Source organism: Leucopleurus acutus (assembly GCF_964270905.1).
Source record: "Leucopleurus acutus genome assembly, chromosome: 16".
NCBI lineage: Eukaryota > Metazoa > Chordata > Mammalia > Artiodactyla > Delphinidae > Leucopleurus > Leucopleurus acutus.
Genome location: NC_139158.1, coordinates 71390169 through 71461845, shown reverse-complemented (window position 1 = coordinate 71461845; position 71677 = coordinate 71390169). Strand labels below are relative to the sequence as shown.

The 71677-nt window shown below is 50.1% G+C and overlaps 2 protein-coding genes across 3 annotated transcripts; one reads left to right on the top strand and one right to left on the bottom strand.

Annotated features, from left to right (window-relative positions):
- Window positions 1-34807: 34807 nt before the first annotated feature.
- Window positions 34808-35273, top strand: GTSF1L (gametocyte specific factor 1 like; the record flags this gene model as incomplete). Its single annotated transcript, XM_082857829.1, is given in 2 exon segments — window positions 34808-35239; window positions 35241-35273. Coding segments are annotated over 2 exon segments (465 nt in total).
- Window positions 35274-43389: 8116 nt separating this feature from the next.
- On the bottom strand, window positions 43390-71006 carry MYBL2 (MYB proto-oncogene like 2; the record flags this gene model as incomplete). Of its 2 annotated transcripts, XM_082857151.1 has the most annotated exons (14): window positions 43390-43518; window positions 44099-44245; window positions 45544-45648; window positions 46950-47063; window positions 48887-48986; window positions 50456-50595; window positions 52652-53071; window positions 55786-56073; window positions 59288-59450; window positions 61457-61677; window positions 61864-61956; window positions 62847-62918; window positions 67207-67300; window positions 70987-71006. In XM_082857151.1, 14 exons carry the CDS (start codon window positions 71004-71006, stop codon window positions 43390-43392), a joined length of 2106 nt encoding a protein of 701 aa, XP_082713277.1. The 2 variants fall into 2 exon arrangements, with proteins under 2 accessions (XP_082713277.1, XP_082713278.1); XM_082857152.1 differs by lacking the exon at window positions 62847-62918.
- Window positions 71007-71677: the final 671 nt, after the last annotated feature.

The following is a 71677-nucleotide window of genomic DNA, read 5'->3' as shown; positions in this document are numbered from 1 at the left end:
AGCTGTGTGCCTGGCCAAGAGGCACATTTCATGATGTAGTACCTTTCTCTAAGGAGCGCTCCTCACACTTGCAATGTTCACACAAATCACCTGGGGATCTTCTCAAAATGCAGATTCTGAATCAGGAGGCCTGAACTGGGACCTGGGAATCTGCATTTCTGACAAGTTGCAGGTGATGCTGATGCTGCCGGACCAGGGACCACACGTTGAAGAGCAAGTATTTAAACCATCTCTCATGTCAGTCTGCCTTTTATTAATGAGTCTTCCAGATCTCTTCCCCCACCTCCGCCTTTTGAAGATGGTACCTGACTATTGAAGGGGGACTTTATAAGTGAACTTTTGCTCCCAGGGAGTGGGGAGTGAGATCAGAAGTGGGTGAAGAGTTGGCCCTGTGCTAGTGCCTATTTGTGTCTGCTGGAGATGCCTGGTCAGGCCTCAAATAGTAAGGGCAACACAAACTTCTGTAACAAATAAACCCCCAAATCCCACTGGCTTAACACAATACATTTTTTCCCCCACTGCTCACATAACAGTCCAATGAGGTGTTTCCTAGTCTATGGGCAGCTTTCCTCCATGTGATGATTCAAGGACCCAGGCTCCTCCCATCTTTGGCTCTGCCAACCTCTCGGACCATAGAGTCTTCTTCTAGCCCCTAGACGAACAGAGAGAAGTCCCACCCCCTTCTTAAAAGCTACTTCCCAGAATGCACACACACGACTTTCACTCACATTCCACTGGTGAGGACTTGTCACACCGCCAGGCATACATGCAAGCTTCGCTGGGAAATATAGTCCCTGTCTGGGCAGCCACTCCTTTTTTTGTTTGTTTTGTTGAATTTTATTTCATTCATTTTTTTATACATACAGCAGGCTTCCACTAGTTATCCACTTTATACGTATTAGCGTATACACGTCAATCCCAATCCCCGCCCGCCACTTTCCCCCCCTGGTGTCCACACGCCCGTTCTCTACATCTGTGTCTCAACCTCTGGGCAGCCACTCCTAGCAACAATTCCACACTATGCAAGGGCAAGGGCGAATGCCTGGTAGATGGAACACTAGCTGTCTCTACCACAGGGCCTGATCCTAGACATTCTGTTAGCATTTACTAAGTCTGTGGTCCATTCTCGAGCAGACATCAGGCTGGGGTCTTCTCTGAATATTCCCACCCTCACTTCAACTCCTACCAGCACAACATCATCACCATAAAGCCCTCAAGCATCCCCTGGTGGGAGCCTTTCCTGTAAGACCCCCGACCTCTCACCACAGTTGCCTTGGTGACAGGCTCTTGCTTTGAACCCCCATGGCTGGACCCTTCCCTCTGCCTGCCCTCACCTCACAGCCCACCGCAGTCTTCAGGGGCCTCCTACATAGCTCTCTCCTCCTGGCAGCCCAAACAGGAAGCCAAGCAGAGGTCTCCTGAAGGAGAGATCAGGGACTGTCCTGTCTATATTTAAGCCAAGGAGGGCGGGTCTGGACACATGGTGCCTACACCGTTGCTCGTCCTCCGGTTTCCATCTCCTCCCACAATCCACCAGGGCAGGAAGAGGAACCGCCGCTCCACTTCCTGTTCCTCTCTCGTTGGGACCCTCCCTGCACTAGATGCTGTTGGTTTCCAAGCTGTGTCCCCTTTACCAGACTAGTGGCCCCAAGCCCCAGATCCTGTGAGAATTGACAGCTAAAGATAATACTGTCCCTGGGAATTCCCTGGCGGTCCAGTGGTTAGGACTCCCCGCTTTCACTGCTGTGGGCCCAAGTTCAATCCATGGTCAGGGAACTGAGATCCCGCAAGGCGTGGCAAGAAAAATAATAATAATAATACTGTCCCCTTCCCTGGAGACTTGCTTTTGCCAGGATCTCCCTCCCCTAGGAGGTTACTCTCCCTCCCCAACCAGCGACATCCTGTGGCCATTGACTGATGACATGGAGGTACAAATGCCAGCCCCTTGCCTCCAGTGGGGACCAACTCGGTGACACAATTCATGTTCCAGAGCTCCTTGTGGGATGAGGCTGAAGCTGGCCTGTCTCTCATGCTTCCCTGGCCCCTCTTCTCCTAAGATCACTCTGCAATAAGTCACTCTCACATGAATCCCCATCTCAGGCTCTGACTCTAGGAAGCTGATCTAAGACCCTCCCTTATATCAGATCTGCCTCTTCTTTCTCCAGAGCCATCGTGGCAGACAGGATGCAGAAAAAGAGAAATCAGCCTGCAGATAACAAAACATGCCTTGGGAAGGGCAATGAAGATATCGCACAAAAGAAAGTCTAAGGTGTTGAACACCATGCTGTCCAACAAAACTCTTGCCAGTAACCCTAGCATGGCCCTGGGACTCTGCCTTGGGAGGGAGGCCACCCACCAAACCAGGAGGACGTGTGACATGGATTCCACGGACACTGTGCATTAAGCTGATCCTCGTCCCTGAGCCCCATCTGGCCTCACGTTGGCCTTCCCAAAGCAAAGCCCACTCCTTGTGGCCGTAGAGGGGAACAGAGATGCAAAGGGGGTTAAAAAAAAAAAAAAGAAATGCAAAGGGAACAGATAAGAATCCACAGAGAAAGAGCGGGCATCATCTTACAAAAGGCCCAAGCACCTCTTTCTCTGGCCTATCAAGAAATCCACACCCTCTTTCCCTGGCCTGGGACCTGTGATCCACAAAAGAGATGCTTTCAGGGCTTGATGGATACGGAGACATGTGGCTGAAGGTAGGAAGGGGAGAACGGCAGTGCCCACAGGCCCATGGGCAATGGAGGAGAGGGGTGAGAGTGGTGAACGGAGAGGGTTAAGAAGCTGGCAGTTCACACCAACACCCTCCACTCCTTTCAATTTCTTTTCTGTGAATTTAAATGCATTCTGTCACAGTGAGTTATGTCACCTGAAGGAAATGCCCAACTCGGCGACGGTTTTAAAGATTATTTTTTAGATCACCTATCACTATCCATTTGAGGAACGATTGTTCAATCTGAAAAAATAAATTCAAAACTGTCCCCATCTAAGCAAGATGGAAAAATAACTTTCCCTGTTCTTTCCCTTTCTTTCTTTTCATTTTTTTTAAAAGACGGCTTATTTCTGAAGGACAGGTTTGAAAATCTGTTTTCACCTTGACGTTCTGGCTGGATTTGAGCAGCTTGGTAAGCTGAAGATCGTGCCTTGTCAGACAGGTAAACAAATGAATGTACAGCCAGCTGTGTGACCTCAGGCAATTCACTTAACCTCTCTGAGCTTTAATCTCCTCAGTTGTTTCACTGAGGTAGCAATACTGACCATGATCATCAAATGAAATAATGCCCAGACAGTCCCTGAATGTGAGACAGATGTAAGGTGTCTCTTCCACTAAACTGTCAGTTCCTATAGGGCAGGGAGCAGGCTCTGGCCAATTCTGCCCTCCCTGTAGATCTTATACAGGGTCCGGCCCACAAAAAGTGTTTAATAAATGTGGGATGGATGGATGGTTCGACGGGTGATGGTTTGGTGGGTGGATGTATGGACATACAAAGAGATGGAAGAACGAAGGAAGGATGGATGGAGGCACTGATGTGCTGTAAAATGACTGTCCAAAACACAAACAAACCAAAAAAGCCCTCACTACATAGTGTAAGTATTGACACCATGGCCACCAACATGACACCACTGAATGCAGAGCTGGAAAGAGAGGGGCAAAACTGGCATTTACGAGTCTATAGAAGACAGTTCCCGTACCTGAGTGGAAGGAAGGGAGGGAGGGAGGAAGGGAGGGAAGGAGAGAAATAAGGGAGAGAGTAATGAAGAAGGCAGGAAGGAGAAGAGACGGAGAATAAATATTTACCATAGAGAAGAAAATAAAAATATTCCGGTACCAGGGCTTCCCTGGTGGCACAGTGGTTGAGAGTCCGCCTGCCCATGCAGGGCACGCGGGTTCGTGCCCCGGTCCGGGAAGATCCCACGTGCCGCGGAGCGGCTGGGCCCGTGAGTCACGGCCGCTGAGCCTGCGCGTCCGGAGCCTGTGCTCCGCAACGGGAGAGGCCACAACAGTGAGAGGCCCGCGTACCGCAAAAAAAAAAAAAAAATTCTGGTACCAGGGAACACCAGAAAGAGCAATGCCCGAGGAGGCAGCAAATCTGCTTTCACCACCATTCGTCATGGACTAAAACGGAATCCACCCATCTCCTGGAGTAAATTATTTCCTGTTTAAGGACGAGGGGTGGGAATGGAGTTTACATAGTACAAAACAATGGTCCTCAATTATCTTTAAGAATCGGAAACCTTTTACTTCCCAATGAAATCTTACTTGAAGAGCACAATAATAATTACAACTGATATTTATTAAGTATTTACTATGTACCGGGTACAGTCCAAGTACGTTGCATGGAATCCTCCCAACAACCCAGTAAAACAGATAATCTTACTATATCCCCAGTTTACCAGAGACGTTGAGGCACTTGCCCAGGGTCACATGATAAGCAGCAGATCCAGGATTTAAATACAGGTGGTGACGGCAGTCCTAACCATTCTGCTCTCCTGCCTTAATCAATCAAAAGGAAAAGATGGGTTGTCAGCTGAGCTGCCCTTGCAGGCCCTAAGCCCAGCCATTCCGGAGGCCCTACAGAGAGCCAGATTCTTGGAAAAGAAGCTGGGGGAACAGGTGTTCATCCTAGTTCTGCCCCTGGTTTGCTGTGTGTCCTTGGAAAAACTTCTTGCCCTCTCTGTGCTTCAGTTTTCTCATTTATAAAACAAGATGATCATCCCCTACAACTATTATAAGTTGTACATTAGACAATTCTCATGAGAAGGACCAGGAAGGCTTCAAAGAAAAACAGCTCAAATAAGTCACAATACATACATTGTATTTACCTCCAGGACACCAAGACCCGTTTGATTTAGAATGCACCCACTTTTGAGATTACTTGACATTCTTTGAAAAAAAAACCCGGTAGTAATCATTTCTCCAATTAAATTAAATCTTGTAGGGATGACTTTATTTTCAAGGATACTTATTTTGAAAGTCACTTTTGTTAATATAGAGTAATATTTAGTTATTAGTTAGTTAGCAATATTTAGCACTGCCTTCATGGACAATTTTACAAATCTGCACGAAATTCAACCCGTTTTTGTGCGGAAAAAAACAAAGAACAAAAGGTGGTCAGCCTATTGAGTGTTCCTTTCTTCGGAACTCACATCCCTTTGAAAATCTAAAGAGCAATATGGGCTTTTCTCCCCAGAGACATGCAGACACTTGCCAGGCTTTGGGTATAACTTTGGGACAGGAAGGATGAGAGGGAGTGTCAGCCCCAGGAGCTAGGATTAGGGAGGATCTTAGTAGAGACAAGAATGTCTCTGAGGTGCCAGGTAATTCTCCAGGTCCATGTTTCAGCAAAACCTCAATCAATGCAGAAAAAATACCCAGAAGCTGCTCAGACACTGCCCGAGATTTTAAAATGAAGAATTCTCTTGACAAATAAATCTTTTAATGAAATACAAGCAATTAAGCTAAAAGTCCTATCAAATGCAACCTGTCACTCAGCAGGCTGACACTTAATTGAATTTCTTTTCCCATCCCCTGGCTCCTTTTCCCTGATAAACAAATTCATTCACGGCGGATCAAGTTTCCCTAACCCAGAAACCAATGATAGTCAATCAACTAATTGACACAACAAAGACGTCTATTAAAAATAAAAAAAGTTCCCCTAATTAAAGTGGGAATGAAATTTTATAATACTCTGCTGCCTGATATTAATTACTCTGTGGTTCACCGTCTCCCTCCTCCTCAGGGACCTGGCAGTGGATTGGGGTTAATGAGGGAATCTCAGACCCAGGTACAAGTCCAAGTTCCAGCTTTATCCTGAGTTTGCTGTGTGATCTTGGAGCCCACTTCCCCCCTCTGTTTATCATCAGGCGTGGCATCAGGGGTAGAACTAGGTGACTTCCAAAGCCGATTCCATCTCTAACCCTTAACTTTTATGATCCAGAGGACAGTCCAATGGCATAGTCTTCACTCTGTGATCGCGGGTCAACCAGCAGCTGCTAGGAGCTCTCTCCCAGCATTGAACTGAAAATACAGCCCATCATCAATGGGCTCCTTCTGCCTCTTCCTGCAGACACAGCAGCCCCTGAATGCATACGCCCCTCTCCCCACGCACGCATCCACACATTCCCAGGCACGCTCCTTACACACGTTTATACAATCTCTCCTTGCAGCACACACACATACACACACACTCTCTCTCTCTGTACATCAAGGCCAGGAATGCACACACACTGACATACACCCGCACGTATGCACATGAAACACACACACATACAGATACGCTTGCATGTAAACAAATGCTCCCTGAGAGATCAAGTCCGCTCAGTCAAGGCCATGCACACACTCTCTCTCCTCCTGAAACACACGCACAGCCTTAGACACATGCCCCTCTAGAGAGCAGATCCAGAGCCATGAATACACCCATCACCTTACCCCAGACTCAGAAGCACATGCTGGGGAATACGTAGCCCCAGACTCCCTTTTAAAGCAAACCACCTCTGAAGAGGCCACACACACACACATACACAAACACACATTTACACACTCTACACACTCCTGTGCCCTACACACCCAAATGCTCCTCTCCTCACGGCCACTGTCAGATGTGAAGTTGAACAGGATGTGACCCAGTTTCCCAGTCGCAAGGAAGCTTTGGCTGGGGCAGCCCTGAGGATCTCAGAAACCTGGCGACTGACCCAACAGGCTTATCCAGAACTGTCTGGGTTCCAAAGTTTCTTTCCTTCAACAAAGGGCTACTGAGTGCCTCTCTTGTGCCAGGCACTGCTTGGCAGGGGGAAAGTGAAAGAGACAGATATCATCCCCCAGAAGCGGCTCTGTTCCTGCAGTCCCTGCCCAGATGCACCAGCAGGTAATGAGGACCCCCCATCCCTGGGCCCTGACACAGCCAGGGCTCTAGTTTAGAGGGGGCTTTTTCAAGACATCATGGTTGGGGCTTCCTTGGTGGTGCAGTGGTTAAGAATCCGCCTGCCAGTGCAAGGGATACAGGTTTGAGCCCTGGTCTGGGAAGATCCCACATGCCGCAGAGCAGCTAAGCCCGTGCGCCACAATTACTGAGCCCACGTGCCACAACTACTGAAGCCCGCACGCCTAGAGCCCGTGCTCCGCAACAGGAGAAGCCACCTCAATGAGAAGCCCGCGCACCACAACGAAAAGTAGCCCCCGCTCGACGCAACTAGAGAAAGCCCGTGCGCAGCAACAAAGACCCAACACAGCCAAAAATAAATAAATTATTTTAAAAAAAAACCATCATGGTCAAGGTGCCTTTGAGCCAGGCCTTACAGGACACAGGAGAGGGTGTACGAGGCAGAGACAAGCATATGAGCAAAGACAGGGAAGCAGGGAAGAGGGGGTACAAAGAGGCAGTGCCAGGCTGAGGTGCGGCAGCCGAGTTCCACTGCTCGCTGTCTTCAGGGTGAGGGCAATCACTGAACACCTCCGAGCCTCAATTTCCTCATGTGAAAAATGGGGACGATGGCAGTAGCTACCAGAGAAGGACCATCCATCCACTCAACAAATAGAGAGGAGCAGCTACTCTGTGCCAGGCACTGTTCTGGGCACCTGGAGTCATTGTGAAGGTTAGAGGAGGTGACGAATGCCAGCTCTTGGAGCCATGCCTGCACACGCTGAGTACCAGCTTGGTGGGCCTGAATGCGAGTGGAAAGAAATAGGGCTCTGGAATGAATTGGATGGTGTTTGGTGCTCTTAAGCAGCGGGGGCAGGAGGGAGCGGATGGAAAGATGGGAGGGGCAGAGGCTGAGGCTGGGAGGCCGGCCTGGAAGAGGAGGAGGGGGGACTGGTGATGGAACTCAGGGTGCGTCCCCAGGGGAGAGACACCATCTCAGCCCTGACTTCCTCTGGGCAGCCCCTCACCCCGATTCCTTCCAGGGCAGGGCCCTGGCTTCCCCTGCAGGTTTGCAAAGCCAGGCAGGGGTGGTGGTGAGGGGCCCCTTTCCCTCCCCCTCGGACACAGAGCGGGGGCTCCCGGCATCTGATGCCTTCTGTTGGGCTCATCTCCCTGTCTCTGTTTTCATGTTTTCCTCTCTCACGACGGCTGTGTGGAGCACATCTCTCAGAAAATACTTGCTTTTGAAAGTTGTTGCCATAACAACCACTTCATTACACGCCAGGCCCAGTATCTCAGAAATGCAGAATCTTTCCTTAAAAGCGTGCGCTGCACATCAAAGGGGAATAGGAGCTCATTATTTTTACATTATTTTGCAGGCAAATAGATAGTTTCCAATACACATTTCTTTTCTAAGTTGATTTTCTTGTTCAGTGGAAATGCACATTTCTTTCTTAACACTTTCCTGCCTGCAGGGCTCAGGGCCTGGAAACCTAAGTTCCTCAAAGCAGGAGGGAGAAGACGTTTCTTTTGATGGGATATCCATCCCTCAGCCCATGAAGGGTGGTTTGCTCTAAGTCACAATTTAACTGCACCCAGAAATTCTAGGACAGGAGGAAATTCTCAGTGTAGCATGCACAAGACTTTCTCGGTCTGACTTTGTTCTAACCAAGGTTTCGTAACAAGTGAAGTTAAAGACTTAGGGAGGGCTTCCCTGGTGGCGCAGTGGTTGAGAGTCCGCCTGCCGGTGCAGGGGACACGGGTTCGTGCCCCGGTCTGGGAAGATCCCACATGCCGCGGAGCGGCTGGGCCCGTGAGCCATGGCCGCTGAGCCTGCGCGTCCGGAGCCTGTGCCCCACAATGGGGGAGGCCACAACAGTGAGAGGCCCGCGTACAGCAAAAAAAAAAAAAAAAAAAAAAAAAAGACTTAGGGAAACAAATCAAACCCAAGCCAAACAGGACTTCCCTGGTGGTCCAGTGGGTAAGACTTTGCACTCCCAGTGCAGGGGGCCTGAGCTCAGTCCCTGGTCAGGAAACTAGATCCTGCGTGCATGCCTCAACTAAGACCCAGTGCAGCCTAAATAATTTTTTTTTTAAAATGAGTATCTTAACCAGTTGGGATGGAGAGGTGCTCCAGGATTTTGTCTTCTGAACCAGAGGGCGCTGTCAGAATTTAATAGGTTCCTTTAAGTGAAGGCCTAGCATGTATCTCTGCCCTCACTAGCACATAAGCTTCATGATTTTTGTCTGTCTGATTCACTGCTTTACCACCAGAACCTAGAACAGTGCCCGGACCTGTAGGGTCCATTTGTTGAATGGACCGATGGGTGAATGTGCTGGGAGCACCGCGTCTTGCAACAATTCTGCGAGAGAAAGGAATCGTCATCCCCGTGATACAGATGAAGATCTCGAAGTTTATAGTAGTTAATACAATAATAATATTAATAACAATAATAATAACGGACATTTTAAATTTTATGTAAGCATAATATGCATAGATCCCACAAGCCATGCGGCGCAGCTCCCACCCCCCCCCCCAAAATAGTCATATGCATGGAGAGAAACGCACCTATCTTAAGTACACAGCTCCCTGACTTTTCATAAAACACCCCTGGGTAACCAACGCCCAGATCAAGAAACAAAACATTCGGAGGGAGGAAGGAGACAGTGAACAGGACCGGTTTCTCTGGTGGCCTTACAAGAACCCACTAAGATGCTGCACATTTGTTCCATGTGAATCTCTGTACGTATTTGTTCTATTTTACAACAGAAAGGGCAAGGCCTGCTTAGTCACTAAGTCCCATAACTGTCATCCTGACCTCTAAGGTCAGAGATCAGATTTGCCTGTTTTTGTGATTTCTGTAAATGGAACCACACAGTGGGTCCCCTTTTGTGCCTTTTTTCTCTCGTCATTGTGTTTTTTTGTTTTAGGGTTTTTTTTTTTGGCCACGCGACTCGCAGGATCTTAGCTCCCCGACCAGAGATTGAACCTAGGCCTATGTCAGTGAAAGCACTCAGTCCTAACCACTGGACCACAAAGCCATTCCCATAATGTTTTTGAGACTTGTCCACGTCGTGGCAGATAGCTGACCATCATTCATCTCTCTGCTAATAGTAGCTAACTTTGAATGAACATTTACTGTGTGCCCGGTAAGCTCATTTAATCCTCCCAACACTCTAAGATGAAAGCATTTTCCTAAGTGATTTGCCTGGAGTCCCACAAACAATGAGTGGGGAATTGAACTCAGAAATTTATGGCCCCCAAACTCCGGCTGTTGTCAGGAACTTTTTTCCTTGCTGACTCAAGTCTATCGCTAAGCAAGGTCAATAGCTGGGCCAGGCCAGGGATGAGTGGAGGGCTTTTTACTCCAATATGATATGGCCCCAGCATCCTAGGCCGCAGCCTTTTGTAAATGCTTTTATATTTCTCAGGCTCCTGCCCTCACTGTCAGGCTCTCAGCTGCTCCCTCCGGCTGGTGCCAATGTGCCTGCAGACAGCCATACCAACAGCTCTTGTTACTTGTAATCCACTATGACCAGGAAGCCCAAAATACAGGGGTTATTAGAACTGTGTGCAAAACAAGAGATAATTGCTATGAATAAGGGCTTGCCTCGCATGGGTCTATAGACAATGAGATCTGTGACAGCTTCACTTCTGTTCGTTTCCTGGGTCCAGAGAGGTGAAGTTTCTAGATAAGCCAAGTGCCTCTCTAGTACATTTTTTCCCTTTTTGAATGTTTTAATAAAAAGGTTTTTTGTTTGGAGTCTGAGGACTTCATTCTTGTAGTATTTCTATAGCTTGTGCTGATGGTCAGTACCTGGCAAGTTAGCTCAGGTCTTTTTAGTCCTGAAATCCCATCAGACAAAGCAGCCGGGAGGAACACAAAAGTCCTTTTGCATCTCTAGGCTCTGAGGCAGAAATGAGTGAAGTGATACCGTGAGGGACTGGTTTCTAGCCCCAGAGCAGAGCTGGTGTCCTGTAATCCTGGGCTTTCATTGGTCTGCTCTAGCTCCACTCTCCCAGGCGAGACTCTCCCACCCCCTCAGGTCCCAGTGTTGGCCGTGCACTTACCTGATTCTGGACCTGCGCTGGGTGCATAAAATAAGCAGGATGGGACCCACCCAGCCTCGTCCCCTGGCAGCCTCCTGCTCCTGTGCTGCGTAGCCCTCCTGGACAGCCAGGTCTAGGTAGCATGGTCCCACTCTAGTCCCCCATCCCAGCCTGTGCTTCCCTCCATCAGCACTCACTTACTTCCACCGGGCACTTTTCAGCTCTCGGTACTTTTTTTTTTTTTTTTTTTTTTGGCTGTGCCGTGTGGCTTGCGGGATCTTAATTCCCTGACCAGGGATCGAACCTGGGCCCAGGGCAGTGAAAGCTCCGAACCCTAACTGCTGCATCGCCAGGGAATTCCCTCTCAATATTTTTTTAAAAATGAAAACCTAAACCTTCTCTCCACCCACCTTACCCCCCTTGGAACAAGCCAATTCTGCATCTATTAACCTACTCGTTTCCACCTTCCTGACTTCCTATATTCACATCCACTCTCTGGAATCTCTTCTGAACCAGTTTTTAATACCTTACTTGTTTCTTCAGAAATTAATGAGTTAAAAAAAAAATCTTTGACACCAGTTTGAAAAAAAAAAAAAAAGTAAATCTGTCCCATGGGCTCACCCCATGAGCACCCAGTTCTCCTGGGTTTCACACTCCCCTAAATCCACGGCCTGACGCCAGAGAGAGCGTCTCTCTTCATGGACAGGGACAGCCATTTGCTTGTTTTCTGACACCTCTTGCCGAAGCGCCAATGGCGGTGCTGTAAAAAGCCACTCCACCCTGGGCCCACAGCTCACGTTTGGCAACCGTGTCCCTTTTAATGGATGCACACGTGTCTATTGTGGGTACAAACATAATGGTTTCCATGGAGACATGGTCACAATGACTAATTACACAAAAGAAGAGTGTTTTTCAAAGCCTTGAAAGACATGATGGATGTAATAAACGAACATCATCTTAGTTGATATATTCCTTCTCATGTATCCCCAGAAACTTCAAAAAATGGTCCCTGGTGACGACTTTACCATGGAGTTGGACTCTCTAGCCACTGGGACACAGCCTTCCAGATTCTCAACTGCAGGACTCGGATCCTGACACACATTCCAAAAGCAGCCAGAGGGGTCCTCGTCCACTGCCAGCATTTCCAGACGAGGCGTCCCACTCTGGCACCACGGGCTTACTCTCGTTATGGCCATTAAGGAGACCAAGGAGGCTCCAGGTCTGGCGACCTCGTCCTGCCCCCTCCAGCACACCAGCCTGCCTCAGCCATCAGCTGCCCCACGGGGCTCACCCCACCACCTTCACTTATTTGTTTCAGATGCTGGGTGAGTGAAAATGAATAAAAGGACATCTCAACTAAACTTGGAGCTGGGAAGGCCTGTAGCGGAAGCTCTCATACACTCATCGTCAATTACCCCAAAAAGGAAGACATCGATTACCCCCAACCAGAAGACCTCAGTTACTGACCCCAACAGGAAGAGACCTACCTTGCACTGACAGAAGGTGCTACTACCTTACTATCCCAGCAGGAGGAGGAAGACTTCCTTCCTGCCGGGCAACAAGCCCAGCCAATGGAAAACGCCACAGCTCAGCCAATGAGAGGCCGTCATCACCTGAACTTTTACTTTCCTCCAATGAACTTGAATTTTTTTCCTTGCTGATGACTTCCCTTCCTTGTCCTGTCCTCCTTACTATAAAAGCCTTCCACGTCGTGTAACCCCCTCAGAGTATCTTTCTGTTGCCAGATGAGAGGCTGCCTGATTCATGAACTGTTAAGTAAAGCCAACTAGATCTTCAAATTCACTCAGTTAAATTTTGTTTTTTAACAGATGCAATTTTTCTTGTAGTCCCCTACCCCTCAGCAAAGCTGGGGAACGAGTATGAGCTATCCCATATTCTAAAGAAAAGTGATATTTTCCCCAAGGGTGTGTAAACTTAGCATAATGTACTGGCAAAAATCTCAGAAGTGAGGGAACAACCCCAGGTATTTCTTCCAAAGGCTGTACACTGATCTGCACGAGCTTTTCCACTTTCCTGACCCTCATCCCACCGTGATCCCAAACAAAAAGAAAAGTGTTCAGAACACAAAATACCAAGACCTGAAACTACAATTTGACAAGGAAAACTAACCTGTCTCAGACATACTGCGTAATGAGTCCCAAAACCACTCTATATAACAGCAAAATAAGAATAATATAATAATATATCTGGATAGAAATGAGAAATGCCTGGACACAGTAAGAAGCAAATGGCAACTGTGCAAACATACTTCAGCTAACGGCCCAAGAAAACAATCATCTACAGGCAAAGCATCCAGTCTAGAAGAAAGCACAACCTAAAACGGAAGAAAAGTTTACCAAAGTGCTGATATAAAACTGCATAATAAGAGTACAAATATTTTAAAAGCATAAACTCTTAACAAACATAACAGAAGAAATGACAGTAGAGATATCAAATACCATCTAACAAAACAATCCCAATTCTAGGTACTTACCGAAGACAAATGAAAGTTTATGTCCACAGAAAGCCCTGCATGCAATCGTTTAGAGCAGCTTTATTCACACTCGCCGCAGCCTGGAAACAATCCAAACATCCTTGACCTGGTGGGCAGATGAACTGTGGTACGTCCATACAATGGACTCAGCAATAAAAAGGAGTGAACTAAAAGCCATGACACCATTCATCTCAAATGCAATATACTAAGTGAAAAAAGTCAAAGTGCAAAGCCTATCTTCTGCACATGTTACACAATTTTCTGGAAAAGGCAAAACAATGGGCACAGAAAACAGATCAGTGGTTGCCTCGGCCCATGTGTGGAAGAAGGGATTGACTACAAAGGGGCGCAGAGAATGTGAGGTGGGGAGCGATGAACCATTGCACGCCTCAGTTGATTGTGGGGTGGCTACGCGACTATGCATTTGTCAAAACTCATAGAACTGACAACACGGCTCTGTGAGAAATGCATTAGGGCAGGGATGCAGACAATAGCCACGGACTTTTCACAAAATATGCCCACGTCTTTTGATTTAATGGACAATATTATGTTGCTCTCTCAAAAATTCCATTGTTGGATTAATTTAACTATTTTATCTGAGAATGTGATTGTTAATTGTGGGGGGGTTTTTGTTTCTTTTTTTGCGGTACGCGGGCCTTTCACTGTTGTGGCCTTTTCCGTTGCAGAGCACAGGCTCCGGATGCACAGGCTCAGCAGCCATGGCTCACGGGCCCAGCCGCTCCGCGGCACGTGGGATCTTCCCAGACCAGGGCACAAACCCGTGTCCCCTGCATCGGCAGGCGGACTCTCAACCACTGCGCCACCAGGGAAGCCCTGTGCTTACTTTATTATACACAGATTTTGGGAATTCCCTGGCAGTCCAGCAGTTATGACTCAGTGCTCTCACTGCTGGGGCCCTGGGTTCGATCCTTGGTCAGGGAACTAAGGTCCTGCAAACCACGTGGCGCGGCCAAAACAAAACAAAACAAAAATCAAACCAAAACAAACAAACAAAACACACAGATTTGAAAAAACATATGACTCCAACCACAATGTTTTCCCTAATCTCTTGTTAAACTTGGAGGAATCTTTTAGGAAACAATTCCATTGGTGATGACATAATATTTGTTTGAGGTTCAGAAACTCCTTTGGTTTCTTTGGTTACCTTTTCTTCTGTTCATGTCAAGTAAAGTTAGAGTTAATGACTTTTACTTTCAAAAGTATCCCATTTCACAAAAATATTGCTACCTATCTCTCCGCCTAGAAACTCCAAATAGAAACATAGTGTGATGGTTTTGGGGGGTGGGAAGAGGTCTTTTTGTTTTATTTATTGTACTGTTCTGTCACTTTGCATTTTAACACACATGCACTATTTTTATGAAAACAATGAGTCCTTCCCTGACCCCACCCTAGCTACAATCACAGTTCCCCCTGACCCCATGGCATGCATGTCACTCTCCTTACTCCAGAGGTGTCGCCACGTGAGTTCCGTTCCCTTCCTGGACCACGCATCCTTGAGAAGCAAGAGCTCTGTCTTGCTCATCCCTCTATCCTTCAGAGGACCATGGTCCACACAAGTCCTCAATACATGCAGCTGGAATAAAGGAGACCACATATCAAGGCAGCCAAGAGCGAAATCAAAATCCTTCATGAGCTTAAAAAGTAAAAAAAAATCTCAGAATTTTCAATCCTGACCTCAGGCGACAGCTTCCCACTGTCTACTTTCCTACAGTGTAAGAGAGAAATCAAAGGAGAAGGGGGACATGGCTAAAAGCTTAGCCCATAAGAACACTGGGAGACCAAACACGGCCATCTCACTCCCTAAGAGCTAGTGACATGTCTCTCCTCCTAGTGAGAGATTCTGATGGAAACCCAGCAGTTAGGATTCTAGAACCAAGAGTAAACAAAGAGAACTTCAGAATGTGATGGAGCCACAGAAGCCTGGAAGACACCATGGTTAAGCAGAGATTGAATAGATAAATCCAACAGACTCCTTGGCATTCATGAAGTCAACATAAATTATTTGTAAGCCGTCTTCAAACATGATGACATGAGATCACTTGTTATTTCACTGAGGAATGAGTTCAACTTACATGCACTGCAGAGCTGGGTGTAGGAGGTATTGAAGGTGAGTCCCTTGGATAGCGAGTGAGCCAAGCCCACCACCAGTGCATTTCAACAGGGTCTGTTGCTCTCTCTTTGTCCTTACATGTCCCCCCAACTACTCCCAAGTGATGAAACTTTGCTGTTGTGAGAAATGGCTCCAAAATAAATCCAACTGCTTGTGTTGGTAATAGAAGTGAAGAGGAAATGAAGAAAAAGTGAAGGCATCCAAGAAAGTGATGATGTAGAGCTATATATACTGAAAAGGAATATCAAATTATAGTGTAGCTCAAATCGACCATGTGAATGACTTCAATATAGTACATTCAATATGGAAATCAGAAAATGTGACTCATGAAACTTAGAAAGTTCTTCCATCATAGACAAAAATGCTTATCAAATGAAAGCTTGGTTTGTTTGTTTGATCCTTCATTTGATTCAACCAACATTACTGATGTCCTACTATGGCCCAAGCACTGGTCTTGGCCTTGCGGATGTGAAAGTCAGGAGAGCAAAGTCCCTGCTCTCATGGAGCTTACTGTCCAGTGGAGGAAGACAATAAATAAATACATCCTACGTCAGGTGGAGACAAACTGTGAAGAAAAAGTAAGCAGGAAGAGGGATAAAGAGTGAAGGGAGGGCTTCCCTGGTGGCGCAGTGGTTGAGAGTCCCCCTGCCGATGCGGGGGACACGGGTTCGTGCCCCGGTCCGGGAAGATCCCACATGCCACGGAGCAGCTGGACCCGTGAGCCACGGCCGCTGAGCCTGCGCGTCCGGAGCCTGTGCTCCACAACGGGAGAGGCCACGGCAGTGAGAGGTCCACGTACCGCAAAAAAAAAAAAAGAGAGTGAAGGGACCTGATATTTTAGGTGGAGTGGTCAAGAGAGCCTCTCTGGGAAAGTGTCAATTGAGCAGAAACCTGAAGGAGGTGAGGGAGGGAGCCACATGGATCCCTGGGGGAATATGCATGGGTGTTTCACGCAGAACAGCAAGTGCAAAGGCCCTGAGGTGGGAAGACACTTGGAAGAATAGCAAGGAGGCCAAAGAGGCTGGAAGAAGAGCAAAGGAACAACAGGAGATGAGCTCGAAGGGGGAGGAGGGCAGACCCGTAAGGCCACGTAGGCCACTACAAGGACCTCGGCTCTGACTCCAAGTGGGACGGACACCACTCGAGGGTGGTGGGCAGAAACTAGTATGATTTGACTCCAGTTGCTAACAGGATCCTTCAGCTGCTGTGCAGAGAATAACCGGCAGGGAGAGAAGCTCAGGGGAGGGGGAGCAGCAAGGAGGCTCCTGCAATAATCCACGTCATTTGCTGGGAGCTTGGACAAAGGTGGTAAAGTGGAAATGGTGGAAAATGGTCTGATTTGGGAAATAGTTTGAAAAACATATTCATATACCGAGATGGGGGGTTGGGGGGGTTCGTGCCCATCCCTAGAAGGTGTCAAGGCTGTACTTGGAGCAAGAATCTTTTACTTGTGTTGAGCCATTTACATTGGTTTAAACATTGCTTTCAATTATGCATTATATTCTTAAATCTGTTGCTGATAATGAATAGTGGCTTACGTTCAGTTTTAGCACCATTCTCATTTTGATAAGAATGACCCACTTAGGGTGCTGTAGGGTGACTGATTCATGGGCAATCCCATTGTTGGGAAGCGAGAGTCAGGTCCAGACACAGACAACTACTTCTGCTTGGCGTCAGATCTCCAAACGGCAGTACGTGCACTCAGGGCACCCAGGAGGATACGCCTGACCTAGTCTGGCTTAGCCATAAGGCCAACGATTAAGACAAAAGCTACAACTACCAGGGAAGATGCTTTACACAACAAATCCAGCAGACTAAACGTGGCCTCAGTCCTGTTCAGTGATGCTCTAGCACCACTGAGTTTGACCACAGGAAGGGGCAAGTGGACAGTCTCATGCAGCCACATGGGCAATGAAACCTCTCTGCCGTCAGGTCCCAGGCCAGGAAGTAGAGGATGGGTGGGGAAACTGCCAGGCTTCCTGCTTACCTGCAAGGTCTCCTCCACTGTTTTGCTATGAAGCCTCTAAACCTTGATAACTAATGATGACTTTGTTTGTTGTTTCCAAATTGGGGAGGTGTTGGAATCAAATAGGCTTGAGTAAACATGCCACCTCTGTCCCATACTTACTCCGTGACTTGAAAATTGTTTAGCCCCTCTGCACCCCAAAGGTAGGAATAATGGTACCTACCTCACATGTGAAAAGCCAAGTGAAAAGGATATGAGACCATGTATGTCCAAGTGCCCAACACTGCAGTTGGCACTTAGAAAGCCCTGGGCCATGTTTGGCCCTGATACTGGCTTTGTGAATATTCCACTGCAAGTCCCAGAGTTGGGAAGTGATTTTTGAAGGGGTTGAAGGACGTTGAGGGGCCCCTTGGGTCTGTGAATATTGGACCCCAGTGGACTTGTGCATCCCCAGACTGGGCCACACTGGGCTTGTGCATCCCCAGACTGGACCACACTGGGCTTGTGCATTCCCAGATTGGACCATACTGGGCTTGTACATCTCTAGACTGGACCACACTGGGCTTGTGCATCCCCAAACTGGACCACACTGGGCTCATGCATCTGGCTGGCCCTTCTTTTCCCAGATGGAGAATCAAGCCCAAAAGAAAAGAGAGAGTTAGCCAAGGCCACATGACCACTAAGAGTCAAAGCCATAGCTGGGACTCGGAGGCTGGTTCTCCCTCCCTTACCCAATACTAGCTCCCACATTCACACCCTTTACAATTTGACAGAGATCCCCAGGTGCTGCCGTGAGCTACCCCAAGATGCTCTTTAGAGCTGATGCAAAACATTTTGTTTTGTGTCACACCTGTGGTGACAGCTGAGTGAAACTGAATGGTCACAGTCGTTCTGCTCAGAAACCACACATGCGTTCCATGTAATCAGAGTTTCAGAATGAATCAGGTTTCCAAACTCTCCTCTCTCCATCTAATCGCATGTCTGTATATGGTAACCTTTAGAAAATGAGTCTAATAATTAGTCATCTTGGCCTAGTTAAAGAAAACAGTATATTCTCCAATTTCACTTTGTTTTCAGCAAGAGAGTGATGCCAACCATAATTTTCACCATGGTGAAAATGTGCTTCTCAGTTGGGCCCTGCCGTCAACCATCAACCTAGACAACTCCAGTGCCCACACCTGCCCGGTGCTTTCGCACAGCTCACCCTTTAACCAGGCTGTGCCCCCCAGGTGCCCTCCCCTCACACACACATCTATTGACACCAACTGTGTACTGGGCCCTATCTGAGACGTTTTGGACTCATCATTACACTTAATCATCTTTGCAAAACAAATCTTACTGCCCCATTTTGGAAATGAAAAAGTTAAGAGCCTGAGGGTCCCTGCCTACTCTCCAAATCCCAGGTCCAGGCCCTCTCCCCCTTTCTCCCTGCACTCTAGCCAAGCTGCCTCCTTGCAGTTCCTCAAAGGCAGTGAGCCCATTCTCACCCCAGGGCCTTTGCACATGCACAGTCCTCCATCTGAAATGCTCTTCCTCCTGACTCTTTGCCTAGGTAACTCCTACTCACCCTTCAGATCTCAATTCAAGCATAATTTCCTAAGGAAAGAACCCCTCACACCTTCCCACGTGGTCCCATAGTTCTTTACTCACATCACACCAGCCTTCCTCTCCTTTCAAAGCAGCTATCTCAACCTGTCGCTTCATGTCTATGGGATGATTTGCTATTATCTGACCTTCCCACAAAAGCATGAACTCCAGGAAGGTAGGGATGGGGCATCTTGTCCACCACTCTGTTCCCACACCTAAAAAGGACACATAATAAGAGTTTAGTTACTACACTGGATGGATGATGGATAAATGGGCGGATGGATGGATGATTACAAAATCTAAAAACCAAAAACAAAGACAAAAAACTTTCCATCCACCCGGGTAAGAGATGAGGCCAGAATGCAAAGCCCAAAGCCTCCGACTTGTCGCACTTGCTCTGCTCTGCCTGATGGTCACCCACTCCCACACCACCAGCACAACCAGCACAAACACACAGGACACGCACACGCACATGCAACCCCCAGACTCTGAACCTAGAAGACTGTGCCCACTTCCGTAGAGCAATCTACGGAAGCAAAACTCTCCAGGCGGTAACCGTCCTGTCCAAACTGTCCCCGCACACCCTCCACACACACCACATCCCACATGCCTGGAGCTTCCGAGGTGCTGATTCAATGGATCCAGAGAGATGCGGTGAGCCACCCACTGGAGAAGCTGTGATGGCCGCAGAAACTGGGGCCGTGCTGCCCTCTGGTGGTCATGGTGGCGCTGCAGCTGCTAGGCTTCCCGAAGGACAGTGGCCCATATTGGCCGCGCACCTTCGTTCCATCCCTGACTCAACAGTGACCTCTCCAGGACTTCTTTCTCTTTGCAAATGGAACACAGTGTTTTCCAAACTTTGGCTCTTCGGGTAGCATCACCATTTTGCCCATCTCGTATGACACCCGCTCTATTTTTTTTTTGTCTCTAAATGTTAGTGTATAAAATAACTTTTCCCCCCTTTTTTTTGGCCACACCACGTGGCTTGTGGGATCTTAGTTCCCTGACCAGGGGTTGAACCCAGGCCAACCACAGTGAAAGCACGGAGTCCTAACCACTGGACCGCTAGGGAATTCCCTAAAATAATTCATTTTAAAAAAAGAAACTTGGGGCTTCCCTGGTGGCTCAGTGGTTGAGAGTCCGCCTGCCGATGCAGGGGACACGGGTTCGTGCCCCGGTCCGGGAGGATCCCGCATGCCGTGGAGCGGCTGGGCCCGTGAGCCATGGCCGCTGAGCCTGCGCATCCAGAGCCTGTGCTCCACAACGGGAGAGGCCACAACAGTGAAATGCCCGTGTACCGCAAAAAAAAAAAAAAGAAAGAAACTTGAATCTTCACAGTAGATGGGGAAAAAAACAATTTTACTCACCATAAATAGGACAGGGGAGGGAGATATGGAAGAGTGGGGAAAAAAGAAAACAAGGATTACCAAAAATTTTTTACAATAAAGATTACCATTTGACAAACAAATATAAACAATGACTTGCCCAGGCGGTGAAAGTATAAAGAACAGCACAGAAATTATAAAAGTCAGGATAGGGGTGATCTCTGGGTGAAGGAAGGAGGCTGTAATTGGGAAAGGATAGTGGGAGTTCCCAGAAGCCCAACTCCCCTTAATCTGAGAAGTAGTTACAATCATGTGTTAACCTGGACATATGAGTTGACTGCATTTTTTTCTGTATTTTTATCTCACAATAAAAAAAAATGATGAAACTTAAAAATAAGCCGTGAAATACAAGTAATTTACAACCACACACCTGAAAATAAGGGAGATGACATCGAGCAGCGGTGTTAGGGGCGGGGACCCACCTGGCTCTGGGATGCTGGGAAGAGCTCTTGGCCTCCTGATAAAACAGCTGGGCAGTGCCAGGAGCCCCGCCTGGATAAATGCTCCAGAAACAGGCTGACCAGCAAGGGGTCTCCCAGGTGATCCACCTCCAGGCAGCAGCCACCTGACCCCACCCCAATCCCCCTTCCTTCCTTCTTGGGGGGCAGGCAAGGCTGAGATTAAAGCTCAAAGCTTGGAGACTTCCCTCGTGGCGCAGTGGTTAAGAGTCCGCCTGCCAAGGCAGCGGACACGGGTTCGAGCTCTGGTCCGGGGAGATCCCACATGCCGTGGAGCAGCTAAGCCCGGGAGCCACAACTACTGAGCCCACGCACAGCAACTACTGAAGCCCGTGCTCCTAGAGCCCGTGCTCTGCAACAAGAGAAGCCACCGCAATGACAAGCCCGCGCACCTCAACGACGAGTAGTCCCTGATCGCTGCAACTAGAGAAAGACCGCGCAAAAAACAAAAAACAAAAAACAAAAAAAGCTCAAAGCTTGGAGCATGTCTGTGGTGGCCGGGCTGCTGTCCGAGGGTCTTGGGGCCAGGGTGATGAAAACAACATGAACCCACTCTCGGGGGACAGTTATCACCCCAATCACCAGGCGGGCTGCTCTGGTTCAGTTAACCTTCAAGGGTTAGTCACTGACACTGTCCATTCTGATTGGTTGAGTCCTGCACTGTGCCAGTTGTTAAATATGTTTGTGATCAGCTGATATTCATTAAAACATGTGTGTAACTGTTAACCGAAGCACCGCCCACCGAAACACCATGGCACATCGCTCACATACCTCCAGTGGGGCATGTACTGAGCCTCAGGGCCAGCGAGGCTTTACCCGGCCCCTCCCAGGGCGGCTCTAAGGATGCAAACATCACCACCAGGCGATCACCAGCGCGGAGCCCCGTACAGAGGAACGTGGGAGCCGGGACGCTCCCGGTACAGGTGAGCTTGTTGAGGCCCAGAGGATGAAAGGAATTCCGCCGGGGAACTCACAAGTGTTCTGCTGTCTGTTTCTTATCTAATCCTTACAACACCCCTGCCCAGGAGCAGCTGGGGAAACTGAGGCCAGACCCAGCAACCACCATTCTTTCCCTTGACTGGATTTTTGTTTTGTTTTGTTTTGTTCATTTTTCTCCTCTTTTCCATGTGCCTTTCCTTCAAGGAACCCTGCTGCTGACTCACTGAGTGCCGACCCCTCCTTGTCCCGCCTTATTAAGCCCGCCCCCATTTTTATCAAATGTGTGTGTCCAAGCATAGTGAGGAAATCTGGAAGAACAGACCCCATCATGTTTTCTTCTTTCTACATTTTTTCATTTTCTGATTCCTTTTTATAATAAAGTTTGAAAATGAGAAAATACAGTTGTGTGTTAAGGAAATAGAGCAGTGCAGTTTTGGACCATGAGCTCTAATACAAGAATGAGGAGGTGGTGGGGGTGGTGGCATCCTCTGCCTTCTAGTTGCTAAGTGACCCTAGGCAAGTCCTTCCCCTGCCTGGGCCTCAGTCTCCCCATCTATTCAATCAGAAGGATGTGCTAGCTATTCTTCATCTCCAACCCCTACTCCACCCCACCCATGTTCCCACTCTGCTCTGTGCCCCAGAAGTTGGCCTCTGCGGTCTGCACCACCCAGACACACTTGCTGGCTGGCTTCTGGGTCCCAGAAGCTGGGAGGAGAGAGAAAAGGCAATATTTCTTCCCTGCTGGCTTCCTCCTTTGGGTCACATTTCTGGCAGTAGCTCAGCCCTCTCCGTGACTACAGCTCCTGCGGGGTGGCCCCTGCTTTATGTCTCCAGTTCTCAGTGGAACCCCCATCCCCTGCCCTTGTCCACCCACCCTCCCATTCTTCCCACTGTTGCTCTTCCATAGGACCCTGATGCCTGGGTTGGGTCCCTTTACCCACCATTTTTCCCCTCACTAAATCCACCTGAATTGGATTCCGTTCCCTGCTGGAACCTCAAGTAACACAAGGAGTTGGTTAGTCTATGCAGCAAGTATAAATTTCCCAGACCACGTCCCCGATATAAGAAACCTATTTCCCTATTTCTTCATATTTAAACTCATTCTAGCTTTTGAGCTCCCATTTCCACTGAAGGTAGGGAAACAAAGTGCGAACATTAAACAGAACAGCCACTTCACTCCACTCCTCTTTCAGTAAATGCCCCTTGTCTTCAGGTTTCACGGGCGCACTCCAAGCCAGAGCCCAGAGGCAAGGTGGGGAGGCGTCACATGCCGCACCAGCACCTGGGAGGGTTGTCCGGCTGGGAGTGGCGCTCAGCCCTCACTGGGCTCTGAGTCGGGGTCCCCCTGATTCCTGTTGCTGCAGGAACTACAGTTCGGCCAAGGCCCCTGATAATTCCTGAGACCCTGAGGCCCACTCAGGACAGCATACACACTCAGCCACATGCACACCCTCTCTGGGGGCTTGAGGACTCTAGCCTGCCCCTCGATGCTGTGCTGGAGTCGCTGGCCTCACTGATGCTGTCCTCAGGCCGCTCCATTTGTACACTTCCCTCGGCCACTCTGCTCCACCAGTCGGGCGCCATATTGGGCTTCTCTATGAGGCCTTCCCTACAACATTAACTGGGGTTGACTTGGAGGATGGGATGCTGGACACATTCTCGGGAGCCCAGTAATTCTAAACCCTAACCACAGCCCCTCCATCTGGTCCTTCCACACTCGCTAATGGAACTCATCTCCTTTAGGGCAGGAGAACATTCTTCATTGCCACCCGTTCTTCCCCACCCTGTGGTTTATGGTGTAAACTGTGTGCTCTGGGTCCCCTTGGCTTTGTGTGTGATATGCCAAGCCAAGCTTTGAGAACTAAAAAAGCAAGCGAACAGACACATTTTTCTCTCTCCTGCATCTGGCTCTTGGAATCAAGCACTTTGGAACTCAAAACTCTAGAAGCTGACTCTCAGTTGCCCAGGCTTCTCAGGGATCCTCCCTCCCCTGGGGTCTCAGCCTCAAGGTCCACTCTTAGTAATAGGGATGATCTTCAATGTCCCTTGTAGCTGCGACCAGCTCCAAATCATTCACTTACTCATTCAGTTAACAAATATTTCTTGGGTACTGTTAGGCACCAGGTGCTATGCTGGGCACTGGGAATACAGTAGATAATTGAAACAGACACGATCCATGTCTTTGGGGAGCCTGGAGCCTCCTGGGGAAGGCAGGTGCTCATCAGAAGAGGGACAGTAATGAATGTAAAGTGACAACGGCATAAAGTGCTGTGAAGGAGAGGCACTGGGGCTACAAGGGCAAAGAATAGAGGAGGTTACCCTAGCAAGGAGTTCAGGGGGCGTTGAGCTCTGAAGGCGGTGTAGGAGCTTAACCACACAAAGAGAGGAAACCAGAGGTTCAAAGCAGGAGATGCCAAGGGCCCTTGGTGGCAGAGAGCACAGAGCCCGTGAGAGGCTGAGAAGAACAGAGAAGCAGAAACATGCTCCAGGCCCGGCTAGGTGTGCAGGGTCTTTTGGACACCTGAAGAATCCTAACTGTATCTTTTTTTATTATTATTATTAAACCATAGATGATTTATAATATTATATTAGTTTCAGGTGTACAACATAATTATTCAAAATTTTTATAGAGTATACTCTATGTAAAGTTAGTATAAAATATTGGCTATGTTCCCTGTGCTGTACAATATGTCCTTGCAGCTTAGTTATTTTATACATAGCAGTTTGTACCCCTTAATCCTCTACCCCTATCTTTCCCCTTCCCCATATCTTAATAGCAGTGGGAAGCAGGGGGGTGGGGGGTGGCACTGTATCTGGATTTCTAGATATTCCCTGTGAGTCTGGTGTAGACAGAGGTCAGAGGGGAGGTGGGGAGACTAGTTAGGAGACCTTAGACCAGAGCAGAGACAATAGTCCCTAGAATTAGTGCAGTGGTGATGGGATGAAGAAATCTGGATAGATTCAAAAGTTGCCCCGAAGTTAAGAGTGGTGGGACTTGGTGATGGATTCGACATGGGTGGGGTGGGGGGGAGGAGTGAGGGAAAGAAAGATTAGGGTCCCTGTTCTGCAGGAGTGGATAGAAGTGGACAGGTGATGGCATGGTCGGCTGAGACGGGAACTCTGACACAGGACCAGGTAGGGCAGGAAGGTTGTTTTTAGACGGTTTGGGGCAGGCTAGGCGTGAGGGTCCCATGAGATGTCCAAGGGGAGGCGTCAATTAGCAAAGTGGATTTGTGGGTTTGCACTCAGCAGGTGGTTTGGATCTTAGTGAGTCGTCTGCACACAGACAGGAAGAGTGAGAAGAGCAAACAGAGCCCCGAGGACTCCCGCGTTCAATGGCCTGGTGGCAGAGGATAAGACTGAAGAACCCAAACAGCGAATTCAAGCGTAGGGTAGAAACAGTACAAAGAAAATAGAAACTAACAACCAGAATGCGTGACAACCAGAATGCAAAAATGCAGGGCTGCCTACAGATAATGAGGCATGAAACCCACTCCCAATTATCAGAAATAAGTATTAAAGCTGGAGATACACAGTATGTTAAAATAATTTATTATAAATAACAATGATCATAATCATCTGCCTGTAAAAATCCCAAATAATCTCCCCCTAAAATGAGAGATAAGAGAGGAAGGAAAAGCATATGATGGGAAGTCAAGATTTCTGTATTTAAGATAACCTCTGGTATAATAAAAACAAGAGGTATGACTTCTAATCCACCCAAGGAAACTAACTGGAGAAAGCATGGCTCGTTAGAAACAAAATGACAGAAGTAAACCAAACGTAATAGGTGACACAATAAATGTGCACAGATTAAATTCATCCAAGACGTAGATTGGATCCCAAATCCAAATCCAAATTGTTAGACTTCAAAGTGAGGTTTTCCTGATATTTGATGGAAGACCCAGGAATACCAAACCCTGCGCTGGAGGACCCAGGAATACCAATACCAAATGACCCCTTCTCATGAAGTTCCCAAGAGACAGACTCTCCAAAAACAAAAGAAAATAGAAAACAAGTTTCCACATGATCATGTTTAGGCTTGACCCCTAACAAGGACAAGGGCACCAGTTCCTGGGCTGCCAGATACAGCAAGTAAAAACACAGGAGGCCCATTTACATTTGATTTCAGATGACACCAAAGAATTCTTTATTTTTTAATTTTTTTAAATAAAAATGATATTTGCCTTGGAGAAATATAGGTCATGCAAGAAATGACAAAACAACAACAAAATAAAACCCAAAAAACTGACACCTCCAGGCACAACAGCATTTATTAATGAATATTAAAAAGTAATTTAAAAAAAAAGTAAAAAGTAAAAAGTAATTTTATTATTTTTGTCTGCTCTTTCCCCAGCTTTAACTACTTGTTTTTGGAAGCTTGAGTTTCTAAGAAAATTCCACAGCTATCCCAGCCCCTACGATGTGACTGAGGTTAAAATCCCATTCCCGCCATAGGGAAATACATTTCTATCCTCGGGGATCCTGAGCTAGACCTTAGGAAGTCAAAAACAAAAAACAAAAGGTGCTTTCCTTAGGATCCTTCTAACATGGGGAAAATGCAGCCACCGTGCATTGAAACATGATCCAGTTTGGATTCCTAAGTATATTTCCAGCCTAAGCATGTCCCATGCAATATTTGGGACCTACTTGAGCTAAAAAGGGGTCATTATTTGAAATTCAAGTTTAACTGGGTGGCCCATATTTTCTGTAGCCACCCATCATGCCATAGCAGGTATATTAGAAAATGAGATCCAGGAAAGAGGGAGATGCCACCCACCCAGCCACGTAAAGGGGAACGTGGACTAGCAGGTGACCTTCCCACTAGTAAAAGCGGGCTCACCGGGCTTCCCTGGTGGCGCAGTGGTTGAGAGTCCGCCTGCCGATGCAGGGGACACGGGTTCGTGCCCCGGTCCAGGAAGATCCCACATGCCGCAGAGCGGCTGGGCCCGTGAGCCATAGCCGCTGAGCCTGCGCGTCCAGAGCCTGTGCTCCGCAGCGGGAGAGGCCACAGCAGTGAGAGGCCCGCGTACCGCAAAATAAATAGATAAATAAATAAAGCGGGCTCACCAATCTGCAATCTGGCCAGTGAGGTCGGGAACTCCTCCTGGGAAGAAGTCAGAGTGAGCAAAGGGCAGCAGCTTTCCCTCTCTGTCCTCAAATCAATGATGTGTACGAAAAGCCCACGTCCAGGGAAATGCCACATAAAGGCTCAAAGTGAAGAGATTTCCAGATGACTGGCAGTGGTATACAGACGCTTGCTGAAATGGTCAAAGGAAAAACACAGGAAAATCTATGAGCATGTAAACCAGCAGGGAACCCAAACCACATGTTCACAGCCTCGTGGTGAAATGTAATAAGGGAGGGAAGGCCTGACTGTTGGTGAGCTGGGTGGAGCTCATACTGCCTCACAAGAGCTGAACTTTGAGAGCTGGTTATTAAACCATCGGTAGCTTGAACTTGGCCTTAGCAGGAATGTCTACACCACGGAAACTGGCAGATGCTACAAAGCAAGAAAAAACCAATTTGCGCTGTTGGTTAAACATTTGTTGGATTGACGGCACCATAAGTCACCAAATAAAAGTGTCAGAAGTGGTCAGTGCCTCACCCTCATCCGTGGGACCTTTCAGCGTTCCCGCCAATCCACCTCCAGTCTCTGCACTTGGGGGATTCGGGTGGACGGGCTCTTGTTCCCAGAACTGCCCACGCTTGGCAGGTCGGAAATGCCAAGGAAGTTACAAACCCTCCCACGATAGCCTCAACAAATGAGTCTCTTGGAAGCTGGTGTACACACGCCCCAGGCCCCTCCCCCTTCGGCTGGGGTAATTCTGAGTTGTGTGCTTTACGCCATTTCCCATAGTTTCCCCAAAGGCCTTCAGAAGGAGCGAGATGGCTTGATCACTCATACTGTTACCGAACGCAAGTCCACGTGCCTGACGCACAGCGAGGCAAAACAATACCAAATGTCAGAGTCTGGAGCAGAGAAAGGTTATTGCGGGGTCATGCAAGGAGATGGGTGGCTCGTGCCTTAAAAACCCTGAACTCCCCAGAAGCTTTCAGCAAGTGAGGGAGGGATGTGGTTAGTTGTTGCAAACTTGTTGGTGTCAGATCTTTCGTTCTTAAGGTCAGGTCACAGATGTTCCTGTAAACCTCCGGGAACAAAACAGATGTTATTCTCTGTGCTGACAAGAAAGGGCAAGGTCCCAAGGCTCAACTTTCACCCTCTGAGGTCCAGGCCCTGGCTAAGAGGAGGGGTCCCTGCACGGGCTAGGTTACCCTTCCAGGGAGAGTTCGTCCAGCACCCAGTCTGGGTCCTCCCGCCAGTGCCCAGGCCCAGGTGAGGAGGCAGATATCAGCTGGTGGCGCCCTCAGGGCCAGGTCCCCAGACCCCACCCAGCCGTCATCACTGAGGGAGCCAGGTGCCCAGGACCCAGCCGGCCCTCGGGCTTTTCATTTAAACTGGAGCGAATCATTTGTATAGGATCGATAGGAATACATGTGGTAGCAGATACCCATCAGGTGAATTCCCAGCTCACAGCAATTGCCCTTCTTTGAGGAAAGCCCCAATACAGAGGTGGACCTGAAGTAATGATGTGCAGTGTCCTTGCAACTTAACCCTAGTGGGAGACAGCTGATCTACGCTGTACCAATTTTTGAAACTTGAACGGAGAGACTGAAGCTGGTTGAAGCTGTTACCTTAATGGCAGTGTCCATATACTCCAGTTACTGAGAGCTCCATGGACCTCACGAGACCCATGGGGACCACCACCGCCATGAGGTCGAGGAGGTGGGGAGCGGGGAGGGGTTCACCGCTGCTTCAAGGCCTGGGCCTGGCAGTGGGTGGCCATGGCGAGGGCTCTAGAGCTCTGCGGGACACAGCCCCAGCCAGTCCCCGGGCCCCCCAGATCACCCGCCAGCCCCAAGGCCAAAGGGCCTGGAGAGCCCCAGGAGAGCGCAGGGAGCACCCCTGCGAGCTGACTGTTGGGAGCGGGACTCCGACTGCCTCCCTCAGGGTCTTGAGACAACAGTCTCATGCTAACGGCTGCAAGCCCCCCACCCCACCCCTATTACAATCCTTTAAACTTCGTAAATCTTTACTCGTTTCCATAAATGTTTTTCTAAATATGATCTTTGCTTGATTCTTCTTGGTATGGAAAGATATGCTCAAGGAAGTTTTAGAAAGTATAGAGACTATACTGCTACAATTTTTTTTTTTTTTTTTTGGTGGTACACGGACCTCTCACTGTTGTGGCCTCTCCCATTGCGGAGCACAGGCTCCGGACGCGCAGGCTCAGTGGCCATGGCTCACGGGCCCAGCCGCTCCGTAGCATGTGGGATCTTCCCAGACTGGGGCACGAACCCACGTCCCCTGCATCGGCAGGCAGACTCTTAACCACTGCGCCACCAGGGAAGCCCCCGCTACAATTTTTGCCTCATTCTTTTCACCATCTGCATGTGAGTGTACATACAAATGTATGTCACTTCCCCAACCATACCTGCACTTCCTGAATAAACTACCTGCACTTGAATCCTTGTCTCAGGCTCTGCTTCCAGGTGAAGACAGTCACATCCCTGGTAGAACACCATGAAACTGGTGAGCTCCAAGCAGCAGGGAGCACGGAAGCAAATCCACAGGGCACCTGTCGGGGACTAATGCTCAGTGCTGAAGTGACCCCTGGGGAGGTGCGGGAGGGCTGGCTTGTGGCACCCGGGGCCATGGCCCCACGTCACACCCCCATCACTCATGTTGGAATGAGGCCTGAGTTGCTCCTGGGGCCAAGTGTGGAAAGGGGGTCTGGCTGACTTCAGGCTGCTAGAGCAGAGAGACTCTTAGGCACAGATTCTTGATCTTGGATGTTCAGTCTCCAGAATTATGAGGAAATGAACCTCTGTTGTTTCAGCCACCCAGTCTGTGGTGTTTTATTATGGCAGCCTGAGTTGACATGCATTCTCCACTGAACCCTCCAAATTAACTAGTGTACCATATATATTAATTATTCTCTTTGTTTTATTTTTTTTGGCCACACCACAGGGCATGTGGGATCTCAGTTCCAGAACCAGCGATGGAACCCATGCCCCCTACAGTGGAAGCATGGAGTCCCAACCACTGGACCACCAGGGAAGCTCCAGTAATGTGAAAACTCTGCAGCTTTGGCTAAATTTCCTTTGCTTTTCTTTCTTTCCTCTCTCCCTCCTTCCTTCCCTCCTTCCTTCCTTCCTTTCCTTCTCTCTTTCTTCCTTCTTTTCTTTCTTCCTTTTTCTTTCTTTCTCTCTCTTTTTTTGTATCCTCTCTCTCACTTGCTTCCTGGCCCCTCCCTTTAGTGGGCTTTTACAAGTCTAGGTGTCTTATAGCAATTTACAAGTAGCTGAGTCTTAGATTTACCAGTTCTACTGATTTTTATGTTTTCCGTCTCATTAATTTTTACCTTTACTTTTACTTCTCTCCCTAGGTTTATCTTGTTGCTTATCCTCTAGCTTCTTGAGTTGGATGCTTCATCAAGTTTCAGTCTTCCCCATTTAACAACACAAACATTTAGAGCCCTGGGAGTACTCGTTTACATTCCACGGGTTTCGCTATGTGAAGTTCCGATTGTCATTATGTTCTGAATGGCCTGTAATTGCAGTTTTGTTCCCTTCTTTGATTTGAGTTATTTAGGAATAAATTTCCAACTGGTTTAATTTTCTTTCTGTTTACCCTTTTGTTTTCCATTTCTGTTTTTTTTTTTTTATTGCTTTGTGGTCAGATAATGTGGCTGGAAAAATACTGCTTGTTAGTACCTCGGAGGTTGTCTTTGTGGCTTAGAATGGCATCTGTTTCTGTCAGTTCTTTACAGATGCTTGAATGAAATGTCTTTTCTGTTTGTATTTATTTATGACACTGAACTTATTTTCTCCAAGCTGACATTCCTTGGAGCATGGGTCCTGCAAGTAGCTCTGGTGATCCCAGTGCCACCAGCATGGACCCAGAAGTCCTCAGGCAGAACCACCATGGACCTTGCCCTGCTCAGTGTCTCCTGAGTGCAGCCTTTTCTCCCAACACCTCATACCACCTCGAGCAGCTAGTTTTTCATGGAGCGTATTTCAGAAAATCCTGTTTTAAGGTCTTCTCGATTTCTTGAGGACCAGCTATTTATGAAGGGTCGCGGGACAGGCACGCCTCGTTTTTAGGGCACTTTGCTTTATTGCGTTTTTTACCAATGGAAAGTTTGTGACAACCCTGCATCGAGCAAGTCTATTGGCATCATTTTTCCAATAGCATTTGCTTACTTCATGTCTCTGTGTAACGTTTTGGCCATTTTTGCAATATTTCAAACTTTTAAATTATTATTATATGGGTTATGGTGATCTGTCTTAACAGTGATCTTTGATGTTACTATTGTAAAAATATTACGACTCCCTGAAGGCTGAGATGACGGTTAGAATTCTTTAGCCATAAAGTACTTTTAAATTAAAGTATGCAGGGGCTTCCCTGGTGGCGCAGTGGTTGAGAGTCTGCCTGCCGATGTGGGAGACATGGGTTCGTGCCCCGGTCCGGGAGGATCCCACATGCCGCGGAGAGGCTGGGCTCGTGACCCATGGCCGCTGAGCCTGCGCGTCCGGAGCCTGTGCTCCACAACGGGAGAGGCCACAACAGTGAAAGGTCTGCGTACTGCAAAAAAAAAAAAAAAGTGTGTAGATTGTTGCTTTAGACATAATTGTGTGACTATTGCACACTATAGTGTAAACCTAACAAGGGAAAGTTTGGGGCAGGCGGGTGGGTAGGAAGCACCCCATCACTATATGATCTTCCTCCAGGGATGCTTGGAAGGGGATGCTGGCACTGGGAGAGAAGCTGGCCTGAATGTCATCAGAAGTCTCTCCGAGGGAATTCCCTGGAGGTCCCTCCAGGGAATGGAGGACTCCGTGCTTCCACTGCAGGGGGCAGGTGTTCGATCCCTGGTCAGGGAAATAAGATGCTGCATGCTGCGCAGCACAGCCAAAATAAATAAACAAACAAACAAAAAAAGAATTCTCTCCAAGCCTGAAGGATTCGGATTCATAGTGACTCTGATTCTCCATCCCACCCCATAATGATAATTGCTGACTTGGCTGGCCAAGACACACAAGTTTTCGTCTTCAGGAAACATTGTTTCTGCACATTCTATGACCTCTTCTCCATGCCTGCTTTTCCAGCTGTTGGCAGCATCTCTCAAGATGATCAGAGTGGGAAGGGAGGGAGAGAAAGCAGATCTGACCTCGCTTGCATTATTAGTCTCTGACAAGCACAGGCCTGAGAACTGCTGCCCAGACAGGTGTGTCTGCATCCCTCTCTCCCCTCCTGTTGCCATGGTGAGTGACCTGTCAGGTCCCAGGCATGAAGTAGATGCTTGGAGAAGGCTGCAGGCTGGAGGACCATTCAAGACGTCTGTTAAAAACATTAACAAGCCAGGCCTTCCCTCCCTCTGTAATGGATTAAATGTTAGCCTGCCCCACTAATGGGTCCTTGGCCACAAAGAAACCTACAACAGCTAATGCCCTGTTCCTCATTATGTGGATTTCAGTGACAGAAGAAATGCTTTCATTATCATCTCCATTAGCAGACTTACAGATGCTTGAATCACTTGAGTCTGGGCCACCCCTGGTCACAAGCATGAAAGAGGCTATGGGACTGGGAACAAAAAAACATTGTCAACATCATCAACAAACACCATCCTGGGCTTTGGGGACACATCAGAGCAGATGCTGAACCACTTGTTACCTCCCAGTAGGGCCAAGAGTTCCTTCAATACTGGGTTGCAGGCTTAGAGGAAATGGGCTCTCTGTCATGTAAATGGTGTGGAAGTTACAATTTACCAAGGACTCCTTCTCAGCAAAGTATACCAGGAGCCATGCTTGTGTATAGGACATTCAAGTTGGTGGTGGGATACAGCAAGCATTACTCTGCAGGTCTCTCATTCCTCACAGGGGACAGCTTAGCTTCGTTGGAGACACTAGGATTCCCATCAGTGCAGAGTAAGGTCCTGGCCAGAACCCAGGAAGCCCCCAGTGAGCACTGGTTGAGTGTTTTTCACCAAGTCTGAGCTAGGACTTTGGGTTTTCTCTCTTGGGAGAAGGCATGCTCTGTATGTGTGGAGAAAAGTGAAAAAAATACTGCTGACAAAAAGAACAGAATGGGGACATTCTTAGGACTCTTGTCAAAGTTCCTATTCGCCTCCTTCTGTGCATGTGACAGGCCTGTAGTTCCTCAACCCCTGAAGTTAGGTGTGGCCATGAAACTCACTTTGGACAATGAAATGTCAGTAGAATGAGCATTTATCATTTCAGTGGAAGTAAAAGAATAAGGTAGAAGCGATAATTGAAGAGACAATGCCTGACCATTTTCCAAAACAAATGAAAGACACTAAGCCATAGATTCCTGAGGTCCAACCAACAAATAAAAGGAAAGAATAAATAAAAAGAAATCCACAGGTCGACATTGTAGTGAAACTGTAGGAAAACCAAAGATAAAGAAAAGTTCTTTGAAACAGACCTATGAAAAGACATAGATTCACTTCAAAAAAGGTGAGGTAACCATGGGATTCTGAATTCTTAACCACAGGATAGAAGTTAGAAAGAAACTGGGCTCTGCTTCAACATGAAGAAAGAAAATAGCACAAATACTCTCAGCAAAAATAACTTCGAGAAGGAGGGTGAAATAAATACACTTTCAGACAAACGAAATCGAAAGTGTTTGTCAAGAGGAAATTCTAAAAAAAGAAAACTTTGAGCAGAAACAAAGTGATCCCACATGGTGAGTCTGAGATGCAAAAGCAGATAGAAGTAAACGTGAGCACAAGAGTAAACAAACCAGCAATACCATCTTGTGACGTTTCCTTTAAAATTAGGCTGAAATACAGGGAACAATAACATAATAAGTCAGGAGGGAAGCAAATGAAGAAAAAGCCCTGTATTATCCAGGAAGAAGGGAATACTTATCAACTTTAAGCCTTGATAAGTTATCTATAAATGTTTTCATTGTAGAGTAACCACAAAACGATTAGTTCTACAATGCATAACTTACAAAATAGTGAAAGAAATGGGAAGGTTTTTTTAATGTCTATTTAAAATAAGGGAAGAAAGGAGAAAAAAAATGAACCAAAGAGTAGGCTAGGGAGCACAAAATAAGATGGTAGGTTTAAACCCAAATATATCAGAAATTATATTAAACATGTAGGTTTAAAGACAGGTAAATAATAAATTAGGAGTTTGGGATTAGCAGATACAAATTATTATATATAAAATAGATAAACAACAAGGTCTCACTGTATAGCACAGAGAACTATATTCAATATCCTGTAATAAACCAAAATGGAAAAGAATATATATATATATATATATATATATATATATATATATATATCTGAATCACTTTGCTGTACACCAGAAACTAACACAATATTATAAATCAACTATACTTCAATTTAAGAAAAAGACAACAGTTTTGAATGGCAGCTTTCCCCAAGCCCACCTTGTCCCTTGAAAGCGATGGGCAACAAGCAGCCTCTTTCTGATGACACATGCTGCCCATTGTGACTGTCCGTGACTGCCCCGAGACATCACATAGTTTGAGTCAGAGGCAAGGGCGGGCTGCCACATACCTTCTTCACCTGCCTGAGGGGCTGCTGTGGTTTGGGCTCTTGCATCTGTTTTGTGTGGTTCTTCTGTCTCATGTGCCATTTGATGACTGTCTGCTCTCTGTGCAGCTGCTCCTAATAGCCCCTTGTCCTTCTTCAACCCACCGCTCGTGGTCTCAAAGAACAGGGAGCACAGGTTGTTCTGACATGCGCCAACAGAGTTCCAAGGGCCAACGCTGGCAGAGGACTGCTCCGTCTTTCTTACCAAAGGGCTTTTCCACGAAGGACGTTTCATTCTGACTCCGGGCATCGGACTCCTCTGCTTCAAGAACTATTTCCCATGGAGCCAGAAGCCTTACAAATTTGCCCTTACAACCCTCAACACCGAATCCCACTCAGAAGATTTCAATACCACCTGGCATCATGCAGGAGAAAGAATCCCAAAAAAGCCAAAAAGATGGCCAGCTGCAAATACAACGCCTGCCACGTGTTCCCCATCAAAAAGCTGGAGGAGCATGAGGCTGCCTGTGTCAACAGAAGCACAGTGGAGGAAGAGGACAGCTTGAGCCCTCTGAAGTTCAGCCTTCCGAGTTCAGAGCAGAACGGAAACACCCCTCCAGTGTCCCGCTGGCTCCCCAACTCTGATGTCTGGAATGTAGATAGCACGAATTCCCACCCCATGTTTGTCCTTAAGACTTTTGTTCCCCAAAAGCTTACTTGTGAAATCGACGCGAGAGAGTCAGAGAGAGAGGACCACACCCCATCCCTGACCCCCCCGCCAGAAGATCATCAGACCAGGAAAGTAAACCGCCAGCCGCAGAAAGGAGATGCAGGCGTCTTAAATGCATGAAAGGAGATGCAGCTCACCAGAATAAAAGGCATACAAAGTCAACTACAGTGGGATGCTTCTTTTTACCTAACAGATAGGTTTAATAACACTCTGCTGACAAAAATGGGACAAAATGGGCCCTTTCATAACATTGGTAAGAGAACGTAAGTTGGTAAACTTCGCTGGAGGGCAATTTGACAATAGCTATAAAAATTATCAACATGATGGAGTAATTCTACTTCTGGGTTTTCATCCTGTAATATATTCACACATGTGGACAATGAGGTAAGAACAAGGGTATTCATGGCAGCATCACGTGTGGCAGCAAAAGGTACGAACTGATCTAAATATCCGTTGGGAGTATTTGATGAAATAAGTTATGGTGCCGCCAGGTGATGAAATAGTATGCTGCCGTGAAAAAGAGCGAGGACACTCTTTCCGTAAGACGTGGAAAGGCTAAGACATGTTGTTTAACTCAGAGACGAGCACACTTTTTCTATAAAAGGCCAGAGAGTAAATATTTCAGGCTTTGCGAGTCATATGGTCTCTGTCACAACTATTCAGCTCTGCCTTGGTAACATGACAGCAGCCACAGGAAATATGTAGACCACGAACAGAACTGTTTACAGAAACCGGTGATGGGCTGGATTTGGCCTGTGGTCTGTTGTATGCCAAGCCCTACTGCAACTGATCAAAGCCAAGTCCATGCCACTGTTTTTGTAGATTTGTGGAAGAGGACTGTGTAGGGATGTGCTTGTACTTGCATAGAATTTCTCTTCAAGGGTACATTAGTACAGGGGTCTTCCCACAAAGCCTGAAATGTTCACTGTCTGATCCCTTACAGAAAATATGTGCTGCCCTCTTCCCTAACGTCAGCTGCCCCAGGGAAGACAACTAGGTGATTGCAGGACAGGGAAGAGAGAGTTTTTACCTATAGTAACTTTTATATACGAACACACTTGAATGCATCATCTGGTCAAAAAATTAAAATACACATTTTTTCTAAAACAGCAAAGGACTTAAATCTTTTGAAAGTTTTTCAGAAGGAAGTCTTAACTGCTAAGTTTTTTTAAAGTACTCATAACTTTGTCACCCCTGGCCCCTTCAACTGTTTCTACAAAGTGTTACATAAAGATTTCTTCTTGGAAAAAAGGAGAAGTTCTGGGTGTTGGCCCTTGAAATTCCATGATTAATAAAATGCTTGGACTAGAGAACTGCCACATAGGAAGTAGGTGAAATAAGAAAGTGGTGTGTAGGGCATATAGCTGCAAACTATAGGTCACCAAGACCAGGAGGGCTTCCCTGGTGGCACAGTGGTTGAGAGTCCGCCTGCCGATGCAGGGGACATGGGTTCGTGCCCCGGTCCGGGAAGATCCCACATGCCGCGGAGCAGCTGGGCCCGTGAGCCATGACCACTGAGCCTGCGCGTCCGGAGCCTGTGCTCCGCAACGGGAGAGGCCACAACAGTGAGAGACCCGCGTACCGCAAAAAAAAAAAAAAAAAAACAAGACCAGGAAAAAAAGAGTAATTTGGTTTGGGGTATGAATAAAACAAATTGGTCATGAGTTAGTTATTGTTGAAGCTGAGTAAAGAATAAATTTTACATTCTCTCTACTTTTATATAAATGTGCTTATTTTACCATTTTACTATTCTCTATTTTTATATAAATTTGAAATCTTACATAATAAAAATAGTTTAAAATATATTTTAATATATTTACAATATATTTTAATATAAAGATATGTTATATAATATTATATATTTTATATAAATTACATATATTATATATTTTAATAAAAAGTTCTAAAAATACATATATAAATTTGAAATCTTCCATAATAAAAATAGTTTTTAAATATATTTTAATATATTTTTATAATATATTTACTATTATATCTAATATATAAAATATATTAGATATATTATAAAAATATATATTGGGGGAGGGATAAATTCAGAGTTTGGGATTGGCAGATACAAATTATTATACATAAAATAGATAAACAGCAAGGTCCTACTGTATAGCACAGGGAACTATATTCAATATCTTATAATAAACTATAATGGAAAAGAATATGAAAAAGAATATATATATATATATATATATATATATATATATAAAAAACTGAATCACTTTGCGGTATACCAGAAGCTAACACAATATTGTAAATCAACTATACTTCAATTTTTAAAAATTTAAGCATATATATATTATATTATATATTATGTACAAATGTATATTATATATTATTACAAATGTATATTATATATTATATTTTTAATTAAGAGATTTAAATATATAAATATATATTTATATGCAATATATATTTTAAATATATATTATAGAAGATTTCAAATTTATATAAAAATAAGAGAGATAGTAAGATAAACTATATATGCATATATATAGTGTATGTGTGTATATATATATATATATATATATATATATATACTGAATGCAATGTGGTATCCTGGGTTGGATTCTGGAACAGAAAAAGATATTAGTGGAAAGCCTGGTGAAACACAAATAAAGCCTGTAGTTTAGTTAACAGCGTTCTACTGATGTGAATTTCTTAGTTTTGCTGAGTGCTTCCCTGGTGGCGTGGTGGGTGAGAATCCGCCTGCCGATGCAGGCGACACGGGTTCGAGCCCTGGTCTGGGAAGATCCCACGTGCCACGGAACAACTAAGCCCGTGAGCCACAACTACTGAGCCTGCGCTCTAGAGCCCACGAGCCACAACTACTGAAGCCCACGCGCCTAGAGGTGGTGCTCCGCAACAAGAGAAGCCACCGCAATGAGAAGCCCGCGCACCGCAACGAAGAGTAGCCCCAGCTCGCCGCAACAAGAGAAAAACTGGCACGTGGCAACGAAGACACAGGGCAGCCAAAAATAAATAAATTAAAAAAACACTTGTTAGCGAGAGGTGACAGTGACCACAGCAAGCCAGTGCTGGGCTGGGTGCCAGTGATTGAATCAGAGCTGAATGGGCTGGGGAAAGGTAGGCCCCGCAGCCCTGGGTAGCGGGCGAACTTTCCAATCTCATGTTTGAGGATTCCTGGCAAAGGAGGAGCCCGGCAGAAAAGCCATGTGCTCAGGCAGAGGGGGCTCTGGCACAGCAGAGGAAGGAGGAAAGAAAGGGGGGCGACACTGGGGCAGGTGCCTTGTCCCAGGCACAATCCTGAGGGGAAAGTACTTTTATTTCCAATATACAGACGTGAAAAGTGTCTCAAAGAAGCTCATTAACTTGCCTTGGTTCACAAAGCTAGTAAGTGGCAAGTGGTCTAATGAAATTGAACCGATCCGCAGCAGCTCTACTCCTAAATTTGTAGAAACCAGAAATATGTACGTGAGTTTGCCAAAAGATGAGGACAGCTGTTCACAGCAGCACTATTTATAATGCCAACCTGAAAACACTCCACCTGTCCTTCAGGAGAAATGGGCGTAGTATGGAAATGTCCCACGATGAAACACAATACAGTCATGAGAATGAACCAACTATAACTACCCAGTCAGCACGGGTAGTTTCACATAAAGTGAAATTCAGTTTACACAAAGTTTTTTTGGAAAAAGCAAGATAAATCGATGGTGTTTGAATTCAGGATGGTGGTTACCCTTGGTGGGGTAGGGAGGGGGGTTCTGGGGTGCTGGTCATGGTCTATTTCTCAATCACCATACTGGTTACCTGAGTGTGTTCACTTTGTGAAAATTCATCCAGCTGATCACTTGGGATCTGTGTATTGTCCTGTATGTTGAAATTCCATGGAAAGTCTTGAGAAATTGAACCTATACCTAACGTAGATGCTTTCTCTACTGTTTCTGATTCCCTGGCTACGAAACAGATGGTTACACGAAACAGGGCACTAAAGTGCTGGCCTTAACAGGGCTCAAGTCCTGACTTGACCACGTTCTAGTAACTTCTGCTCAGAACAGTCAACTGAAACATGGACACTATCTTCTCGTTTGCAGGGTTCTTGTGGACAGAAAGAAATGAGAAAGCATTTTGTAATAATATCGTAAGAGCCCATGTTTTCTGAGCCCCAAGTGTGTGCCAGTGTTCTACCCAATCCCTTTAACAACTCTGGAAGGTTAAGGGTTCTCCCATTTTATAGCCAAGAACTCCAAGGCTCAGAGCAGGAAAGAGCCAGGCTGGGATTCACATCCAGGTCTGTCTGATCCAAAGTCAGAGCTTTATCCATGGCTACCAGGAAACCCCTGGAAAGCTTGCCAGGTGTCCTGGGTAACAATCAAGACACAGGCATCGTCACAATGGCTCTGGATTCCGGAATCCTTCCTTCCACTCATTTCCAACAAAGTTCCTGGTCTCCTAAGTTCCTCCTCCATGCTGTTGAGCCCACCGTGCACTGTTCATTTCCTCAGGGTTCTTTAGCTGACATAAGCTACCTTCCTACCGGCTAGTTATTGTCACATTAATGCTGTGTAACAAACCACTCCAACATTCAGTGGCTTCAAACAACATTCTTATCATGTGTCATTTGGGAGTTGGCTAATCTAGGTCCACAGAAAAAAGCAGAAAAAACAAAAAAGGGACACCGCCACCAGTGCCTGCAGACCTCACATTTTTTCCCAGTGCCTAACACTGACAGAATTGATGATATGCTTGACCAGAAAAGGCAAATTTCAACACATTTCAAAGATTTGAAGCCACAGAGACTCTGCTCCCTGAACACAGAAGAATTAAGCTAGGAATCAACACTAAAAAACCATGAAGGCTTCCCTACTCGTCTAGTCCTAGCTGCCCTAGGCTTCCCTCTTGGCCACATCACATCATGGCAGGATGAGGTATCAATTAGCACCTACTGGGTACCAGGCCTGCTACTCAGGGAGAAGGACATCTCCCATGCCTTTCTGAAGAGCATTTGAGACTCAGGCTCTGTACCTGTCCTTGTCAGACTGTCCCGTTCATTACGTACTATAACCCAAATACCTATAGGTCAGCCCTAGTTAATATACAAAACAGCGTCCTGACCAGCTTGAGACCACTGGTCTGTATCAGTGAAAAGTTCGATTCTCAACTCACATCGAAACTCAGCTTTAGTTGCTCTCAAACACATCCAGCCAAGGGTGGAAACATAAAATCTGTCTTAGAGGGGGTTAAATCACTGTCATTACTGCGTCAGAGCCTTGGTGATCTCTGGAAACAGCTGGAACATAGAAAATCTTCTCACTGGGGTCTGCTGAGAAAGTGGCTCATTCAAGCAATCATACTCCCAAGCTTATCCTGGCCTATCGGCTACCTGTCCTGAGAGCCTGATTTCCCCACCCACCAGCTTTCCTATTGCTTTTGATATTACAAGGGGGACATTTTTTTCTCTGGGTAAAGCATCGTTACCTTCGCAATTGCTGTCCAACAACGGAGCTGGCTGCCAAGTAAGAGCCACCTCTCCCCTTCAGTGGACGAGTTCAAGCAAAGGCCAGACAACTGCTTGATGATGGATGCTGAAGAAGGGGCCTGAAAATCAGAAAAATGCTTCAAAGACCTACCAAGCACTTCAAGAAACTTCTATGGCTCACTTTACCTGCTGCTGCAAACACGCCAATGGCCACCAGGTGGCGATAGAGTTGCACCATCCTTGCAAAGGCTTTAACAGCCCAGCTTTTCGGCGAGTACCCAAAACCTAATTGAAACAAAACATAAACTCAAAATAGGAAAAAAAATAGGAATGCCATACGATCCATCACTCCCACTGCTGGGCATTTAGATTGGCACCTCGGCTCCTTGCTGGCTATTTCCCTCTTGCTTGTCACTCTGGCCTGGAAAACACCGGGCTCCGGCTGAGCGGGATAGTCAAGCTCCCCAGGCTGCAGGCCCCGCTGGAGCACTGTGGTCCCCAACCTCATGGTCAAACCACAAGCGGGGCCCTCAGCACCCTTGCGGTGGCACCCAATCCACCCTTCCCAAGTGGGTTCTTCCCTCCCTGTCCACACGGTGGACAGACCTTCCCTCAAACCTACCTCTTAGCAGACAGACCAGCCCCCATGCTATTGCTCCTCTGCTGTTTTTTTCCGGAGCCCCTGTTGCCTCTGGCATGTTATATATAGATCTGTCTGCCCTCTCTAGAGTCTAAGCTCCAGAAGAGTAAGGTTGTTTGGGGGTGGAGTCGGGTGGGGTATTTTTCTTTTTTTTTTTGCTCTCGTATCCTCAACACCAGAAAGAACCATGCCTCATCCGAAGCCGGGGTTGGGGGGGGGCAGTGGTTGGAGGGACCCTGGATGCGTGTTTATTTCAGGCACAAAGCAGAGAACAGCCCCAGGGCAAGCTAACAGGTCTGCAGTGACTGCAGCCACCTTGCTTGGGGGACAGGTAAGAGCCTCAGGGTAAAGCCCCAGTGGGTGGGGAGGACAGTGGGGAGGGCGTTGCTGGGCAGACGCCCCTGGCAGGTTGCAGGCCAGTCCACTGTGAATCACCCCCAGGAGCTTATGATGACCCCGGTGGGGGGAATCCCAAGTGGTCCCCAGGCACGCTGCATCTGGGTCTGACGTGGGTGTTCCACACAGTATGACCTCCTAGAGACAAAGGTACCCCCCTGACCCCACCCTCACTGCAGGGCAGGTCACCCATCAATGCCAACAGCCCTGTGGGGAGCAGTCAGTGACAGCGCCTGGGTCACCAGAGGAAGGGATTTGGAGGTGGGCAGAGGGGCGTCCAGGCCAAGAAATCAGCAAATGCACAGGGGCATGAAGCTGGCATGGCCCAGCCATGGGATTGGCTGGAGTGTCCAGCTCAGCCACGTGGGCAGGAAGCGGGTGGGAAAGGTAGAGGCCCGTCACGGGTCTCAAATGGGGACCAGGACGCAGCCAGGCTCAAACCAGGCTTGGCTACGTGTGACCGACAGGGGCTGCCTGGGGAGGGCTCAATGCTGAGTCACAGAACCCTGTGTGCAGCCGACAGGACAGGGCTGTGTCAGTCAGGCAGACTTGAACCCTGGCGTCCTAACTCCCAGTCCTCTCTTTAGAGGCTGGGGACCCCAGGCAAGAGGACCTGCCCCCAAGTCTCCCTTGGGAACCAGAGGCACTGAAGCAGGGTGTGGATACCGGGCTGCCCAGACATGCCGTCCTGTGGTGAACTGAGACCGCAGCCCCCGGGGATGGTCACATGCCCTGTCCGATGGACCCCACTGCTGAAAACATCACTCCCTGATTTAGACCCCTCTAAATCAGACACACGCCCCTCTTCAGTCCCCAGGGACTCTTCCTGGCCACCAGTCAAGTGCCACAGTCTGTGCACTGGGCCATGACCAGGGTCCAGAGCCCAGGCTGGAACTGCTGCCTTGGCCTTGGGAAGTTAGGGCCACCGTGGCCAGAAGGTTCTGCCCAGCTACCGGTCACTCCTTGTTTACCAGCCTGATCTGGGGGTGGGGCTCATCACAGGCCACTTCAGCCAACCACCACCCACGGCCAGGGCCAAGCACTGCCCCACCCCTTCCCCAAGTCCTCAGAGCTTTGAGAAACACCCACTGCAGTACAGAGAAAACTGCCTCCAGCACACTGGGTCCCTGGGGGCAACAGAGTCCGGAGACCCAGGCCTGGGCTGTGCAGACAAGGTTGCACTGAGGATGAGAGCCCCGGTCCCCGCATCCCTCAGGGCCCTAAGGACAGTCACCAGGGAAGCACTGTCACCAGGGAAGCACGAGCAGGATCCAGGAGGAAGGTGGGGTCCAGAGCACAGGAGAAAAACAACTTTTATTCTTTCAAGAAAATGTAACAACTGGTTGAAGGAAGGAGCACGCTGGCTGCATCCCCTGTCCTAAGCAGGGGTCTGAGATGAGGCCAGGCCTGACCAGGGCTTGGGAGAAGCTAACGGGGCTCCTTGTGGCACCGGGGGGAGGGCTGGGCCAGCTCAGAGGTGGGACTTTGTTCTGTTAGCACCAGGAATCGCCCGCAGCTGCAGCCGGACTCGGAGACAGGACAGTGGGTGGCCCTGCTCTGTCTCCACCTGAGCAGTCTGGGGAGGGGCCGGCGGCACAAGGCTCCCTGCAGGCGGTCATCTTTGTGTGATTCTCAAATTCACAGCCTAGACTCGGCCCCCCAGCCCCCTGTAAACATGAGAATGGGCTCGTGACTGCCAAGCCCCTAAGACAAGATGAGGGTCCGAGATGTGTGGCTGGGCTTCAGGCGGCCCAGGAGCTGCCGGGCTTTCTCCTGCATGAAGAGCTGGTCCCTGGTGCCCCCGCAGGCCACCACCTTCCAGGCACTGGTCATCTGGGAGGAGGCAAAAGGGTTACCATCCAGGCAGGGGCAGCGTGCTCCCAGGGAAGCCTGGCGACTCTGGTCGGGGAGGGGTGGGGACATTTCTATGACGCTCCCTCCCTCTAGAAGCCACAAGTCTTTCTGTGCTCACTGCACCTTCCTGGTGGACCTGGGGAAGTCACTCCCATCTCTGGGAGTCCTCAGATGTCAAGCAAGGAGGCTAGACCAGGCCACAAGCCCCCCCACCCCCACCCCTACTACGCGGCACCAGCCTCCGCATGAGGAAAAGCTACAGCCACGCAGGCTGGTGAGGAGCAGAGAGGTGTTGAGCTGTGCAGATGGTGAGAGGAGCAGGCAGGGCACACCTGCCTCCAAGGACAGAAGTCACAGAGACAATGTCTTAATTACGAGTGAGGCCACATCATGAAGGGGGGGCTTAGTGGAGGGCGTGGTCTCTAGTACACAGATTCCCTGAGGGAGTGACGTCTGGACAGAGATGTGAAACCTAGGTTAATCAGGAAGAGGCAAAGCCTGTGCAAAGGCCCTGAGGTGTGAAGCGCACAGAGCAAGGGTCCGAGGAGGATGCACTCACAGGGGCAGGAGTTAGAAAGTGGCCTCGGGGCTTCTGGGCTGCAGGCTTCTCGGGCTTGGCCTGCAGGAAGCCCTCGTTGAGCAGGCTGCTGTCCTCTCTGCTGCCCGACGGGGTGAGGCCAGAGGAGCCTGGTGGGATGTTGGTTGGCTGAAACCAAAACCAAATCGAAGGCTCAACGTTTTGCCATGAGCTCTTTGTGGGAAGGAGAAAACAAAACAGCAGGCACATTCCAGCACCACCACCTCTGCTGGGATCTTGGGCAGGATATTCCTTCTCTAAGCCTCAGTCTCCTCTTCCAGATGGAAATTCATTTAAAGATTCAGTAGGAAAACAGCTGTAAAGTACCTGTTTCAGAGCCTGGCACCTAGTAAACGCCCAATAATGCTGGTGCCTTTCTACATGAATCTGGTTCCTCCCCGTCCCAGGTGGAGACGAAGATGCTCCAGCTTCTCCTGGGACCAGAAACACCCACAGAGGTGCCGGCGTCGACTAGAACTCACTGGGAGCTGCACAAAGCACCCCAGGACTCCCGGACAGGCCTTTACCCTCCTAACAGCCTACGGGGCTCAGTGCCCTCATTACAGGCAAGAACCTGAGGCTCAGGGACCTAAGAGATGCCAGAGACCAGAGCCCGGTGTCAGGACTCACCCTAGGCCTCCCACTCCACCTCCTCTGCTCTTAACCACTTGCCCTAACTTTTTCTCTTTCTGCTAATTATTCTACCTGCCCAAGGCGATGCCGGTTGGTCTGGCTGGCGGGCACTGAGTCCCCAGCTGGCGGGGATGCCTGGCCAAAGGGAGGTTTGTCTGCACGGGCTACGAGAGCAGCAGGCGCACCTGCAGGAGCTGGTCAGGCAATGCTGTCTCATGAGCTCTGCCACAGCCCTCACTGTCGGCTACCAGCGGAAGACGGGCTCACCCCACTGTCTGCTGCAAGGGATCACTAGCATGGCATGGTTTCTGGGGCCCAGGCTCTGTGTAGGCAGCAGCCCCCTTGCTGGAGGTTGGCCTGGGAACTGGGAAGCACCCATGCCAGAGCTGAGGTGCCCCAATCCCCTGGCTATGCCCTGAGGCACGTCACCAACCCTCTCCTGGGTCACCCTCGGGAGCAGAACACAAGGGAAGGCGCTGGGGACTCAGAAACCACAGCTGTCAAACGGGTTCTAGCAAAGCAACTCTTGCCAAACAAACCTTTCTGTGAAAGACACAAGCAGGGCTGTCTGGACTGAAGCCAGGGGTGTGGTGCCCAGCTGCCCCCTCCCTGCTGAGCCCGGCATGTGGAAGCCCAGCCCGAGAATCACCGGACTCCACCTCCAGGGTCCTCTCCAGGCTAAAGGGCTCAAGAGGCGAAGGCCCCCAGGGAGACTCCGTCCCCCCAGCCTCCTGCAGCTCGGGTGGGGAGGAGCAGGTGGCCTCACAGGATGGCTTCTCTCCCAGACCCCTTACCAAAGGCAGAGCCTTGGGCAGCGTGGACATCATCAGCTTCACGTCCTCATCCACAATGTCGAGGGCCAGGGACTTGCGGACTTTCTTGATGGGGCTTCGCCGCAGCTGGGGGAGGAGGAGGTGCTTAGGGCAGGCGTTTGGATTCCACTGGGTCACCACCAGCGCCTGATGACGCCTGCCCCAGCTGCCCTGGTCACAGAACCAGGCCCTGGTGCAGGGGAGTCCTCGGGCATGCCCGGCTGGCGAGGATTTTCTGGGGGCGGGGAGGGGGGACCGGGACACTTTGGCCCTGCTGCAGACTGCCCACAGAGCAGACTGCCCGGCCAGACGCTCAGTGTTGGTACTGAGGACACCAACGCCACCCTCCACCCAACCTCATCCCCCAAGTCTCTACTGCACGAAACGCTCCCCTAAACAGCCAAGTTACAGCTAAAACACCTACCTGCCGGTGAGTGACACGGAGATGTGGGACCCCACAGGACACAGGCTGTTAAAGGAATGCTCAGCCCCACCCCCGCACTTCCTATAAGCAGGCCAGGGTCAGCTCCAATGCCAGGGAGGGCCTCTGAGACTAGTACTCACCCCCCAACCCAGCACTGTGCCCCAAACAGGTGCCACCGCGGCTCAGAACCACCTTCGGACACAGAGAGGCCATGGAGGGTCCTGGCCATGCTCTACGTACAGGCCCAGGGGCCCAGCCCAGTGGGTCCCTCCCAGCCTGGCCACCCACATTCCCACCCACCCTCCACACCGGCACACTCCCGTCTTCCCTGCCCCCAGGAGGGCACCTGGGGAGAAAGGGGCACAAAGACACACCCTCCACCCTGGCACACTCCCGTCTTCCCTGCCCCCAGGAGGGCACAGAAAGGGGCACAAAGACAGAGGGGACATAGAGCCACCTGCTGTTGGGAAACCCCACGTGCCCGGTGGCGGGAGAGCTTGTCCAGTATGGCCCGGCCCTGCCCAGAGCAGCTCCCCACCTCACCGGAGCCCGCTGTCCCCCACCTGCTCACGCAGCCAGGACACCTGGCTGGCTCCATACGAAGGATTTCCCTTGAGATCCTCTTTGTGCCCTTTCTACCCCCGTAACACCGTATGTATTGAGGCACTAGGGTGTTTGCCATTTCCACCCATTGCACTCCTGGAGGGAGTGACCACTCTGGGTCTTGCTTACTGTTCTGACGACCACCCCCAGCCCAGAGCCCGCTTCAGAGGGGTCCAAACAGTGCTGAATAAGTGAGGCACCAGTTCAAAGGGGAAGAGGGAAGGGTCCCAGGCACCAAGGCCTTACGTTGGTTGGTTTCACGGACAACCACTCTGCAGGAACAAAGGGCCAGGGCCATAGTTCCACTTCCCCTGGTGCCTTATGTCTACCAGACCCGCTCCCCGCTCCACCAGCCACTCACCCCAGCCTTCCTCTTCTGCTTCTCGGGCCTCACTTCATCCTCAATGATGAGCTCGATGCCGGCCTCAGAGCGCAGCACCTCCTTCAAGTCCTCCTCCAGGTGCGGGGTCTGGGGCTACAGGCAGGGATGTGAGTGAGGCCCTGCACCCAGACCGTAGGACACAGGCAGAGCCCGCTCACGGGAGCGGCGGGGCAGACCCAGGCAAAGCAGGGAGGAGGCCCAGTGCCGGGACACTGGCCTCACACACAGTATCCATGGCCACTAACTGTCCTGCCTGGGACACTGGCCTCTGCTCACCGAGAGCCGCACAGGCCCGGACTGTCCCCACTTGACCACAGCCAACCTCACACAACCCGGGGAAAGAGCTGTCTACCTCTTCCACGAGGTAGAAACGGAGGCTCAGAGAGGGCGAGACCCCAGCCCAAGGCCACACAGCTGTGAGGTTAGAACCTGGATGCACACAAAACCCTAACTCCTTCACCCCTCGGTCCCATAGTAATGGGGACATTGATTCCATTTCCCTTTCTCGGGCCTGGGGGCTCAGGTGGCAGAGACCAGGGGAGGGAGAGAGTTACTGAGCAGCAGGTGTAGGGTACAGTAACACCCAAGAAGTCACTCTAAAAGCCCCCATGTGGGCTTCCCTGGTGGCGCAGTGGTTAAGAATCCGCCTGCCAATGAAGGTGACATGGGTTCGAGCCCTGGGTCTGGGAAGATCCCACATGCCGCGGAGCAACTAAGCCCGGACGCCACAACTACTGATCATGCGAGCCACAACTACTGAGCCCACGTGCCGCAACTACTGAGCCTGAGCTCTAGAGCCCGTGAGCCACAACTACTGAAGCCCGCACGCCTAGAACCCGCGCTCCACAACAAGAGAAGCCACCGCAACGAGAAGCCCACACACTGCAACGAAGAGTAGCTCCCGCTCGCCACAACTAGAGAAAGCCCGCGCACAGCCACGAAGACCCAACGCAGCTAAAAATAAAGAAATTAATAAATTTATTAAAAAAATAATAATAAAAGCCCCCATGTACTTGAACTATCACTGCCAAGGGCAGATTCACCCTCCAGCCATGCCTGGAGAGCACGTAGACCTCTTAGTATCCGGGAGCCGAACCCCACTCAGACAGGAAAGGGCAGTGCTGACTGGGGCCTGGCCTGGGGCCTGTGCAACTCCACCAGCTGCATCCCAGCATGGGGAGACCACGGCTCCACCACCCAGACCCCACGTGGTGAGCATGGAGGGGAGCTCGCTGCAGGCTTTGTCCACAGGAAATGCTTCTCCACAACCTGCCTTTCTCCCACCTTCAGCTGGTTTCTAAGACACAGCCTATTTCAGAAAACCCGGGGTGCCAGCTCTCTCTTTTGCCCTTGGGGAAAGCAGGACCGTCCCACGAACCAGGAAGAGTCAGGGGAGAAGGGCCGTTCTCACACTGCTGGGGAAGCACGCCAGGAGGTGTCTCCTCACTGGCGAGCCATCTCCAGCCCACCCCTGAGTGCTTTCCCGTGTTTTGCAAAGGACGGGCAGTTGGTCAAAAGGCTTCGGTTTGAGGAGCAATTCGCCACTTTCTTGAACTAGCCCCAGCGCCCGAGCAGGTCCTTCTCCGTCCCAACTCCTGCCCATGTTCCGCTTGGCATGGCCACGTGCTGAGTATTTAGTCATTTATGCACTTACATGCTGAATGCCAGCTTCCACCACCCCAAACTCCCAGCTTCACCAGGACGCCACCGTGGCTCCAGCACCCAGCACCGCCTGGCACGTGGCAGCTGCTCAAGAGAGGTCTGATGAACTGGTAACTCCACCCCGGGGGCCCCATTTGTAAAACTAGGGTATCTGCAAGTTCTCAAGGCTGTTGGGAGAATCTAATGAGATCTCGGAGGGACGGGGCCCTGCGAACCGTAAATGGCTGGACGGCCAGCCCGGCCGTACCACGTACCAGGGGCTTTAGTGGTCCGTACTTCTCCAGGGCGTTCTTGAACGGGGTCGGTGTGTGAGGAGTGCTGTCCCTGGAGTACTTCTGATCTGGGGTTACAAACCTGCCGGGGACAGAGGAGGCGGCTTCACGACGGGGCTGGGGGCAGACACCAGCTGCTCTGCTGCAGGCCGCCCGTGAGTCCCACACCGCCCTCCACCAGACCTCTGCCTCAGCAGCAGGGAGGCCACCCCCAGACACAGTCTCTTCCCATCACACTTGCCCACACACCCACCTCCCCACCCCCGAAGGGAGTTACGGGGGCTGAGAGGAAGGGCTATCCTCAGAAACGGGAAAGGGTCTGAGAGGGTCCAGCACACCCGAAAGGCTGGAAGAACTACTGAGAAGGCTGCTGTCACTAGGATTCTCCATAAAACAAGGCCGGCCTGTGGCCACACTGCAGAACCAGCGAGAGAAGGGGGAGGCGAGGAAGGTGGGGATCCAGGAAGACCGCATCCCTCTCCAACCTCTCTCCGGAGAAGCAGCGACTCCTTTTGTGGTTCCAGCTGTCTGTTTAAGAACTTCAAGTCCAGGATTTTGGCTTGAATAGAGAATCATTTCTCATGAAACGTTATCTAAGTATCAATTCTTTTTCTTGCTTCCAGCATATGTTTAAGAGCTTAGATTTGAAGTCCAGGATTTCGGCTTGAAAGGAGAATCATTTCTCATGAAGCCTACTTATGGTAAATGTTAGATCAACTCTTGAGAGACTGACTTCTGACCAAGCGATTCATACATCTTTTCTGAAATTACGTACCATTACAAGAACTAAAACTCCTGAACTGATTCCTGAATTACAACTTAACTGCTGAAACATGAATAGCAATGCTTCTTCCCCGGCACATGTAACAAGCAGAAGACCAGTTAAGTAACTCTCTCTACCTGGAATTCAAGATGACACAAGGGAGGAAACTTATTGTGAGAGCACCTCCACAGAAGCAGGTAAGCAACCTGTACAGGCTGGAGGTGAAACGCTGTGCTTCACACACACGGGAGGCGGGGCACGGCCGTCCCCCCTGACTAAGCACCAGAGAGACGAGAGAACCGGGGGCCCTTCTGTCCTCCACGCAGGGCTACTCAAACACAGCGGATCTGCACTTGAAACTTATAAAGGATGCAGAGATTAAATTTTTCGTGGCAGTGTGGACTCTCTCCATTTCTGAGATTAGAAAACCAGCAAGTTAAAAAATAAAAAACGGGGAATTCCCTAGTGGTCCAGTGGTTAGAATTCCGCGTGCTTTCACTGCCGAGGGCGCAGGTTCAATCCCTGGTCAGGGAACTAAGATTCCTCAAGCCATGCGGCGCGGCCAAAAAAAAGAAAAAAAAAAAGAAAGAATTAGAACAGAGGTGAAGCAGCAGACTACCCTGACGGAAGTGAAGAGGTGTGGTGACCAGGAGGAGGCGGCCTTCCTGTAACAGAGTCTCAGGCGGTTTTCCAAGGGGTCCCTCCCCCAGAGAACCTCCTGCGCCAGGCCGGCCACTGCTTGGGGAGGGGCAGGCCCAGTGCAGGTGGGGCAGGGGCACAGCACTCACGCAGCGTGTTTCTGGTGCAGGGGCGTCTTATCCCGGTGCAGTGGCGTGGTGACCACCACCTTCTGGCTGCACACGGGGGTGGACGTCAGCGAGGGGCCCTCCAGCTCTAGTGTGTCCTGTTTGTTCCAGAAGTTCAGAAACTGCCAGGAAGACAAAGGAAACAAGACAAGGTGATGACCTCAGAGCCCACCGGCAGGCGCCAGAGAGCAGAGGCCAGGACAGATGGGCAGGGACCACTGAGCAGGTCCATGTAGACCCCAGGCTGGGCATCACCCAATCCTCGCTTTGCCAGGATGATGGGAGGTCCATCTCCCACCCCCACGTGCTGCTGACGGTGTACTTAAGGCAAAGGAAGCTGACCGAGAGCAGCTCCTTTTCAGAAAAGAAAGTAGCTCTTAAATGAACTGCGACAGAGGGTCAGTGATGATGGAGATGGTGACATCAACACTTAGACACACCCTCTCACACCAGAGCTGAGCACTGCACACTGAGAATTTCACATAGTTTTCACAGATCCTCTGAAATGTAAAGATTACGATCCCCCTTTACAGATAAGAGAGGTTTGGATTCTTGCGCTGAGTGCTAGAGACAGGGGCGGGACTCAAACCCAGATCTGAAGCACCACCCTCTCCCCTCTGCCCAGAAGGTGCCCTTGGCAGCTCAGGGCCACCTGCAGCCCTCAGGCCCACTGCCCTCTGCAGGGTCCCTGGGCAGGGCAGCTGCACCCCGTCACCCTGGGCTGCTCTCTGGGCAGCTCCAGCCCTGCTGTCTTCCTTCTCCAGCCAGCAGCCCTCATGGGGGGCCTGCTATGGGCTAAACTGTGTTCTCCCCAAATTCACATGTTTACACCGTAACTCCCAGTACCTCAGACTGTGACTGTATTTGGAAATGGGCCTTTAAAGAGGTGATTATGGTAAAATGAGGCCACATGGGTGTGCCCTGATCCAATAAGACTGGTGTCCTTAGAAGAAGTTTACAAAAGAAGAGATTATAAGAGAAAAGAGATTAGGACACAGACACTGAAGGAAGACCACCTGAAGACACAGAGAGGAGATTACCACCTAGAAGCCAGAGACCTCAGAAGAAACCAATCCTGCTCACACCCTCTCGGACTTCTAGACTCCAGAACTAAGAAAATGAGTCCGTTGTTCCAGTCCCCCTGTGTGCAGTTCTTTGTCACGGCAGCCCAAGTGAACTAACACAGGGCACCTTGCAGAACCACCAGACATCCCGATACAAAGGCCTGGCCACAGTCCTTCTACAGCAGAAAGGGTGGCCTCTGGAAACATGCCACCACTGGGCCTCATTCTCTCACGTCCCCACAGGAGGGAGGAGACCCTTGAGACCCAAAGCCGCTGCCCCCCTCTTGCCCCACCCCTCCAGTCTATCCCCCACCCACAGCCCCCAGCGCATGCACACCCGCTAGCTGTACCCAGGACTCCCCGAGGCCCCAGCCCCCATCCCTCAACCCTCCTCCTGTCCCCATCAGTCCTCCTGCCCCCCATCCGTGAGTCCCAGCTCCGGACTTCACACCACACTCTGCTCTCCCCTTGACTCCAAGCCTTTATTCAAGCCGATCAATCGGTCAGCAACCCCCACCTGAGACACCACTCTGAGTGCCTCCCTCACCACTAGGAAAGACAGGGCCCCCAGGCTCCCCCAGCACTGTGTCTATTACAAACAGAGCCTGGGAAGCAGTACTCAACACAACAAGCTCTCAGCGACTCAAGAACTGCTCCTCTCACAGCACTTTCCTCAGGACATGGTGACCACCAAGTCCCCCACCCCAGCCATCCTCTCCATGGGCAGGGCTGTCATCAGCCCCTTCGCTCCCCAGGGCTGGCAAACCTGCTATAAAATCGGTGCTCAGTAAACTCACTCTTAACACACGCCGAGTCCTCTTCCCTTCTCGGCCCGTTTATCACCCTCTGCCCCCAGCTCCAGCAATCCCCCTGCTCATAGAAGCCCTGGCTGACACCCTTCCCCGACTAGATGCACCCGAAGTACCAGAAGCCGCCTTTTTTACTCCATTCAGCGCGTTTATTTGGGTCCTTTTTTATTAACTGGTCTTCCCATCAGCACGGACACTTCATGAGGGCAGGGCCAGGCCCGTTTCTGCCCTCCAGGGTCCCCAGCACTGGGCACAGGGGGGCTGTCACCCGCGCCCAGAGAACGGTCGGGGTGGGGTCCACGCACCTGGGAGGGCGAGAAGGGCAGGGTCTTGACGGGCGTGCTCTTCGGGGTGAGGCTGTTGCAGGAGTCCAGGAAGGACAGGCTGGCGCTGTTCTCCGTGACAGGTGACAGGGCAACTCGCCTCTTCTTCTGCCGCTTGAGCACCGAGGGCGGCGTGCTGATGCCCGAGCCCCCCACGTCAGTGCTGGGGGAGATGGGGATCAGCTCGCCCCGGCTGCTCCGGCTCAGGTCCGAGATGGTGTGGCCATCCAGGCGGTACTCGGTCACGCTGGGCACAGCGGCGGCAGGCTGGCGGGGTGGCGGGGCCTGCTGCTGCTGCTGCTGCGATGGGTGGGGCTGCACCAGACTGCCGCCAATGCTGCCCTCTGCGGACGGCTCCTCGGGGAGGTCAAACTTACTCAGGTCACACCAGGCATCGGGGTCCTGCCCAGAGAGGGGGTTTAGGAATAACTGCAACGGCTCTGCTTTTCTACCGGTTCATATACCACAGGGCTCATTCGTTAAAGGAAAATACACAAGCATCAAGCATGATCCTACAGGGACTTCCCTGGTAGTCCAGTAGTTAAGACTCCACGCTTCCACTGCATGGGGCACGGGTTCGTTCCCCGGTCAGGGAACTAAGATCCCGCAAGCCGCGTGGCCCAGCCAAAAAAAAAAAAGGACGATCCCACAGCCCAGAAACCATCACCCTTAACATTGGCCTGCCCTTCCTCAGATCCTTCTTTGTATCTGTATTTGGAAACATAACTGAAGTCATATCGTGCCCGTGGCTGCTTGCTGTTACTTACAAAAATGTTCTGTACGTTTTTAAGATATACAAAAAGCACAAAGAAAAACACAAAGAAAACTCACATACCCATCAATAAGCCTAAGAAATAAAACCTTGTCACTAAAGCTCCAGGTCACCTGGCACATCCTCTGCCCGCATGCAGGATATCACGGCCTGAATCTAGTATTTACCATCTTTATGCATTTGTTCATCAATTACCACTTACATGTGTCCCTAAATATTTAGTATTTCCAATGTTTCTAACTTTAGTACAAATCATTTCTAGTTAACTTCTTTTTTCCATTTAAAGTTTCGATAAAGCTGGAATAATGATTGCACCTCATTCTATTACCTATGAGTTTAATATTTACTATCAATATTAGTTGTTATTATAGTGAAAAAAGGTCAACTTTTAACAATTTTAAGGGCTGTAAAATGTACCATCATTTGGACATGTTACATAATTGTCCCCTTTCTATAGGACATTAGGTTTTCCCCCCTAATTCTTAAAAATTAAAAATAGCATCTTTATGAACATCTTGGATGTAAATCTTCTCCTGCGTTTGTAGCTATTTCCTTAACAGAGAACTGGAAGTGAGGCTTTGGGCCCAAGGCCGTGAGCAGGTTGAAGGGTCTTGCTTTGCCAGCCACGTACCCAGAGCGCACCACTGGGCTCCATGACCCTGCGCCTCCTTGGGTGCTTCACCTACACTGTTTCCAACCCCACAGCCACCCTGCTAGAGAAGCATTACTTTCCCCTCTCATACTGAGGAAGCCAGGTCAGAGAGGGTATGATCGCCCTGAAGTCACTAAGTTTCCAAGAGCAATTCTAAGAGGCACGCCCACGTCTTTCTGCCCTTGCCCAGTAAACTACAACCCAGCCCAAAGGCTTCTGGATACAGAAGTTTCCACTGGTCCCTGGAGGTCTGGCCCTGAATGGACCAAGACCCTAGTGGTGATTTCTATTTCTGGTCCTTGGAGCTCAAAGAAGCCTGGCAAGTTCACTGCTAAGGGTGGAGGCCGGCTCAGAGCTGTGCCGTCTCCAGGCATTCCTCCCAGCAGCCAACCCCAACCTCAGAGAGGCCCGGAATGGATGGCATCTAACAGACCGGAGCACATGCTACAAGGACTGCCCGGAGAGACAGACGGCAGTGTTTCTGCAACTACTATCGCTCCCCATCAGTCGCTGAAGGTCATCGTGGAGAGCTCGAGCTCGGCACTCACCAGCTGCGTGACACTGGACAAGCCTCCTAACCTCTCTGAGCTTGAGCTGAGTCCACCACCCACTTCACCGGCACCAGCAATGCAGAGTGGGCCCACTCTCATCTCAACCCTTCCTCAGAGCCCAAAGGAGTGACAGCCCACGGTGGCCCCGGAGCTATTTGCTGAACAGACTGACACACGCATCGCTACTCTGAAATCCCTTGTAGTGAAGGGGACATCACAGTCCCAGCCACTAGGGGCAAGAGGTGAGACCCAGAGCCAGAGGGTCTGAGCAGACAGCCCACCTGAGACCCACCCCACCATCCAAACGCTCATTGGGCAGGAAGTGGAGCACAGCATGATGGTTAAGACCTTACTTGCTGTGTGACCTTTGACCTTTGGGTACACTTACTTGATCTCTCTGAGCCTCAGTCTCATCTGCAAAACACAGAAAGGACACCCCTCACAGGATACCGTGTGGACTATATGTTAAACCCACAGCCTGGTATTTAGCAAATGCTCAATAAACAACATCAATATTCTCAGCCAATAGGAGGAAGCCCAAGTGGGAAGGTGAGTATGGGCGCTGCCCACTGAACCCCTCTACCCCTGGTCGCCGGCCTCTTGCCCACCACCTCCTAAAACCCACTTCACACCACAGGCCTGGCTGATGGACCTGGGAGGTCACACCTTGGTCACACCCCCCACCGGGGTGCCTTCCCCAACGGGGCACAACCCACAGGCAGCGCGGCCCCAGGGGCAGCTGTACCTGAGTAATCAGGACCCGCTCACCACTGCAGCCCCAAGCCCTGGCCCTTCCCAGGGTCCTCTCCAGGGACACCCAACCACCTGTGCTGCCACAAACACCAGTGCCCACCCGGGCTGTGTTACCGCTTCAAACACCCTTCCCCATCAGCCCTGAGGACTCTGTCGTACGGCTTCCACCGTGAGCCCTCCCAGCCCACCCTGCGCTGTACAGGTGAGGCAGGAGCTCCCCGAGGGCAGGCGCTGCACAGCCACTATCTTGGCCCTGGTGCTGGGCTGGGCACTCGGCACCAGCTGAGCCACATCAGCGAGACAACGGAAGGACGGACGCCTACGGAGAGAAAGTGCTCCCTGCTGGGGGTGCTCGGGGCCCACTGTGAAGCGCCGTGACCAACATTACCGACTCGATCAAGTCCAGGGCTTCAGAGAGGCTGGAGCCCACGGCAGGGATGAGGAGGTTTGCGGCCTCCACCACCCACTTGTAGGGCAGGCTGGTTTCCGGCGAGGAGCCCTCCTGGTCTTCACGCTTGGGGAAGTCCTCCAGCGGCTCTGGCGTCCGCACTCCATCCAGCTCTGTGGGGACGGGCTCCTGCTCCTGGGAGGGGGCAGCCACCGTGGCCTCCTCCTCACTGCTCTCCTCTTCCTTCAGGGCAGGGAACGCCGGGGGCCAGCCGGTCACGAGACTTCCCTGGTGGGCACAGGGCACGCGGTTTGGATTTTTCGTTATGAGATATAAACTATGCCGTATTCCAGCTAACAGTGCACAACCCGAATCTAATAATAAGGAAACTCAAGTGAACCTGAACTGAGAGACAGTCTATAACATAACTAGCCCTACCTTATGCTTCAAAAACATCAGTATCGTGAAAGGCTCGGAAAGGCTGATGAACTATCCCAGATAAAATTAGACGAAAGACATATGACAACGAAGCAGTGTCTAAACCTGGACTGGATCATGGGCAGGAAAAAGTGAAATCTAGACGGTAGGTTAGTCAAAAGTCCCCACACCAATGTTAAATTCCAAGTGCGTACTGTCGTCACACAGGTGAATGTCCTTATTTTGAGGAACACACACTCAAGTATTAAGAAATAAAAGGCACAATGTATGGAATCAACTCTCAAATAACTCAGGTTAAAAAAATATGCATATTGGAACTTCCCTGGTGGTCCATGGCTAAGACTCCAGGCTTTCGCTGCAGGGGGCCTGGATCCGCGTGCCACAGCCATTAAGTAAATAATTAACTACAGGGTCTTTAAAAAAAATAAATGTACGCAGAGAAAGATAAAGCAAATCTGACAAATGTTAAAAATGAATGAACCCAGTAAAGGATACAGGCGAGCAGTTTTCTTGCAACTTTTCTGTATACGTAATATTATTTCAAAATGAAAGTTTGAAAAAGGAGTGGAGACTAATTTTTTTTTTTTTTTTGAGACTGATTTTGTGACAGGAAAGAAATAAAGAAAAAGAGGTAGATCGTTAGGGCAATCGCTCTCCTGGCAGAACCTCCGAAACAAGCTTGACTCCTTGACCTGACGGCCCCTGAGGAGCCTTGCAAACAGCACAAGTGATTAACAGAGGCCTGGAGAGCGAGAAGCGGGTCCCGTGTTAACGGGGGGGGGGGGGGGGGGGGGGGGGGGGGGGGGGGGGGGACGGACGGACGGACGTGGTCTCTGGATGCAGACAGAGCTCTGCCATTTCCCAGCTCCGGCAAGCCTGTGATGAGGGTCAGTGTCCTCGCCTATAAAATGAGGACACTGAGGCTTACTGAGCAGGGAGGGCGCACAGATCAACAACTGTGTGAAAACCTTTCAACCTAATTAGTAGCTACTGTTGCCACTGCTGTCAAGTGAACAGAATGGAAATGGTTTGTGATATAAGCAAAGGAAGAAAAGGAGATAAGAGCAGATTGGATTAAAACCTTATAACTGCTATAACTGGAGGGGAAGAGTGCTATGAATACTATTTAAAAGCGACCAACATGTGATTCCCACTTCAGAAAACAGCCACTTTGGAAAAAGTTTGGCAATTTCTAATCAAGTTCAGTACTTATCATTTATAATTGCAAGCACTGACTAGTGAGGCAGTCCCATACACACAGAACAGGTGAACCTTTTCTGGCAGGCAATCTAGCAAAATGTATTAACGTCTATTTTGTTTTTGTTTTTTGGGGGGCGGGGGGCCATGCCACACGGCATGGGGGATCTTAGTGCCCTGATCAGGGAATCGAACCCAGGCCCCCTGCACTGGAAGCAGGAATCTTAACCACTGGTCCACCAGGGAAGTCCCTTATCATTTTTAAAGAATGTATCTATCTACCTCTAGGAATTTCCCAAGAGACAACTGAGCAGTGATTTAGCTACGAGGACAACATTAAAGTTTTGTTTCTAACAACAAAAAGTCAGGTGAACCTTAATTAAAGAAATTACCAGCACAATAGAACCATTAAAATGACAGTGGAGAGGAGTGGGTGAGGCTGAAACCCACACTGTAACCTGACCTGTGTGCTCAGGATCAAGGTCTGGAGCTCCCCCTGGCCCAGTAGGGCCAGCCTCCCAGACACAAAGCGCCAGGGGGGTGAAAACAGTCTAGGAAATGACTTTCAGCCAAGGAGGATTTTCAGAGACTACTGTCCACTCTGCCCTATCCTGAAAGACGACTTCTCCGTGTCTGCTGACGCACATTGTTTCTCTCTGGGGCACGGATGCTTTTTATTTAATCAGAAGTAAAAGCCTGGAAAACATATTACTTAGGCATACAAGAAACTGAGAAGTGAATTCCTCTGGTTAGGGGACCCATGGGGAATCCGGACAGGAGGGAGAAGTCCTTTTACGTTTCACTTTACAGCTTTTTCAACTGTTACCGCATAGATGCTCTCATATCTGGGAAGCAAGGAATAGTCTCTGAAGCTGAAAAATCCGGAAAGAGAGGCAAAAACATGATATAACGCTCCAGCAGGGTGTTGCAGAAGAACTGGAGCAGTGAACAGTTATTATCTGGCCAGCAGGAAAAGGAAAGGTGGAGCATTAAAAAGAACTATTCAATAGTTCACGATTACAGAAAAGATTGGAAAACAGTGTAGAGGAAGCGTGTCACCTGCCATGTACCCAGCAATGTCCCATCTTCATACTCTGACACATGTGCTTCAAATCTTTGTTTTTTAAGAATAAATCATATGAGATAGTTCAAAAATAACCATAAACACCTGAAACTACTATAATATTGTAAATCAACTATACTTCAATTTTAAAAATAGTATGCTCTGGAGTGTAGGATGGGAGATGTTAACAATTGTAAATGTAACACCATATGACTTCATTTATATGACTTTCTAGAAAATTACAGAGACAGAAAACAGATGAAGGGTGCCAGGGACTAAGGATGGGAGAAGGGCTGAAAGAACATGGGGGGTGATGGAGAGGTTGTGTGTTGACTATGGTGGTGGCCACAGGACTGTTTAAAGCTGTCATGACTCAGACCTGCACATGAAACACAGTGAATTTTACTGTATGTGCTTGTACCTCAACAAATCTGATTTTTTTTAGAATTGCATATGTGCTTTTAGTATGAAAAGGCTGGAAAGAGCAACGGGTAGGAAGGAAGCTGTTGAGGACAGCAGGAGGCTGAGGACCTCCCCACCTGACCTTTCTTCACCTGGCGTCGGCTCTGGCATCCTGCATCTGTGGACAGACGAGCACCAAGCATGGGCACAGGTGACACAGGGAAAGGCCCTCATGAGAGATGTGAGGCCACCGTGAGAACCTCTTGTAGGATTAAGGAACAGCCACGGAACAGGTGAAAAAGGAGGGGTAGGTGTTGGTGAGACGGCTTCGGATACACATGAAAACAAACCAACTAGCCCAAGCCCAGTGGCTGAGCTGCCTGACATCCCCGCCCCACTCACCTGGCCTTCTGAGGCCGGGGCACTCTGGCAGCCGTCCTTGTCCTCCAGCTCCAGCAGCAAGTACATGGGGGGCTTGCTGTCTCTGGACTCACTCAGGAAGCCTCCCGTGTCCACCTTCCTCTTGATAGTGGAGTTCCAGTGATTCTTCACAGCATTGTCTGTCCTACAGGGGCCAACCGGGGATCTTTGACCCCAGCACTGGGGCCCGTGCGCCACCGGGCGCATCACTAGCCTCCCTGAGCTGAGCTCCCACTTCTGTAAATAAGGCTTCAGCCTGAGGAGTTCTAAGGGTTCTTAGCTCTAAGATGAAGTCTGATATGCTTGCAGCCTGTAGCGGTTCACGGAGTATTTCCATACACCTCTGAGAAATAAGCAAAGGTCTTATTCAGCCTACAGGGTAAAATCCTAACACTGAGACACTCTGGGAACTCTCATTCCCTTTCCCACTCACTCCGCATTGGTAGGAGCCGTAAGCAAGCTGCCGACCGGTGGCCCCTGTCCTGAGGCTCAGTGACCTGGAACACAAGCCCTGATCACGTCCCACAGACAGAAAATGGCCAAAGAGGGCACAGAGGATCCACTACTGACCACTCTGAGCCTTGGCTTTTTTATCTGGAGAATCAAAAGACTACTTCACTCTCCATCACTTGCTGAAGATTAAAGAGGAAACATATATGGTGTAAGTCAGGAGTAGTACCCCCCACTACAGAAGCAGAAAGTAGCACAGTGGTACAGGAGTCAGGGAAGCGTGGAGGGAGAGAAGCAGACAGGGACCGCAAGACAGAGTAACAGAGCAGTAGGAGCAGACAGCAGTACGAAGCACAAAGAAGTACGAAACTACAGAAGCACACAGCAGCATCACGGTGAGTAGCACGGGGGGCTCAGCAGCGTCAGAGCCCACAGACCTACAGCAGTTCAGAAGTGCAGACACACAGAGGCGCTGCCTTCTTTGGGTTTCCGAGCAGAGTGCTTTTCCCTTGAACCGTGAACAGAGAATAGCAGCTTGACAGAGCCACCAGTCTAAGAGGAGGGTCTGGATCTCTGTTCATTCCCACTGAAGGCTGTCAGGACGCAGTGCTGACTGCGCAGGGGTCGGGGCACGGTGGGGAGGTGGCCAGGGACTGACCACAGTTGGAAAGGACAGAGAAACCTTCCCTGAGGAAATAACGTCCCCACTGAGAACCAAAGGATGAGAGCGTGTTGGCTACATCATGGGTACAAGTTAGAGGGCATCCAAGCTGCCAGGAGCACAGGGCGTTCGTGCTCAGAAAAGAGCTCTCCCATGTCTAAGGGAAGGAGGAGGTCGGAGCAGCTAAGGCCCCAAAGATGAGCAAGGGTGACGGCAGATCAAGGCGAGGCTGGTGGCATCAGCCAGGTCAGGCTGGCCACACGGGAAAGAGGCTCGAGTCCTCAACCCAAGTGTTTTCAGAAATGCCAAAAGGATAACACACTCCGGTTTGAGTTTTGGAAACAGATGATTCCAGACTCCAGGGGAAAGAGACCATCTGGCATTTTATTTCCTCTCCTTCCCAGGACCGCAATGCCATGGCAAAGAAAGGAAACAAAATAAGGTAAAAATGCACACAGACGAAAAGAGCAGGGTAGAAGACAGTGGTGAGTAAGTGGTTTTTTATAAGTTTCCAGAAGATGGAAAGCAGTTAGGGGAGCAGTGAGCAACTTAGGAGACTGGGAATTGACCCTGGAGCAGGATTCTAGCATGAATGGAGCCAAGTCGTCCTAATGCTCCCTGCAGAACACCAAGAGGCCCAGGGCTTGGAGGGGCCAGGCCCAGCGTGAAGAGTAGGGTGGAAACAGGCAATGGTTCGGACGTCCAGATCCTGGCCCTGACCTCACAGGCAGGAGGAAAGAGGTTTATTCTCTAAAAAATAACCAGGCCACCCCGGCCACAGCAGAGGGCAGGGATGGCACAGAGCCGAAAGTGGGACCAGATGAGAGGCTGCACAGTGAATGGGAGGCCCCCAGGCCCCCCTCCCTTCCCTGTTCCAGACTCCAAGCAGCTGGATCCCCCCCTGCCCCCGCCTCCCCTATCCCCTCCCACCCCGTCAAGAATCTGAAGGACTCGTTCGCTTCTGGGAAAAGTGAACAACTCCAGAGAAATCGGGACTGGGCCTTGGAACATCCCTGCAAAGGCCCCAGCAGGCGGCTCACCTCCCCGGCAGCATCTTGGCGATCTCGGCCCAGCGGTTGCCCAGCACCTTGTGGGCCTCGCAGATGATGCGGTCCTCTTCCTCCGTCCAGCAGGACTTCTTCACTTCGGGGTTGAGGTGATTGTGCCAGCGCTCGCGGCACTGCTTCCCCAGCCGGCCCTTCAGGTGCTTGGCGATCAGCGTCCACTGCTTCGTGCCGTACTTCTTGACCAGCTCGATGACCTCGGGGGAAAGCTGCTGTGAGGCCGGCGGGACCGGCCCTTTCCCCACCCCAGCGCCGACCAGTGGGATGTCACACACCCAAGGTCCAGCTGGACAGCCCGGCCACCACCCAGGGCAGCCTCAGCCCCTTGACTCCCGGGGGTGGGTGAAGGCCCGCCATGTGGCAGGCACTGTCCTGGGCATTACCTTCTGGTCCTCCTCTTTGGTCCATGGCCCCTTGACGAGGTCTGGATTCAAGACCCTCAGCCACCGGTACTGGCACTGCTGGTCAGTGCGGTTCTGGGAAGAGGACAGGTGCCCGTGAGAACTCCTGGGATGGTGGCCCTGGACCCTGCACACACACTGGGCTCAGGGGACACCTCAGCGGGGTTCTTTCTTGTTCCCTGCACCACCACACACTGCCTGCCCACGGGCCGGAACACGCATGGTTTCCCTGTGCTACCAGAGGGCCCGGATGGAACCAGGCAAACTCAGAACCATGTGGGAAGCCACCGCCAGCTGCCCTAACACACGGGGGCTGCCCCGTCCCAGCCCGCAGGCTACATCAGGGATCCTTGCTTGCTTCTGGGAGGGTAGTATCTCCCTGAAGGTTTCAGATCACATGGAGGAGGAGGAGGTGACGAGGGTCTGGTGACTTGGTCCCTGAACTGCCCGATGAGCCAGGAAATAAGCCAACAGCAGCTCCTGCCACATCCCCTCCCTGCCAGACGCCTGCAGTGCTGGGGGGGGGGGGGGGATCTGAGGGGGACCCGCATCACCAGGAGCCTCTAGATGCTGGACATGGTGGCACCAGCCAGCTCGGCAGGGGCCTCACCATGGAGCCTGCTCAAGTATTGTTTCCCCTCAGTTTCAGTCTCACGGTTGAGAAACCGAAACTGAGCGCCAACTCGCTCCTGACTTGCAGGAAGAAATGCAAATATGTCACTCATCTGATTTCATGATCACGGAGCCCAAGACCCCCAGGCACACGGAGGCTGCTGCGTGGAGAAGCTTACACCAGGGTGCCTTGGATTCCGGTTTGGGAAGAAAGGGCCTAGGAAGCCTGGAAGGTTGTTTTGTTGGGAGAGCTGGGGGGGACTTGGTAAGGAACCCCCCTTTCTACTCCTTGACACAAAGTCTGTCCTGGGCCCACTGTCCTGGGGGAGGGGGCCGCAGGGGGCTGCACTCACGGGAAAGTGGCTGGCCAGGAACTTCCAGTCTTGCTGTCCAAACTGCCTCACCAGGGCCCTCAGCTGCTCATCCTGCCAAAACCGGGGAGACAGAGGGCTCAGCTACACGTGTGCAGAAAACAGCTGCTCTTGACGGAGCCCTCCCCAAAGGAAACAGCCTCTCTCATCCACTCAGTCATGAAATGGTCACCTACTACACACCAGGCACGCCAGGCATGGCAGCAGGCAGCATCGGAGCTGCCCAACCTTATGGGACTTAAAGTCTAGAGGGAAGCAGATGTTAATCAAAGGCTCCTGCAAACAAAAGGAAAGGTGCTGGGGGGTACGGAGAGGTCGATGGTGAGGCCTATTTGGGGGGATCCAAGGGACAGGCTCCAAGGAAGTCCAGTGAGGCTAGAATGCAGGAAGCAAGCAGGAGGGATGCAAGAGGATTCTGGAGGGGACGGCAGGGGCCAGACCACAAGCAGAGTTGATTCGGGCCTCTGCGTCATGCAAAGCCACTGATGCACTGAAGCAGTGGGTGGTCACGGTTCAATGTGCTTGTTATGAACTTCACTTTGGCAGCTGCAGGAGAAGGGGCTACAGGTGGGCAGAATGAACGAGAGGAGGCCATTACAGGCACCTGGGCCAGAGACGACAGTGACCCAGCACTGGAGATGGGGGACATGGGCAGAATCAAGCGCACTCAGAAGGGAAGGAAAACAGTACCTGTTAAAACGTTCTCCTGAATATAAAGTACTGATTTACGCAACAACATGAAATCACAGTATCATTGTGATGAGGGAAAGAAGCCAGACATAAAGAGTATACATTGCATGATTCTGCGCTTAAGAACTTCTAGAAAATGTGAACTAAGCTATAGGGACAAAAAGATAGTCAGGGGTGGTGGTAGGGAGAAATGGACAGCAAAGGGAGCAAGAAATGCCTGGGGTGATGGAAGCGCTCTACGATGACGGTGCTGGGAGTTTCATGGTAGCACGTCCATTGAAACTCACTGAATTGTACTTTAATGGTTGTAGTTGACTGTATGTAAAGTATTCTTCCATCGAATCAATTTTTTAATATCTTATAATATATAAAGGAAATGTAGGAAATTCCCTGGCGGTCCGGTGGTTAGAATTCCGCGCTTTCACTGCCAAGGGCCTGGGTTCAATCAAAAAAAAGAAAAAGAAGAAAATGTAGTATATCCATACAGTAGAACATTATTCAGCCTTAAAACAGAAGGAAATTCTGTTGCAAGATACAAAGTGGATGACCCTTGAAGACATTATGCTAAGCGAAATAAGCCAGACACAAAAGGACAGCGTATGAGTCCACTGTTGTGAAGAATCTGAAGCAGTCAAATCATAGAAACAGAAAGTAGACAAAGGTGGTTGCCAAGGGCTAGGAGGAGGAGAGGGGGGAATTAAGTGTTTAATGATTCAGTTTTGCACGCTGACAAAGTTCTAGAGACCTGCTGCACGGTGGGAATATACTTCACGTACTGAACTGTACACTTAAAAATAGTTACGATGGTACATTTAACGTTAGGTGTTTTTACACACACACACACTTTCTCTCTCTCTCTTTTTCTCTCTCTCTCCTGGACAGAAAAAAAGGCCACCAGAGAAATCCAGACCCTCAACTGCAGCCTGGCCACAGCCCAGCATCGGCTGGACAAAGTCCCCATAAATCCTGTAGCTGAGCCAGCCCACGGCCACACAGCCAGCCCCGGACACCCTGCCCTCCCCTGCCGCCTGCCCGACCTGGCCAGGCCAACCCCTGCCTTCCGCCCATGTTCCCTGTGTCCATCTCCAGCACCACCATCCTCCCCGACAACTGCGGGGGGGACACTTTCGTCTCCAGCTCCTGCCGGACCCCATGGGCCCCCTCCACCTGTCCACTCCCGCCTGCACTGTCTTTGTCCCTCCGCAGCCATCTTCTCCCACCTGCCCAGCACAGCAACCTCTCCAACTCCCTCAGCTTCAGGCTGCCCCCAAATCCCTTACCCACCCTACACACAGCAGACTAGCTCCCTGGAGCCCAGCTGTGGTCATGTCCCACATCTGCTTCAAAAACCTTCAATGGCTTCACCTTGCCAGCTGAACAAGCCTACATCTCTGAGTCCGAAGTCCAAGGCCTTCCGGGATTGGACCCCATTCGATCTTTCCATCTTAATCAACCACGCTTCCTCTTTAAGGACCCTTTGCTCCAGCCAAACGGGGGGGGGGGGTCCTCTTGCTTTTCTCCACCTGTAACCCATTTCTATTGACTTACCCACCATTTTGCACACCTGACTGCTGAATTTCCAAATCCTTACTCCATGAAACTGTTCTTAACTTCTCAGACAACAGTAAACTCAACTTCTAAAAGCATTTTGGGGAATTCCCAGGTGGTCCAGCGGTTAGGACTCTGCGCTTTCACTGCTGAGGGTGCGAGTTATAATCCCTGGTCGCGGAACTAAGATCCCACAAGCCTCTAGGCCAAAAAAAAAAAAAAAGAGAGAGAGAGAGAGAAAGAGAAGGAAAAAAAAAAAAGGCATTTCGACAATTACAGGTGCCTCCTACGTCTAGGAGGCTTAGTATAAGACAGGAGAGACACCACAGTGAACACAAAAGACACCAGTCTTGGGACTTCCCTGGTGGACAGTGGTTTGGAGTCCACCTGCCAATGCAGGGGACATGGGTTTGAGCCCTGGTCCGGGAGGATCCCACATGCCGCAGAGCAACTAAGCCCGTGCACCACAACTACTGAGCCTGTGCTCTAGAGTCCACGAGCCACAACTACTGAGCCCACATGCCACAACTACTGAAGCCCATGAGCCTAGAGCCCGTGCTCCACAACAAAAGAAGCCACTGCAATGAGAAGCCTGCACAACACAACGAAGAGTAGGCCCCGCTCACAGCAACTACAGAAAGCCCGTGTGCAGCAATGAAGACCCAACGCAGCCAAAAGTAAATAAAAAAAAAAAAGACGCCGGTCTTGCCAGCACCATGATGGCCACAGCATGTCCACGGGCCTGGGCATGGTCCAGGCAGAGAGATGCTCTGGGGTAGGGACCCCATCTTGCTTGTTCTTCTAAGCCTGCAAGAGTGGAATATAGTCCCTGGTCCACAGTGGGATGAACAGAAAAGGCTGGCTTAGCACTCCTCTGAAGAAACATCTTTTATGATTTAAGAGTGTTTCACAACTCAAACAGTAAGGGGAAAAAAAAAAAAAAAAGACTTAAAACTAAACACATACAGGAAAATAGAGGTAGAATAAAAAGATAAGGCCAGTAGGAGTCTAAATTGGTACAACCAAGTCAGAAAACAACCTGACAGTTTCTAAACTAAGCATATACATACACCATGAGCGTACCTAAGTATCCTCTCTAGATGAATGAAAACATAATCCTCAAAAACACTTAGGCAAGAATTTTCACAGCCGCTCTATCCACAATAGCCAAAAACTAGAAATAGCCCAAATGCCCATCAACAAGGGAAACATACTATGGTCTATCCATACAATGGAATACTCTTCAGGAAGAAAAAATGAACAAATTACTGAATCATGCAACATTATGCTGAACAAAAGAAGCCAGATAGAAAAGAGCAGAGCTGTATGATTTCATCTGTAGGACATTCGAGAACAGGCAAAACGATCAAACAGAGAGACACTGGATGGGTGACTGCCTGGAGCCAGGAACGATGGACCACAAAGGGAACTTCCGGGGACAATCAAGGTGGTACTTATGTGAGTAATACACACTTATCAAAACTGTTGGAACTGTTCACTTTAAAAAGGTGCGTTTGACTGTGTATAAATTATACTTCATAAACTTGATTAAAGAATAAAATCAATTCAGAGCTTGCTATCGCAGACAAAATACAATGATTTTTTAAAAATGATAATGAAGAGGGGGTTTGCAGATTTGGCTAAACCTCCCAGCAGTTAAAGGACAAGAAGCACAATTAAAGTCCACGATGCAGAACACACCAGCTTTCAAGAGACACAACAGCAACGGCTGGCCCCAAGGTCTGAGAGATGCATCCCCGTAAGAGTCCTCAATACTGAGAGTGCCCAGGAATGCTCTGAGAAGAATCATCAGGGAGAACCAGAGTGCCTATCTGCTTCTTTTTTTTTGTTTTTTGGCCGCACCATGCAGCCTGTGGGATCCTAGTTCCCCCGACCAGTAATTGAACCCGGGCCCCCAGCACTGGAAGCACAGAGTCCTAAAGCTGGACCGCTAGGGAATTCCCCCATCTGCTTCTTTCATCAGCTCCTCCTCTTCATAATACTGGTCGGGGCATCAGGCAGACACAACCCAGGCTCTGTTCCTGGTCCAGCCTCCCAGCTGCCATCACCTCCACCCCCGCAGTTGCCCCTCGGTGTCACTCACCTCCTCGTGGGTCCATTTGACCTTGCACTTGCTGTCTCGCTGCTCCGGCACATCTGAATCTGTGTCCTGGTAGTGCAGCTCATCCAGCTCCTCACTGCAGGGAAAGCAAGCCAAAGGTCAAGGACATATGTCTCTCCACCTGCTGCTACATAATGGACGGACAGTGTGGACTGTGGCCATGACCTCTTTACTCTTTCATTTTCAGTTAACACTCTAATGATTTCAAAAGCTACAAGAAAAAGAAGTTAAGATTTCACCAAGGACTTCCCTGGTGGCGCAGTAGATAAGAATCCACGTGCCAACGCAGGGGACACGGGTTCGAGCCCTGGTCCGGGAAGATCCCACATGCCGCGGAGCAACTAAGCCCGTGCTCCACAACTACTAGAGCCTGCGCTCTAGAGCAGACAAGCCACAACTACTGAACCCGCACGTCACAAATGCTTAAGGCTGTGCACCTAGAGCCGGAGATCCACAACAAGAGAAGCCACCGCAAGGAGAAGCCCGCACACAGCAACAAAGAGTATCCGCCACTTGCCGCAAGTAGAGAAAGCCCGTGTGCAGCAATGAAGACCCATCACAGCCAAAAATAAATAAATAAGTTTATTAAAGAGAAAAGATTTCACCAAGAATATTATATTCAACACCAGACACCTATTTCAAATTTTCTTTTAAATAACAAAACTTTTTCAACTTGCATGGGTATTTTAAGGATTAAAGCTGATGATGTATGTGGGCTTCCCTGGTGGCGCAGTGGCTGAGGAGCCACCTGCCAATGGAGAGGACACGGGTTCGAGCCCTGGTCCGGGAAGATCCCACATGCCGCAGAGCAACTAAGCCGCTGCGCCACAACTACTGAGCCTGTGCTCTAGAGCCCGCGAGCCACAACTACTGAACCCAAGTGCTACAACTACTGAAGCCAGCGTGCCTAGAGCCCGTGCTCCGCAACAAGAGAAGCCACCACAATGAGAAGCCTGCGCAACACAGCCAAGAGTAGCTCCCACTCACTGCAATTAGAGAAAGCCATATGCAGCAACAAAGACCCAACACAGCCCAAAAAAAAAAAAAAAAAAGCTGACGATGTATGTAATCATCAAGCACCAGGATTTTAAGAAATATTGTTCAAGAAAACCATTTAAAATACATTATCTCAGTAACTATGTCCATTTTTGCATACCCCTTCTCAATCCTTGCCTACACATAGGTCTAGTTTATGGAGCTAAAAATCAGAGTACAAGCAGCTTTGAATTCTGGATGCTTTTCTTTTCTAACAGGTAATTTTCCAAGTTACTCCAAAATCTTCCTATTTATCAGGTTTAATAGTTACAAAAACGGAGATCATGCTATCCACCCCCAGGCATGTCCGGGGCTCACAAGAGCACCCTTCCAACTCCATTAGGTCACCTCTGTCAGGGACATTCCGAAGTCAGGCATTTTTAAGTGGGAAAAGCGCCTACACGGCTCCAAACAAGCAAGGCAAGCACAGGCCTCTCCAAGAGGAAGAGGACTTCCTTCTGTGGCGACGCTCCTTTCCCCTTCTCAGCATCTTCCTAATCACACCCACACTCCCCAGAGCACATTGGAAATCCTCCCTTCTCATAACATAAGCCCTTAGGCTGCAACTGCCTGTCTCCTTGACAACCTGGACAGAGGTCGGCTCCACCTCATATCTGTAGGGCCTTTGGGGGGTAGCAAAAAAATGCCTTAAGAAATGTTTGCTCTGGGAATGGCTGGACATAGGAATGAATAAACATGCAAAACTGCTGCCTCTTAGTCGATAAGAAATGCTAATACAAGTAAACTTTTTAGAATTAGGAAAGGGACAAACGGATTTCTAAACCCAGCAATACACCAGTCATAGGAGGAGCTGGAATTCAGCCTTGTCTTGTCATTCCCAACCCAATTCATGGGGTCCTCCACTATCGCAAAGTAGGAGGCAAAAAAACTCTACAAGATGCTAATAACAGAAGGAAGCTGGCTTTAACATCAACTGCCCCCCAAACTCTGTTTTGACAGAAACTACCTTTGGTTCTCCAGCACCCAGCTTCTGACAGAAGCTCAGCAAATGTTCCTTCGAGGAAGAGACTGTTTCTGTGTAACACTCTCTGGTGCTCCAAAATACTCTATTTAATGGGGAGAGCAGCTCAGACGGCTGGGAGAGTTCTGTGAGGTAATATACTTCTAGCACCAACACGATGATGACTGTCTACTTCACATGCATTCTCATTATCCCCATTTAATAGATGTGAACATTGAGGCTCACAGGGTTATGCCACCTGCCAATTCCACTAAGCCAGGCTCCAACCAGCACCTTCCAGTCCTCATCTCGTAATCCCAGCTGGAAAAGCAGAGGCTAAGTCAGTAGTGGCAACCACATGGAGGTCCAACACACCCTTTCTATGCCCTTTCATGCGCTGGGCTCTGCTCCAGATAGGGTGAGTCAGAAGCTGAGCAGGAAGTAGGGCACTGGTGCAGAGGAGAGTTACAGCGGGTCGCCGAGAATCAAACTGAATGCTGTTCCAGGGTACAGAACTCATCCCTCACCTGGTTGGGGGTGGGGGGGAGGTCCTCCACTGAGCCCCAGGGGAGAAGTAGCAGAGGACCTGGGGGTTGTCTGGGGCCTTGGTTGTTGCCTGGAGTTAACACTTCCTGAACCAGAAATTCAGGGCCTGACTAGTGCCTGCCCAGAACAACCCTTGGGAATTGGAGCTGCCCTAAGAAATTGTGGCCTGAGGAAGACACACCCTGAGCCTGAACACTGCCCAGGGATCAGATGCTTCCTTGCTGAAAGGAATTCTAAGGAAAGCCAGCAACGATTGCTTCTCAGGTCTATATGCTGGGCCTGAGAAGGCAAACATCTTCTGAAGTGGGGTTTGAAGTTATCTGGGCTGCATGAATCCAGGGAGGGAACAGGGCAGAATCCCATTGTCCTCCGTGACTCCCAGACTGGTTGAAAAGCCCAGAGCTCAGGCACCGGGTGCACAGGTCTAAGACACGGACCTGGAGCCCACAGACCTGGTTCTTGGCTTGACTCTGCTACTCATTCTCTGGCGAGTTAAGTAAGATGGAGACCGCAGTTCCTGCCTCCACCCCAGGGGCTGCTGGCACAGAGCGGTCTCGATACACATCAGTCTCTCTTCCCCTCGCCTTCAACCTCAGCTGCCCCAAACCCCTCATGTGGAACAGGAAGACAGGTCTCCGAAACGAAAACGAGCTGGGGTCCGCAACCCAGGTGGTGGGGGACCAAAAAGTCAACACCCCCGCCCCTGCATCCTTCCTAGGTCGAGGGAGGGAGCTTGGGGTTCTGTGTTTCCCCGAATGTTAAGAAATGGCCACCGGCAAATCTGAACCCCAAAAGGCTTGAACGACAACAGTCTCCCAGGCTTTGGCCGCCCGCTCGCCGTGACTTGGAAAATCACTTTCCTTCTCCAGGGGTCGCCTCCCTCACCGGTAAAGCCCCTTCCAGCTGACACCGCCGTCCCACCCCCACCCCGCAATTAGGCGGGAGACAAAATGACATCATGCAGGGCTTGGCCCGGGTCCCAGGAGACCCGCCCGCCCCAGCTCCGAGGCCCAGGGAGCCGAGCGAGGGGCCCCCGTGAGACCCCGGCTTCGCGCGCACCCCCCGCGTCTCCCCGCGTCGGGCGACACAGGACACTGCGTTTCCTGAGGACCCCACCCCCGCCCGGCTCAGAAGGGCACGGCGAGGGTGGGGGCAGAGGTCGGGGTTGGGGGGGAGGTCGGGGAGGGGGGAGGGGCCCTTAGCCTCCCGGCTCCTCTCACCCGCGTGTCCGCCGAGACATCCCCCCGGCCCGGGCCGCGCCGCGCTCGCCCGCCCGCCGGCTGAGCCCGGAGCGGGAGCCGGGCCGGGGTCAGGGTGCGGGCTTCTCCGGCCGCTCCGGGCCCCGGGGCCGCGCTGCGAAGCGTCAGCGTGGCCGCAGGTCCCGCCGCTGCTCGCAGGGGCTGCGGTAGCCGCCGGCGCGCACAGAAGCACTTTTCTATCTCCCGCCAAGCGCGTCGGCGCCGCCCGGGCCTGGCGCGCGGGCGGGCTGGCGTGCGCGGGGCGGGGCCAGAGGGCGGGGCGTGCTCGGGGGGCGGGGCCGGAGAGCCGAAGAACACCGCACCTGCGCAGAGTCCTGAAGCCCCAGGGCAGGGAGAGGGCGTGGGTGTGGCTCCGAACAGGCAGCCAGGTGACTGAGGCCTGGCTCGAGCCAAGACTGATCGGGGCGGCCCTGGAGGAAAGACTGAAGAAAGGGAGTGAGCGGCAAGGATGGGAGAGTCAGGCCGGGGAAACCACCTGTGCAAAAGGGGCAGCTCTAGTCCAAGCTGCTCCTGTGTCCCTACAGCCCCACCTCAAAGCGGCCCCCTCACCCCCACCTAGACCGGGTCTGTGCCTCGAAACCATCTCCCTGCTTCCTTTCCAGCCTCGAATTCAATGTTTCCAGCTCCTCAGCTTGACTGCTGGAGGCCAAAA